The 70,797-nt window shown below is 47.7% G+C and overlaps 2 protein-coding genes and 1 pseudogene across 2 annotated transcripts; all 3 read right to left on the bottom strand.

Moving 5' to 3' along the window:
• Window positions 1–4,339: 4,339 nt before the first annotated feature.
• Window positions 4,340–18,354, bottom strand: KRT77 (keratin 77). Its single transcript, XM_066353533.1, has 9 exons — window positions 17,669–18,354; window positions 12,527–12,741; window positions 11,305–11,365; window positions 10,707–10,802; window positions 9,204–9,368; window positions 7,185–7,310; window positions 6,845–7,065; window positions 6,365–6,399; window positions 4,340–5,950 (listed from the first exon to the last, which is right to left on the bottom strand). Exons 1-9 carry the CDS (start codon window positions 18,281–18,283, stop codon window positions 5,646–5,648), a joined length of 1,839 nt encoding a protein of 612 aa, XP_066209630.1. The 5' UTR covers window positions 18,284–18,354; the 3' UTR covers window positions 4,340–5,645.
• Window positions 18,355–43,210: 24,856 nt separating this feature from the next.
• LOC136383568 (keratin, type II cytoskeletal 2 oral-like) lies at window positions 43,211–52,418 on the bottom strand. The gene is made up of 9 exons (XM_066353566.1): window positions 51,774–52,418; window positions 50,511–50,731; window positions 48,705–48,765; window positions 47,942–48,037; window positions 47,214–47,378; window positions 46,981–47,106; window positions 46,119–46,339; window positions 44,467–44,501; window positions 43,211–44,081 (listed from the first exon to the last, which is right to left on the bottom strand). The coding sequence occupies exons 1-9, from the start codon at window positions 52,368–52,370 to the stop codon at window positions 43,786–43,788; spliced, it is 1,818 nt and encodes a 605-aa protein (XP_066209663.1). The 5' UTR covers window positions 52,371–52,418; the 3' UTR covers window positions 43,211–43,785.
• Window positions 52,419–64,330: 11,912 nt separating this feature from the next.
• Window positions 64,331–70,185, bottom strand: LOC136388334 (keratin, type II cytoskeletal 3-like; annotated as a pseudogene).
• Window positions 70,186–70,797: the final 612 nt, after the last annotated feature.

Here is a 70,797-nt window from a genome sequence, read left to right as displayed (position 1 = left end):
TAAAAGGAAGCCATCTTGTGGGAGAAACCCTTGGGGGTGGGAGTCTGTAAATCTGTATCAGGGAAGCTTGGCACCCATCACATACAGGAAGGAATGCTGAGCCCACTGGAAGTGGAAGGAAGTGAGCCTAGACTGGGAATTCCTCCCGCTGTGGAATGCTTGCTCTGCAGAGTGAGGACAATCCCCAGGGCCAGGCACATTAGGATAGGTGCAGAAGCCAGGCCACACACTCAGAGCCCCTCACAAGTCCTTTGGTTCTGACACTAAGACATTCAGAACCAGCTCTTCATGATCAAGTACCTTCCAACATCCCAAGTTCCCAGCTCAGCCTTGTAACAGTGTTGATCAACCGAAGACATACAGTCCCTGTACTGATCAGAGAGCTGAAAAAACCAGGGCAGCAGATCCATCAAAATCATAGGGGTTACACAGTGCTTGTAAAGGGACTGTCAAAGCACATGGCTCATAATCTGAAGACACATCCTGGGCCAACTGGCCGGTAATTGAGGGTGAGGCGACATTCTTAAGAGACTTCCTTAAACCGAGGATTTTCCCAGCCCAGAAAGGCACACCTTGTGTTAGGTCAGAGTTGGAATTTTATTAAGCTAATGGTTGCTCCACCTGTTCACCATGTCCCCAGATCAAAATCTATGTAGATGAGAAGTTGGTAGAATTAAATTTAGATTCCCAAAGTGCCCCACCCTGCCATGGCCTTTCAAAGGGAGGAACAGCTGGCAAACTTTCCCTAGAAGTTTTGCTACCCTGAATGCCATATTCCCATCCTGCTACCCCTTTGCTGATAAGTGGATGGACCTGCTTGCTTCTCCCTCTGAGTGTCTGCCAGTAGGAATAGCATTGACCAGAAACAGGGATGGAGTGCTCCATGGTTTGTAGAAGGACCACAGAAACCCCACACGAGGTCTCCCCCACCCTCTCCAGGGCAAGGAGAATCATGTGAGATAATGCATGTGGGAACACTTTGTATATGGTAAAAAGCTAGGGAATTGTTCATTGCACCTATGAGATTGCCATTGTCTGTAACAGGAATAATGGTGATTCCAAGAAACCTCTTCAGTGTCTTTTAGTGCTAGTCACTACTGCTCAGGCCCAGAATATCACATCAAGACATCTCATTTAGACTCCAAGATCTTCCTTGACGAACTGCTCTTTCCTTGGGTTTCATTTCTCACTCCCTTGCTCTTTGGAATCTCTGTTCCAATATCCCTAGAATTCAGTCACATAGTTCCCTCCTTCTTGACCATGATTGAGATGGTCAAGGCTTCTAAAGAGAAAAGATAGGTTTGTGTTTTCTGAGACAATCCCAAATCGTGCACAGAAAGAGAAGGATGGGAAAGATGACCTTGGGTTGACCTTGACTTTGTGTTTTACCCCGGAGCCAATGTGAATTCCCTAATAATTTCAAACACACAGGTATGATCCAGGGATAATAAAGTCCACACCCTGTAATAGTTCTGGTTGTGCCAGAAAAAATTGTTTTTGTTTTACAGTCCTAGCTAGAACCCTTGGCCTCTCCATTACTTGATCCTCCCCAAGCATCTGATCTTAATTTTCCAAAATATAAAATAGAGAGTAGAATTCCTTTTTTCTCAGACTTCATCACACAAATTCTTGGGGCAACAAAGATGTGGAATGCTGCCATACACCTATCCCTACCCATCCTTCACTTCCTCCCTCCACCTCCTGTGAGATAGTTAGCCAACCTCTGCTGGAAATGTACTAACTCCCCATGTGGCCTCTCCCATTCCCATCTCAGGATTAATATAATAGTACTTCTTATATTGAGCCAAATCTGCTGTACTCTCCACCTGTCCATCTGGGTCATCAGCTGGGCTCAACCCTTCTTTGCTAGGGAAGCTCTTCAAATCTTTGCAGTTAGCCACCACATCTCCCCCTAAAGACTTCTCTTCTCCAGGGCCTGCCATCATCTTATTGTGGCCAGGTTTCTGATTCCCCGTCAGTCCTGGCCACTGTCCTCTGAATGTTTCTGAGTGGTCTGACTACAGAGGAAACAAAGCAAGCTGTGCACAGTACCCTCTGCTTGGTCCTCATCCCTGTCCCCAGCAGCCACCACAGCCTATTGGTTGCCATTGTTAGCTAAACTCTCTAAATCATGTTTACACCCACTGCCCTTGACCTCACTTCCTTGGTCTTTGACTTCAAGTGTAGAAATTGTATCGCTTTGCTCCCTCTCCTTCCCTTCAGATGGCCCCCTGCTCACCTTTCCCTTTTGCAGCCTCGCTCCCCACAGGCCTATTCCCAAGACAGGTGAGATGGAAAGAAACATTTCAGAAAGAATGTAGGGGTGTGCCTGAGAACACACTGTCTTATCAATATGAGTTGAGTGAATCTCATATCCAAGTTCCAGTTGTGTTCCTTTGGGGAATGAGAAAATAGGTCACATCTTTTATGTGATGTATTTACATGGATTCAGAAATATCACAGAGGATGCGTTGATAACTTAGCCTGCCTCATTCTTGAATTTCTGCATCTACGCTTCCCCACTGGGTTAATGGACTCAGCCTCTTGTCTCCCTAGCTCAGTTTCTCCTGTGAGACTGCCCCCTCTGACTCACACACGTGTACCTTCTCTTCTCTGAGTCTCTGAGCAGGTTGTCTGGAGAGTCCCTCCATGATTTCCTACCCACACCCTCCCTGACTCTGTTCTTTAGTCCTGTTTCACTTTCTAGCCCTCCAAGAACCTGTTGGGACCTCTCTTTCTCAGCATTGTCACCTACTGCAGGTCCCACTGCTCCAGTTGTGTTGGGCACATGCTCTGATTTGTCCTCCCTCTAAACCTTTTTCTCTCCCATATCACTGTGGTTGTAAGCATCCTTCAGATTTAGAAATATGTTCATTCAATAATGTGTTCTCATGCAAATCAAAACTGCAATGAGGCCTGGCCGGTTGGCTCAGAGGTAGAGCATCAGCCTGGCGTGCAGGGGACCTGGGTTCGATTCCTGGCCAGGGCACATAGGAGAAGTGCCCATTTGCTTCTCCACCCCCGCCCCCTCCTTCCTCTCTGTCTCTCTCTTCCCCTCCCTCAGCCAAGGCTCCATTGGAGCAAAGATGGCCCGGGCACTGGGGATGGCTCCTTGGCCTCTGCCCCAGGCGCTAGAGTGGCTCTGGTCGAGGCAGAGTGACGCCCCGGAGGGGCAGAGTGTCGCCCCCTGGTGGGCAGAGCATCGCCCCTGGTGGGCGTACCGGGCGGATCCCGGTTGGGCGCATGTGGGAGTCTGTCTGACTGTCTCTCCCCGTTTCCAGCTTCAGAAAAATACAAAAAAAACCCAAAAAAACAAAAAAAAACCTGCAATGAGATACCACCTCACACCTGTTAGATTAGCTATTATTAACAAGACAGGTAATAGCAAATGTTGGAGAGGCTGTGGAGAAAAAGGAACCCTCATACACTGTTGGTGGGAATGTAAAGTAGTACAACCATTATGGAAGAAAGTATGGTGGTTCCTCAAAAAACTGAAAATAGAACTACCTTATGACCCAGCAATCCCTCTACTGGGTATATACCCCCAAAACTCAGAAACATTGATACGTAAAGACACATGCAGCCCCATGTTTATTGCAGCATTGTTCACATGGCAGTGGCCAGGACATGGAAACAACTAAAAAGCCCTTCAATAGATGACTGGATAAAGAAGATGTGGCACATATACACTATGGAATACTACTCAGCCATAAGAAATGATGACATTGGATCATCTACAGCAAAATGGTGGGATCTTGATAACATTATACAAAGTGAAATAAGTAAATCAGAAAAAAACAGGAACTGCATTATTCCATACGTAGGTGGGACATAAAAGTGAGACTAAGAGACATTGATAAGAGTGTGGTGGTTACGGGGGGAGGGGGGGAGAGGGAAAGGGAAAGGGGGAGGGGAGGGGCACAAAGAAAACTAGATAGAAGGTGACAGAGGACAATCTGACTTTGGGTGATGGGTATGCAACATAATTGAACGACAAGACAACCTGGACATGTTATCTTTGAATATATGTATCCTGATTTATTGATGTCGCCCCATTAAAAAAATAAAATTATTTAAAAAAATAAATAAATAATAATGTGTTCTCAGTGTTTAGGCCACTGCCTGTCACAATAAATGCCTGTTGAACAAATGTTTAATTGACTTTTGACTGATCGGTCACTTTAAGGATTAATAAGATTATGTCTGCAAGGTTTTTCAAATCGTGTATTGTTTGTACAATAAAAAAAATAGGAATAATAAACTTTACTTCTTAAATAGGAATAATTCCAGAGGTCTGTAGAAATTAAAGAAGAAATAATTCACCTTCTGACTGATGAGCTGTTTGAGATCACAGAAAAGTTTATTATAGAAACACCAGAAAAGTCAAGTCCTTCAAGTACAGCTTTCAACCAGGAAATGATGATGTCACAGCACTCCCCAAGGTACCCACACTGAACACATCAGATGCTCCAAGGGAATCATGAGCTTGGACATTGTGTTAGGACTCAGCAAGCAAGTGAAGGTGGCTCCAGACCTTAGAAGCAAAGCCACCTTCTCTCTCTCAAGGCCCATGAAGTTGGTCACTACTTTCCCTTTCTTGTCCCCTTCAGCACATCTCAAGCACCTCATAGGACCCTACATGAAGAGTCAAAGTCTCACCAAGTCCTCAGTCACAGAGAGTGGGAGGCAGAAGGAACTTAGAGGGCTGGAGAAGAGCATTATGTTTGCAAATAAATGGCAGCTTGTAGCCTGGTTCAGACTGAACTTCCTAAGACCTGAGTCTGATCTTTACACTGCTCAGGGCCTGGGCACCTGGACAGAGCAGAGCTGGGCTGCACGTGCCCAGCCTGTTGAACAGTACTCAGGAGAGCCGTTATGGAGTACATTTCAGAAAGGCCTGAGCTTCCAAAGAATAAAGCTGTCAGGAGAGGCCAGACAGAACAGAACTTGATTGCTTGTCCATCAACTCCTCCATTCATTGCTCACTACAGTCCTCCCTGTGGACAGAAACTCAGACCCTCTGAAATATTCCCGCTTGGGATTGTTAATCCAGGGGACAATGCTTCTTGAGACCGGATTCAGAATCAGGCCCAGACAAGCCACACTCTCCATCAACATGATAGTGTGGGGCTGCAGACCAGAAAGCAGGAATTGGTCCCTGGCACAGAGCAGCCCCTTACAAGCCAGCTTGCCATGCCCTCAGCCACTCACCCAAAGGCCTCATTCATGGGTCCCTGAGGAATGGGTTTTTGTTCCCAGGGCAGCCCAGGAACAGGAAAAGGAACCTGGGACTGAAAAACCTGTGTGCCTGACATGGACTCTCCATTATGGGCCTTGTAGACGCTCTTCATTCCGGGGCTGACCGGGCCCTGGGCATCCCTAGAGACAGGAGCAGGGCCAGCCAGGTGGACAGGAGCAGGGCCAGCTAGGTGGAGTCTGAGTGGAAAATGTGAGTGGCTGTGTTTTGACTGCCAGCTAGAGCCTTTCATATATAGATCTGCTGTTTGAGTTATCCACCTGCTTTCTCATCTAGAGTGGACTTTATTGGCAAAACTGCTGAGACCCATCAGGAAAAGGTAAGTGAGAGGGGATCTGAAGAGCACAGGGGAGGGGACAGAAGCTAGGGGTCACAGAAACTTTCACTTCTACTCCAAGATGTGCCTGTGGGAGGTGTTGGTAGAAGTTTGGATGATCTGCAGTCTGGGGGAACCGCCTTTACCCCCATAACTGGTGCTGCCTTTGCTGCTCCCTCCGTAGTTTCCACCTCCGCCACTCCCATAACCACCTCCGCTTCCTCCCCCATAGCCCCCTCCGTAGCCCCCACCACCCCCACGAGAGCTGCCACCTCCGCCATAGCCCCCGCCGCTGCCGCCGCTGCTGCTATAACCTCCAGAGCCTCGACCACCGCCGCCTCCTGCACCACCGAGAGTCACCTGGCTGCTCTGCACACCTGTGGAGGAGAGGGCAGCCCAGAGGGGGTCAGAAGGACTGGGGGGCAGGGCAGCCTCCCACATCCTTCATCACTGGCAGCATCTGGCTTGCAGAAAGACACATTGGATGGTAATATTCCCATTTCCAAAGTATTCTTCATGCTACAAAGGGATGTGAGGGCACATTTTCGTTATTGATATACTCTCAAGAGTTCTAAGCCATGCTGATTATTGGGGATTATAAAAATTAAGATAAAGAAGAGCTAAAGTCATAATTTATTTCAACAAATTTCTCCGGTTGTGTTTGCTCATTGGTTCTCATTGTGTGGGACTTGAAACTCAAATGCCCACTGCTGGTTCCCTGTTGAGTAATCCTGCCGAGCCCTCCCCCGCCTTGGCACCAACCAGCCCAGGTCTGGGGCCCTGCTACTCACAGATGCTCACGTGGCTCTGCAGCTCTCCCGACATCCTGTAAAACCAAAGCACACACATTAGCCAGACCTGCAAAAGTCCAAAGGAAGGCAGGCAGCAGGCTCAAAACATCAGGAGCAGAGGTGTCCCCGAGCCTTGTTGGGTATGGGAAAAGCATGTGCCCGGGCAGGGAGATCAGGGCGATAGTGGTACCAGAAGGGATTTTAAGCATTTCCTTGGAGCCTTTTAATGGGTGTGGGGGTGGGGTAGTGCACCACTTGGCTGCAATGGCTTGGGTTGAGATACAGGAACATTCTGCTTAAAGGTAGAAGAATGGTGACAATGACCCTGCCAAATAACACAAATCTGCTTCTGACTTGAATGTTTCTGTTCACCCTGGGTTATCAATCTTTCCAGAAAGACTGGGAAGATCTTCTCTCCACATAGTCAGTCCCGCTGCTCCAGCAGAGCAACCTGCGTGCTGGCCCCAAAGCATGGCCCACCTGCTCTCCTCGCCCTCCAGCAGCCTGCGGTAGGTGGCGATCTCCACGTCCAGGGCCAGCTTGGCTCCCAGCAGTGCCTGGTAGTCACGCAGCAGTCGAGCCATATGCTCCTTTGACTGTTGCAGGGCCTCCTCCATTCCTTGCAGCTTCTGCCCTGCATCCTGGAGGGCCCGCTGTCCTTTCTCCTCTGCATCCAAAATGACCGTGTTCATCTGGTCAATCTGCTCAGGAAATAGTCATGGAAAAGAAGCACGCAAGGGTTGAGTCTCAGGAGCCCCATCTGGCAGGGCATCATGGGAGGCAGTATGTCTGTTCAGTCCACTCTGAGCACTCATCTCACCTGCTTTTTGATGTTGCTTATCTCAGCTTGCAGCCTCTGGATATTGCGGTTGAGCTCTGCAATCTCCATCTTGCTGTTCTTCAGATCATCTCCATGTCTTCCCGCTGTCATCTGGAGCTCCTGGTACTGAGGGTCAAAAGCAGCATCATGGTCAGCCTGAAGCCCACAGCGAACCTCTCCAGGAGGAGGTAGACCTGCCTTCCCAGACCCTACCCAAGAATGATCTTTCCTCAGAAAGTTCCCAGATCACTGCCCCCACATAATCACACCTGTACTAAACCCCCCTCTCCCAAGCTCTGACCACATACATACACGTGCACACACCAAGCCTTCCTTGTTTTCACTAGTGTCAGGCCCATCCCTACATCCCAGACAGACAAAGTTGTTTCTGGTTGTCCTTTTTATTCCTTCTCCCCATATCTAAGCCTTCAAACGGGTCCCTACGCACACTGGGACCCCCCTCACTTTTTCTACTCTACCATAGTTTTTCCTACCCTTTTCCAGAATGACTTCCCTAAGAGTCAGGACCTCACTCCCTTGGGGCCCTCAGCATGCCCCATGTTTATTTTCATTTCCCTCTCTATCTCTTTTCCATGTCTACACGGCCCCAGCAACAGGAACTCTGCCCATAGGCCATGACTCAGAAGAAAGCAATGAGGAGGGTTGGCTCAAGGAAATCTCTGCATTCTGATATTTCCACTGTTGGCCATCGGTCTACCTAGACTGATGCTGAAATCCATGCCATTCAGAACATCTGCCTGCAGGGTACCAGGACAGAGGCCAGCAAGAATGAAGGTAGCCACAGATAATTTATCCGCAAAGCAGATCTCATGTGCCAGGTGCTCAGAATTTCATGACTGGCCTTTGCCCCTTAACTATAGAGTCTTCAACTTCCAAAAAGGTCCAGGTCAATTTATATTAAAGAAGTAACCAAAGATGTGCCCAAAGACTTAACTACAGGGATATTTATCTGAAAGTGAGGGTTTATTCTTAACATGGATACCACACTGCTATTAAAGATATGTTGAATAGCCTGACCAGGCAGTGGTGCAGTGGATAGAGCATCAGAATGGGACACGGAGGACCCATGTTCAAAACCCCAAGGTCACCACTTGAGTGCTGGCTCATCCAGCTTGAGCACAGGCTCACCAGCTTGAGTGCAGGGTCGCTGGCTTGAGTGTGGGATCATAGATGTGACCCCATGGTCGCTAGCTTGAGCCCAAAGGTTGCTGGCTTGAAGCCCAAGGTCGCTGGCTTGAGCCCAAGGTCACTGGCTTAAGCAAGGGTCACTCATTCTGCTATAGTCCTCCAGTCAAGGCACATATAAGAAAGCAATCAATGAACAAGCAATCAACAAACAACTAAGATGCTGCAACAAAGAGTTGATGATTCTCATCTCTCTCCCTTCCTGTCTGTCTATCCCTATCTGTCCATCCCTTTGACTCTCTTTCTGTCTTTGTCAAAAATTAAAAAAAAAAAAAGATATGTAGAATATTTAATATCACAGAAAGGCATTCAAACTGATTTAGAAAAGTGCAAAACTATATTGTAAAAGCTCTCATTATGGAAAAATAAGAATAAAAACATAATAATGGTTGAAAGCATGGGTTTCTAGATGGCACACCTGAGTTTAATTAAATTCTGCCTCTGTCACTTACCAGCCACAAGACCTCAGAGAAATTAGGTAATCTCATATTCCAGTATGTATATGTAAAATGAGGATAATGACATCTTCATCTCATAGGGCTGTTGTAAGGAGTAAATAAAATAATATATATATAAAGCGCTTAGTGCAGAGTCTAGCACATATGAGTTTTCAATAAATACTAGCTATGAAGAACTGGTAGAAAATATGCTGATATATTAATAGTGGTAGAGGGAGATGAGTAATCTTTATCGGTAATTTCTATGTTTTCTATTACAAACTTGTTTTACTTAAGAACTAAGAGAAGACAAGACAAGATCTGAAGGCATGTTTGGTGTTGTACACCACGCTGGGCGGTGGGGCAGCAGGCCCACCTTGCTGTGGTACAGGGCCTCAGCCTCCTCCTTGCTCTTCTGTGCGATCATTTCATACTGGGTCTGCACGGCCGCGATGATGCTGTCCAGGTCCAGGCAGCGGTTATTGTCCATGGACACGATGACATTGGTGTCGCTGATGTCAGTCTGCATCTGGGACAGCTCCTGCAAGGCATGAGCCACAGGCTGACTCTTACTGTCTGCCTGGGGCCTCAGTTTCCCTCTTCTGCTCTCTCAAAGCACTCTGGGAAAGCCAGAAGCCTGGGCCAGATGGGACACTCAGGGCAATGTTCTTTGAACTGTTGTTGTGCACTGAGAGGGGACCTTAACTAAAGGTAAAGGCACCCAGATCTAGCTTCTGGGGAGAAGAAAGAGCCTGAACTCACAGCCCACCCTGCTGTTCTGGTGCCCTGTGTCTCCGCCTTACTCGGGCTTGGCTGCCACCTTGAGCTGGGCCCTCTTGTTCCTTGAAGGCACAGAGACTCTCAGAGGCAGTAGGAAGGACTCCACTTTGTAGCCATTCACACTAACTTTTTTTTTTTTTTTTGTATTTTTCTGAAGCTAGAAACCGGGAGAGATAGACAGACTCCCGCATGCGCCGGACCGGGATCCACCCGGCACGCCCACCAGGGGGCGACACTCTGCCCACCAGGGGCGATGCTCTGCCCCTCCGGGGCGTCGTTCTGCCGCGACCAGAGCCGCTCTAGCGCCCGGGGCAGCGGCCAAGGAGCCATCCACAGCGCCCGGGCCATCTTTGCTCCAATGGAGCCTCGCTGCGGGAGGGGAAGAGAGAGAGACAGAGAGGAAGGAGAGAGGGAGGGGTGGAGAAGCAGATGGGCGCCTCTCCTGTGTGCCCTGGCCGGGAATCGAACCCGGGACTTCTACACGCCAGGCCGATGCTCTACCACTGAGCCAACCGGCCAGGGCTAACACACTAACTTTTGAGTCTAGACTCGACTGTGACTAGCTGAGTAACTGAGCAAGTGATTTAATCTCTCAGTGCCTCAGTTATCTCATCCGTATAATGGAAATACCCAGGACATAGTAAATATCCTAGCACAGCATCTGGCCCTGAGTGGTGCCTCCAAGACATAGGTGACTATGAGCCAAGGATGGTAAGAGCATGCTATCCCTCACCACTATCTTCATCTTCATTCCCTTTGAGATTCACACTGTCCACTCTTATGGAGTCCTTAACAGTCCCCATGGACTTCCTAATACTGATGAAGATTTCTGGTTGGTTTTGCCCCTGAATGTCCCAGGTGTTAACCTCATTTCCCAAACAGAAGCCTGCCAGCTTTACTTCCTCCTACCTCAGGACTCTCCCTGCCTCCCATCTCCAACGACCCACCCGGGAATCCTGAGCACGAGGGGTTAAGAGGATGGATGAGGTGTCTGGAGTGAGGACTCTCTAGTGTACAGTTTTTGTTTCAGGCCTTCCCCTCTTACAGCGCATATGCATTGTGGGATGTGGGAAAAGACAAGGGTTTCTCATGAACTCACCGTCTCAAATAAATATTTCAGGAAATTGACCTCCCCAAACAGAATGTCCACCTTGGACTGTAGGTTCACTTTGTTTATATAAGCAGCATCCACATCCTGAACAACAAGCAAAGACAAAGATAGTCTGACCTTTTTGCCGGGGTGTTGCCTGCCACCAGCTGGTTGCATAGCCTGGGCAAGTGGCAAAGTTTCTCTGGGTTTATTTCCTTGCCTGCAAATTTCCTCACCTGACTCAAATAAGGGACCTGCAAACCCTGGCTTTCCTGGCCAGAAGGAAATGTGACACCGAGCTCTTCATCTTGGTCAGTCACACATAACACCCCAGGTTCTTCCCCTGGTCCCAAGGCTGTACATAACTGACACTCAAAGCTGTCAATTAATTTAATTCACTTTCAGGACTCTGAAGAGATGGAAATCCCTAAGGATTCCGAAAGATCCACATTAGCATTGCCCCTTGGTGTAAGGTCTTCAGCGTTTGCACAACACACTCCACAAACCAGCCCCCAAGGTCACCCTGTTCATCCCTGTCACACAGCATCTCGCGGGAATTCCTCACTCTGTTTAACCTCTTGGGCCCACAGTCCCCTCGGGGACTCACCTTCTTCAGGATGACAAAGTCATTCTCATTATTGGTCCTCCGGTTGATTTCTTCCTCATATCTGTGGGAGGAAGGTAAGAAACACAGACAGGCTGCAGAGGTTGACCTGGGCTCCTTGAGAATTCTCCTTGCAGGGGAGGCTCAGAAGTCCCTCAATCTTTATTGTCCTGGACTCTGATTGTCCCCTGCCGAGGCCTGCAACTCTCACTGGCAAGCAGTTGGAGCTAGCTCCCGGTTCTCCAGGTCAACTACCCAATGTGGAAAATTCAGAGCCACATAGAACAGTGGCTCCATTTTTTACTCGTAAATTTGTCAAGTGCAATTATATTATAATCATAATTAAAATAACCACTTTTACTAAATATTTTTAAAGAGAAAAAAAACTTTACCTATGGTTCTGCACCCCCCAATACCTTCAGTGTGAATTTCATTTCTCCCTTTTCATCTCACACACACTTGACTCCCTACTGACCCAACGCAGTAAGCATGTCGGAGTGATGTTAAGAGCAGCACCCTCCACCCTCAGCATGAGGAGGGAAAGGCCAGTCAGTTGCTGCATCGTGCAGAAGCAGCTGATGTAGAATTAGACAAGTCCTGTCAGCCCTACCATTATTATTGACAATAACTAGTGCTTACTGAGCATTTAGTAGGTGTGGACAGTATAAGAACTTATTAAACATAGCTTCGTCTAAACCAGTGGATCTCAAAGTGTGACCCCCAGTCTCCCAGCATCACCATCACTTGAAAATATTAGAAGTGCAAGCATTGCATCCCCATCCCAGACTTCCCTGATCAATCTCATCTCAACAAGCTGATGCACATTAAAGTTTAAGAGTCACGATTTACACCTCATAACAATCCAACAAGGAGGGTACTTACTATCCCCAGTTTACTAATGTGAAAGCTAAAGCCTTAGACAGATGGACCTGCAGACAGCCAGATAGTGGCAAAGCCCACACCGGGAATGAGGCTTATCTGGCTCTGGCACCACGTAGCTAGTCTGCTCTGTCCCTGCACAATACTCTCAAGAGCTGACTGGCAGTACCAGGGCTTCCATATGCAGAGTGGAGCCTTTGCAGTTGCACAGTGCAGAACCTGCATGGTTGTGCTCAGTGGCTTGCTCCCACACTTTACACAGTAACATGGAAGCAGAATGTCTTGCACCCTGAGTCCATTCCCTGTCATGCGTCCCCCTGAGTGCTTTGCCCGCCTGCTGCCTCACTTGTTCTTGCAGTCCTCCACGGCATCCTGCATGCTCACGATCTCAGCCTTCTGGCGCATCTGCTCTGTATTGAGGAAATCCACCTGCCTCCGCAGCTCACTGATGTAGTTCTCCAAGGCGGGCTCCAGGTTTCTGGTCCGAGTCGAAGTGTTCATCTGTTGCAGCAGCTCCCATTTTGTTTGTAGCACCTGATTCTGCTGCTCCAGGAATCGCACCTAAGAGCAAGAGACCTGCAGGTTCACCCCAGGTTGTAGGTCTAGGAAGCACCCCATGGGGAGGAGGATAGGCAACCCCATAGCATGTTTAGAATTCAGAGAGTCAGGATGGCCCTTTTAGGGATCAGAAAACATCTCTTTCATTGGGATCAGGACATATGAGCACAGTGTGATGGCTATAACCATTTAGCCTAAAATTAACACTAAGCTAACTCTGGCATTGAAGGTAAATCCCTCCAAGTCCCTTGTGTCCTTTAGCTGCCTGCAGCTTATACCATACAGCCGTCACCCTCCTGCTCAGTTCATCCATGCCACGTGAGGAAAGGTAAGGGGGCATCTGGGCCACTGACACATCCCAGGCGCATTTCTCTGTGGTGAAATGCTTTCTGTGATTGAGGGGAAAGGGAACTAAGAGGAGAGCAGGAACAATTCGGCTCAGCTTTGTTTTAACTGATTCTGGGTCCACTTGCCTGGACCTCCCCACCACCTCTGCTGGCTGCCAGTATGTTCTTCAGGGAAGTCACCTCATTTAAGTGTTTTTTTTATAACCCAGACAGAAATTTAAAAGTAAATGTTCTCATTTGTGTAATACCTTCCAGTGCCCCAAAGTGCAGACTTTGTCTAGTGTTCGGGAAGCACCCAGACTGCTATTTCCTTCATTCACACAGAGAATCGAAAGTGGACATCATCTTTTATTCTCAGCACCTCTTCCCCAACACTGCGGACACAAAGGTCAGGTTCAAGGTCAAAAGAACTGGCTGGCTGTACAGACCAAGCGCATGGACTCTGCATGATAATAATCAACCCTCACCTAACCTGTGCCGGTTGCTCGCAGATGCAGGCTCCCCTCTCGTGTCATAGGTGAAGAGTGAGGATGTGCTGTGCTGTGCTTTGCTTAGGTGAGCATACTCACTCTCCAGACTCTGTCAGGAACTATGAATGGGCGCAGAGCCATTGCTTGTGCTGTCAGAGCAGAACCCTGAAGGCATGCCCTACAATGGGGCACTAAGGAGGGTGCCTAGAATCCTCAGGACTTGAGAATGCCTATCTGAGGGTCCAGCCCTTGTTAACTCCCTTTGGGTTCTGACTCTAGGATGAAAAATGTGTGCAGAGAACACTATTTTTTGTGGCTCATTTTTGTTTGACTTAGCAAAGCAAAAGATAAGGCAAACCAGCTCTCACAGGTTTATCAGCACAGCTGGTAGGAGATTTCTGCCACCTGGCCTATTTTCACTCAGCGACACTCCCAGGGAGTGGAGAAATCTATTTAACACTGTTCACAGCCCTGTGCTCCATGTCGTGGAGACTGACAACAACAACAACAACAATCTTATAGTCCTACAGGGAATCTTCACATCAAACAATGAGGGTGCAGTTGGACAACTCTGATTGCTTGGGGCTTAGCCAGAGACACCCTCCCCCTGGGTCTTGTTAGGCCACCCAAACTGCAGAGGCAGAGGCTGGCTTCAGGGAATGCCAGGCAATTTTAATGGGATTTACTGTAACTAGAAAAATCATTGAAAGCCATTGCGTATTTTCCCCGTGCTCCCCCAAACACTCCTGGGCTGTGTCCCCCACCAGCAATATTCAGGGGAAGTTCAGAAAACACCAATAAAATTTAGCACCATGCTGAGCTAACCTTCTTACTGGAAAAAGTACACCCCACTTGACCTCTCGTGCCCCTCTACCTCTGTCTGGTTCATGCCACAGAGACATCCTAGAGTCCTAGAGCCTCTAGCAACCCAGATCTCTCCAACTCTTTGCCTGGCTAACTCCTATTTACCCTTAGATCTCAACTAAAGTGTCACACCCTCTCTGGTGTCGGCTTCTATTTTTTCCCCTATGACATTTATCATAATTTGCAGTCTCTTAATGTTGTTTCAGCAGGTCCCTCTCTGTTAGAGGTGAGCCCCAGGAAGGCAGGCCCATGCTTGCTTTTTCTCCAGTGGACACAGTTGCTGAGACTCATGGTGCCTACAGAGAAGAGAGTTTATAAGTATCATAGACTAGTGAAATGCCAAGGGCTTTGGAATTGCCTGGCATAGGCGATTCAAAATCAGCAGAATAAAGTCAGACCAGTGTCCTTAAGGGAAGAACTGGACCCTCTTCTTTTTTCCCTGAGGTCCTTTTCCTTTGTCATTGGTTCTAAAAAAAAAAAAAAAAAAAAAAAAAAGACTGTCTCCATCCCTACACTCTTAGTGTCAACTTAGTGTCAAGCTTGACACAGGAATGAATAGCTGACTCAATTTTTCATTCAATACAGATTTATTGTGCAATCAACATAAGCTAGGCACTATTCTGTATGCTGGAGATTCAATAATTAATGTAACAGACAAAATCCCTGCTTCCCAGGAGTTTACATTCTATTCAGAGAGACAACTGTAAAGAAATATGAGCCTGACCAGGCAGTGGCATAGTGGATAGACCATCGGACTGGAATGCATAGGACCCAAGTTCAAAACCCCGAGGTCACCAGCTTGAGTGCAGGCTTATCTGGTTTGAGCAAAGCTCACCAACTTGAGCCCAGTGTCACTGGCTTAAGCAAGGGGTCACTCGGTCTGCTGTAACCCCTGGTCAAGGCACATATGAGAAAGCAATCAATGAACAACTAAGATGCTGCAACGAAGAATTGATGCTTCTCGTCTCTCTCCCTTCCTATCTGTCTGTCCCTATCTGTCCCTCTCTCTGTCTCTGTCATGGAAAATAAAAAAAAGAAATGTGAAATATACAGTGTGTTAAATGACTTTAGGAGCCATGGAGGCAAGTAACACAAGGATGGTGGATTGAATGCTGGGATAAACGTGCTACTTTAAGTAGGAAGATCAGGGAAGGCCTCATTAAGACAGTGGTATTTGAGCTAAGACCTGAAGGAGTTGAGGGGGGAGGCCAACTCACTCTTTGAAGGAAGGAGTTCCAAGCAGAAGAATAGCAAGTGCAAAGGCCCTGAGGCAGGACCATGCTTGGTGTGCTGGAGAATGCAAGAATGAAATAGTGTGCTGGTAAGCAAAAGGAAAGCAGGAGAGGTGCAGAGAGAGTGCTCAGGGCCTCTGTAGGCAGTGAGTTTGTATCCAAGACAGCTAAATTTCAGCCATCACTCTGTTACTAAACCTTGCAGCTTGAGAGACAGTGGTGAGATTCAGCTGGTTTGCACTGGTTCAACCGAACCGATACCTAATTTTTTGTTGAGTTTGGCAAACTGGTTGTTAAAATGGCCCTTGTAATCAGGGTCTCTCTAAGGTGGGCACCTGGGCAGCTGCCCAATGTGGAAATCACAAATTTACATTCCTTACTCTTTTTTAATGTTCATCTGAGCAACAGTGTATTCTAAACACCCAGAGTAATGTTCATTCCGTCCATAGGTGGAAAAAAATGGACGGAACTTTGCTTGTAATACTTATTCATTCATTTGATAAAACTCATTGTACCTCTGATGAAATACTACATTCTAATTCCCTCACATTTGTTACTTCAGTAAATAAACATATAACATAAAGAGGAAAAGTGCCAAACAACTAGGGGGTGACAAGTTGTCATTTGTTTCAGCCTTGCGTTATGCTCAAAACTCACCCAAGATATTATGAGTATTATTTAATATTTTTTCATTAATATTTTAAAACTCTTATTACATCATCTAATGTTGTGTACCTCTTCCATTGTTCTTATTTAAGTATTAAGTGCATGAAATAATAAACTACCTTTCAGTATATCTTTTTTTATACTTAAAATCTTCATTAGGGCAGAAAACCAGTTATTAAATTACTTGAATCTCACCACTGTTGGGAGAGCTGTTCTAGCTGGTGGTAGCCATGCTGCCTAATTTTCACAGATGCAAGCCAGCGGTTAACAATAACTGTAGGTAGGAGGGCAAGATTACATATGACCTTACAGAGTCTTGGCTTCTATTCTAAATGAGACAAAAAATCAATGGAGGATTAAATGGAGGAGTGATGTGACATTTTTAAAGAATGGCTCTCTTGCGGTACTAAGAAGAGGCTGGACGGGCTTACAAGTGAAAGCAAGAGGACTCATCAGAAACCAGGGTCCACAGTCACTGCAAGGGAGGTCTTTTCCCTTACAGCCAGGTCAGAGCCCTCCTGGATACAAACTCTCTCTTCATGGTCAACACTGGCCATGACCTTGGAGAAAGACAGAAGCCACAGTTTCTCACATCTTGGCCTCTGCCCATAGCTCCATGTCGCAAAACTGAACAGCTGTCCTATTCATGGTGGGGCCACAATCAAATGAGAATCTCAGGAGATCAGCTACCAGGATCTCATAGTTATTTTACTGACCCCTCCCCCCAAGTCACACTTGTTCCTGGTGATTTGGACCTGGACCAGACCTAATCTAAGTTTAATCAGGGAACTAGGGAGAAGGGCCTCACTGGCTTCATCTGGCTCATTCTTAGGCCTTAATGAGCTAAAATGAGGAATTCAGACAGAATTTTACTGAGTATGCTGTTGACGTTAGCCCCCAGCAATACCCACCAGGGCATTCACCTAGGCTCTCCTGTGCCTCCTTGAGGACAGGAGCCGCCCTGTAACACATTGTCTGGCATATAATAGATGCTCAGTAAATGTTTGAGGGATGGATGAGTGGGTGGATAGATGGATGGATGGATGGATGGATAGTGGATAATGATGAATGAGAATGAGGTTACTACACCACGTATTTTGTCTGTTGGGAATTTTCACACATCTTATCTGTTTTCCTACAAAAGGAAAAGATGGAGACAAATTCCCTCATTAAGTTAAACTGAGGCCTAAATGACATGAATGCTTTTTTAAGGTCCCAGGACATACACATCTGGAAGTAATTAACACCACCAAACCAAGACATCACAGCGTGGTGAGAGATGGCAGGGCACCAGGACCTCTCAGTCATCTGGTCAGGGCCCAGAGACTCTGCCTGTCCCTGAGGCACTCACCTTGTCAATGAAGGAGGCAAACTTGTTGTTGAGAACCATGATCTGCTCCCGCTCCTGGGTCTTGACCCTCTGAATTTCAGGGTCCACCTCCAGGTCAAGTGGCTGTAGGAGGCTCTGGTTAATGGTCACCTGCTGGATGCCCCCCATGGGACAAGAAGAACCAAAGACCCCAAGCCCAAAACCACCTCTTCCATAGCCACCACCTCCAAAGCCAACACCCCCAAAGGCACCACCTCCAAAGCCGCCACCTCCATAGCCACCCCCTCCAAAACCACCAAAAGCACCACCTCCTAAACCATTACCTCCAGAGCCACCCCCTCCAAAATTTCTGGCCCCTCCAAGTCCCCCTCTCACTCCCCCACCCTGGAGGAAGCCACTGGTGCTTCTCTCCACTAGGTTCACTGAGATGCTTTTAATGCCACCCAGATTATAGAGGCTCCGGGAGCCAAACCCCCTCATAAGGTTGCCATACCCACTACCACCACATCTCCCTCGGGCATGGCACCCAGACCCCACAGCCCACCTCCCACCACCCGAGGCTACGGAAGAGCCAAGGCTGTAAACCCGCTTGCTCTTTGAGCTAAATGCTGACTGAGAGCTAAACTGGCGGCTCATGTTTGCTGGAGCATCCAGGCAAGCAGACAAGGGAAAGAGCCCAGCTGGGAGGAGGCGGAGACCAGGGCAGGAAGAAGGGTGACTCCTTTGCAAGAGATCTTGGCTCTGTCTCTATATATACACATAATGCCACTGACTGGGCGGGGCACTTTCCGAATCCTGGGAGGGGAGTATTTGCCTGTTCAGTTTGCCTGCCAGCACCATCTGTTTCAAACCTCATACCTATGAGTTGCAGAAATTACAGTGACAAACTTCCTGAACTTGATCATTTATCATTCATCTCTTTCCATTTAAAGATCAGAGTGCAGTAATCTCTCAGGATCATGCTCCTCTACAAGTTTTTTTCTCAAATTATTTGTTGACATCTTCCTAAGAAACTCCACCACTAAGTTGGTTGTTCGGGGGGTGTGCCTGGGAGATCTGGGGCAAAGTTAGGGGTCATCTAGCCACCTTGGGACTGCAGCTAGAACAAGGGTGGAGACATCTGCTACCCTAGAATTCTAGTAGGTCAAAAGTTTTGTCCTCACCTCTGCTTCTGCTCCCCACTGTTACCATTGCCATGCATACCCCCAAACTTTAGCCACATGAAAACATGGTCTTGTGGTCATTGAGTGCCAGTGAAAGCCAAGGGGACTCTGTCCAAGACTGCCCACACTTTGCTGGATGCATTACAGCTTCTTTCTGCACCTCAAGCTCCTCAAATACAAAACAGACAAAGTCCTGTGGCACTAAGGCTTGTGATTGTAGATTCACTGAGCACTTCCAGAAAATAACATTGTCTTCTAGACCAAAAGACAAACTATCCTGAAATCTCTCTCTTTTTCTTTTTACTTCCAATCTATTACAGACCAATGCTTTTGTAAAACAGAATAAAAATGAACTACTTTTAAAAAGAGGTAGTTTTAAAGATATACAAAATACAAGCCTCAATTTTTTTATTTTAGATTTAGCAGACATGAACTTATTCTACTGCAAAAAGGAAAAAATACTTTTTTTATTAAGTGAGAGGCGATGAGGGAGAGACAGACTCCCTCATGTGCTCCAACTGGGATCCACCCAGCAATCCCCCTACAGGACAATGCTCCACACATCTGGAACCGCTGCTCTGTTGCCCAGCAACTGAGCTATTTTATGCCTGAAGCAAGGCCATGGAGTCATCCTCAGTGCCCAGGGCCAGCTTGCTCAACTTTTCAAGCCATGCTGCTAGAAGGGAAGAGAGAGGAGGGAGAAGAGGAGGAGATGCAGATGGTCGCTTCTCCTGTGTGCTCTGACCAGGAATTGAACCCAGGACATCCACACACCAGGCTGACACTCTACTGCTGAGCCAACTAGCCAGGGCTGAAAAAAAATTAATTAAGTTCCTAAGTACTTATTCTCAACTTCGGTATTTATCTGCTATCAAACCAGTAACAAAGTTCCCTGGACCAAGGCTGGTGTGTGAGCCCACATTCTGGGAAGCCCTGACCCAGACAGCAAGTAGAGGGTGAAATGAAGTTTATTCAAGAAGCACCAGTGTCAGCCAACAAAAACATGTGCTTACCCTCTGGACTCAAATAGATGGTAGCTATCGATCAAAACTTAATAATGATAATGATGATGATAATGAGTAACACATAACTTAGGGGAAAAAACCCTAATTGTCCACACTCACACTCAGAAAAATGATGATTGTATATAATTATATAAAATTATCATCATGGAAACCATGTAACAAAATTGGAAATGCTTGTGATACAATGTTAAACAAAGCTAAAAACACAACAAACTCATAAAAATTAAAAATTCAAAGAAACCAGACTTAAAAAGTAATATAGAAAGTGAATTGATTTATTAAAGATGATAAAAGGGGTTTTTCTTAACATTTTAAGTGTCCTTTGCCTTTATATTTGAACAATAAGTAAATATTTTTGCAAAAGTTGGGGCTGAAATCACAGCTGCAACAGCTACAGAGGTGGAGAAGGGCGGGTGGGGAGAAAGAGAGGTGTTGGGGAGCAGCAGTGAACAGGCATCCTAGGCTGGGAGGGGCTCTGTGGGCAGCCTCAAGCCTCCACGCCTTCGCATCTGCTCCGTAACTGTTTAGTGAAACGTCTCCAGGAGACACTGCGAGATAGGAGAGAGTGAGCCTGAAATTTGCTGTCACAAGATCGGGTTTCAGCTCCCAGCCCTACATCTTCCCACTTGTGATCTTAGGCAAGTCGCCTACTCTTGAGCCTCAGATACTTAAAGGAATCCAAGTATCTATTTCTCAAGGGGTCGATGCTGTAAGGCATGTGAAAAAGCACAGATCACTATAACACATTAAACAAACACAAATATAGCTACTTTCAGATCCTGGTAAAATGCCACTGTCCCACTTTGCCTGAGCTTTAAGTGCTTAAACCAGAATAATCCAGACAAGTTAAGACAGTTGGTACCCTAGTCCTGGCCGCCCAGGTCTGCACAGCTCTAGTTCTGTCCCTAACCCTTTCAGGGAGCCTCTAGTGGGAGAGGAAGGCTCCAGGCACAGTAGACATTAAAGTGAAAACCAGTAGAGTAAGAGGAAGGAAAGGAAAGTGGAGCTAGGGATTGGGACAGATCTGTGTGAGTGTTGCCGGAAGTCAGGGATCCTGAGTCAGGCAGAGTTCAAGAGAAGAAGCAGAGAAAACAGAGGATGGCAAAAGATACTTGCGTTTAGCTTTGAAAACCTGGCTTGAATCCTGGCTCTGCCCCATTCTAATCCATTGGATTAGACAGATGCTTAACTCCTTGATCCTCAGTTTTGTGGTCTGTAAAATAGTGATAATAATACCAGCTTCACCTGGTGACCATAATGAGTGCTGAGATCAAATATGGAGGAGCACATTGTAAACTCCAAAGAGTCATACTAGTAAGGTTCCTCCCTTTCCGCCTTCTTTGAGGATGCTAGACCATGTGAGCCCATCTCCCTCTCATCTGCTGCAACACGTGTTTGTATCATTCACTTTCAACCCCTGTCATGAAGAAAACAAATAATCAACCTCTTCACATATGATTCTACTGCCAACTAAGTAAACAGGATGCTCACCCAGCTTATTTAACCCTCATACTGAATGTGGGTAATTATTAAATTGTGATAACATTAAGGAGAAAGCCCTAAGAAGCAAAATTTAGAAAACTTCTTTGGTCTCTGGCTGTGATGAGTTGCCACCATCCAACACCAACACTCCAGTCTATCACCTGTCAGCTAGGTGGCCCCTGGGGGGGGGGGGGGGGACTGCTGTCACTCCCTTAAGGGCTGGAGCCCAGCAAATACTACTAACTAAGCCTTTGGTGTAGTGAGGAAATTGGCATCAAGAGATGCAGGAGAGATTTTACTTGTCTCCAAAAGAGATACTTACCCCCAGGCCCATATTAAATGGTGAATGAGGCTTCTAGGACAAATTTCTATCCCTAAAGGAAATTCCTCAACTGGTAGGATAGCTTAGAGCAGTGGTTTCTAAACTTGCTGCATGTTGGAATCACCTGGAGAACTTCACAGCTGCAAGTGCCGGGGCTCACCCCTGGGGACTGGACTTCACTGGTCTGGGGGATAGTCTGAGCTGTGGAACACTTGAAGGTCCCAGGCTATTTTAATAGACAGACTAGTTTGAACACCACTAGCCTGGATGGGAAGCAGAAGGATGAATGAAATGGCTTCTTGAGATTCCATTTTGTCTGAGGACAAAAGAATAATAATGATCATAATAATACTAGCTAAACTCTTATCAAGTGCTTTCAGTGGGCCATGCATTATGCTGGGTCTACATGGAGAGTCTCACTAAATCTAAAAACCAACATTATGAGGAAGATACTCTTATTATTACCCTCATCTTACAGATGGCAGACAAGAGGTTGGAGAAATATAGTCACTGTTCAAGAACACACAGATGAAAATGGTGGAATGGACACTTGAACCCAGGCACCCCTACTTCAGAGCCATGTGTATTGCAGAAGAGGAGGGTTCTTTGGAGAGAGAGGTACCCCTTTCTTCCTCTCCACATCTCTCCCCACTTGCTCTCCTTAAAAGGTAAAGAGGAAGTCAGCTGAGGGCTCCAGCTTGTCCTGCCTGTCTCCCAGGTACTGAAACCAGAGAGGCCAAGAGGGTGAGGCCCAGGGCAGTTATCAGCCACCAGATCACAGTCTCGGGTAGCGGTAGGAGGCAGGGTTGGAGAGGAGTTGCTGGTATAACTGGCAGGGTCAGCCTCTGAAGATCGGCTCCCCATCTTGCTCTGCATCGCCTAGTGCTGGAGGTGGGTGTCACAGGGCAGCACGGAAGTGCAGAAGGGGCGTGGGGCCGAAGTAGAGTCCCTTGAGCAGAGAAAAAGAGGGAAGGAGAATTTCACTCGCCAGCCCCTGCCAGGAAAGGAGGGGAGAGCCACAGCCCTGGTATAAGTATGGAGGCCTTAAATCTCCTTGAAATGGGAGCCTGTGGACCTGTAGGCATGAGAGGAAGGCTGTATTGTGACAGGGATTAGGGAGAGCAGCCTCCTTAAACTGAATCAAAGCTCCTAGCCCTGGCTTCCTACACCTTCAGACCACTATACTCCCTGGAGGAGTGTCAGGCCTGGACAGGGGACAGACGCCATCATCTGGCACCTTCATTTTACAATAAGCAAATAAATACAGAGAAGAAAGGGCTTGGTCAAGGTTACAGAAGAAACTAGAGCTAGTCAGGTATCCTACCTCCCATCCCATAAAAGAACAGGGGCCTACGAGGAATTCCCGGAAGCCTCTGTGTTCCTGCAGCCTAGGAGAGACGGCGTGTGGGAGAGACAGTAGAAAGGCCCCGCCCGGGGGGTGGGATGGTGGTGCTGGGCACACAGGAACACCCCTGGTGACACCTGCTGATTTCTGCGGCAAGGTGGGTATTTGAGGCAACAACTAAGCCTTTAAGCTTCTTTTCAAGTCCCATACTATCCAGGCTCCCACCTCAGATATCTGGATATCCCTTTGACTAGAATAATTCCAGGGCCCATCTGGAAACTAAGGATCAGACAGTGTCTCTTTTTCTCATTAAAACTAATAGATGCTCTTGGGCCAGAAGGCCTCACAAGGTCTCAGAGCAGCCATGCACATTCTCATGGCCAAGGTTCAGGGATAATATTGTCCCATGCATATTAAGCTCTTCCATCCAACTCCGGAAGCCATGACGATTTATCCAACCACTTACAAAGCTGGCAACTGGCTCTAATCTCTGAGGCTAGAGGAGCAGCTGCACAGGTGAGGGCCTGAAAGAAAACAAGGCTGCAGGGTAGACTCAGATTGAATTCCAAGAGAAGGTGCAAGGCCTCAGCAGGGGACAGGGATTATCTGGGCCGAGGCTGCTTTTCTACATCAGATCAAAAAGGCAGACAGGACCAAGGTTACAAGGCTAGTTAGTGCTGGGGTGGGGACCAGATTCCCAAATTCCTGGGCAGGGTGGAGGAGAGCTGTGGAAGACTTTCAGATCAGGTCTCACCAGGCCCGTGGTGGGAGAGATCCCAATGCCATACACACAGAAGACATTAGCAATTTATTATTATACCTTCTGTAAAGTCAATAGTCATGGCCACCATCACAGCCGCCTGGCCTGTGCAGATTCGAATTTGATTCGGACAGACAGTAATGAAACAACGGGGCAAAAAACTGGTCGGCCATTAGCTTTAATCCTAGCTTGCACCCGGCGGGCAAGAAATACACATAGTGGGAAAACACTTTCCTTTCCATTCAGGGCTCCCAAAGCCACTGACTTATTCGAGTTTCTTAGAATTAAAGGTTTCTACCTCACCGGCCTTATTCACCTCTGTTCCCCATCTCCTTCTCTCTGCACAAACTCTGCACAAACTGGCCTCTCCTTCAGCACTCCGCCATCTTGGCTTCTTCTCCTCTCCTCCACGTGGCCTTTCTCTGCTGTCCCCTCTAATACTAATCTCAGGAACCGAGAAAGAGCAAGCTCCCGGTCTGCCCCATTTTATAGTGTAGAAATCAAAACCTTTAATCCAATATACAAACAAGGAAGTCTCTGATACAAAGTCACTTAGGGTGGGAAAGACTTAGTCTTAAAACTAAGCCTTAGGCTATAACAACCCTGCCTGCTACAGCCTGTCCCCCACATCCAATGTAAACTATAAGCGGGCAAACCTATATATCATATTTACAAACATTTGACCAACACCTTCCATTTAAAGAATAGGAGTGTTCCTGAAATGTTTGCCATAAATAGTAATGGCCCTTTATTGAACTCTTATAAATGGATGACATCATTCAATCCACACTTTTTACTGATAGATGTATGAGGGGTGGGAGGGGTGGGGGTTGTCAAGCAGTTTGCTGACAATCACATAGCTTGTAAGTGGCAGACCCAGATCACACCCGGGCAGCCTGGTTTCAGAGCCTGAGAACTCCCCACTGCACTGTCTTACTTTGTGCTTTCTGAGGCACATTAGGGATGTTTTGGAGTTAGGCTGCTGGAATTTGAATCCTGGCTCCACCACTTACTAGGCATATGACCTTAACATTCATGGGTATCTCTGTGCCTCATTTGTAAAGTAGAGGTAATAATACTGCCTACCTATGTTAAAATTAAAAGAGTTAGTCTGACCAGGTGTTGACACAATGGACAGAGTGTTGGCCTGGGACGCAGATGGCCCAGATTCGAAACCCTGAAGTTGTTGGCTTTAGCACAGGCTCACCAGCTTGAGCATGGGCTTACTGGCTTGAGCACGGGATCATAGAGGTGACCCCATGGTCACTGGCTTGAGCCTAAAGGTTGCTGGCTTGAAGCCCAAGGTTGCTGGCTTGAATAAGGGGTCACTCGCTTGGCTGTAGCCCCCTGGTCAAAGCACATATGAGAATGCAATCAATAAACAACTAAGGTGCCACTACAAAGAATTGATGCTTTTTATCTCTCTCCCTTCCTGCTTGTCCCTGTCTGTCTCTCTCTCTCTCTCTCTCATAAAATAAACAAACAAAAAAGATTAAAAGAGTTAATGCATGAAAAGCTGCTAGCACAGTGCCAGGCAAATCACAAGAGAGCATCAGTTTTAGCAGTTACTATAGTGCTTCACAATATATGCCAGTTTTCATTAATCAAACTGTATCTTCTACCCAGCTTTCCTTAACAAGTCAGAAAGTCATTGTGAGCAGGAAAACATGGCCTTGTGGTACATTGTAAGTCATACAAAAGAAGCAGAAAAATTTTTCTTTTTTTTTTTTTTTTGTATTTTTCTGAAGCTGGAAACAGGGAGAGACAGTCAGACAGACTCCCACATGCACCCGACCGGGATCCACCCGGCACTCCCACCAGGGGGGGATGCTCTGCCCCTCCGGGGCATCGCTCTGCCGCGACCAGAGCCACTCTAGCGCCTGGGGCAGAGGCCAAGGAGCCATTCCCAGCGCCCGGGCCATCTTTGCTCCAATGGAGCCCTGGCTGTGGGAGGGGAAGAGAGAGACAGAGAGGAAGGGGGGGTGGAGAAGCAAATGGGCACCTCTCCTACGTGCCCTGGCCGGGAATCGAACCCGGGTCCCCCGCACGCCAGGCCGACGCTCTACCGCTGAGCCAACCGGCCAGGGCCGAAAAGTTTTTCTTTAATCATCTACTTAAAGGAATGTAACAGTGTCTTGATAAGTTTGAAGTAAATCAAAAGCATGTCTCCCATCACTAGGCTAAAGGCACACCCCTCCACAGGGCATTCACTGCCTGGGGGGATGTGTGGACAACAGCAGGTTTGCTTTTGAGAAGTGAGGCTATAGGCCCTTACAGTACAAGCTGCAGTGGACAGCCCCAGGCTCTCTCTTCTCTGATTTAGACTATTCCAAGTAAGCATTTTACTCTAAGGCTTAGTTTTAAGACTAAGCCTTTCCCGCCCTTTTAATACTAAGATCTTTTCAAAGCTAAGCTTTTCCCCACAACCTTGACTGTTGCATAATGTGGGGTGGTGCTCTCTTAGGAATCCCATTTATGCCTCAGATAAGTGACTTTGTATCAGAGACTTCTTATTTGCATATTGGTGTAAAGGTTTTGACTTCTACACTAGAAAATGGGGCAGACCAGGGGCTCTCTCTCTCTCTCACTGGGTTCCTGAAAATAGTATTGCAAGGAGAAGCAGCCAAGATGGCAGAGTGCTAAAGGAGAAGCCAGTTTGTGCAGAGAGAAGGAGATGGGGAACAGAGGTAAATAAGGCTGGTGAGACAGAAAACTTTGACCCTAGGAAAACTCAAATAAGTCAGTGGCTTTGGGAGCCCTGAATGGAAAGGGTAGTGTTTTCCCACTGGTGTATTTCTCACCAGTGTGTGAGCTAAGATTAAATGTAATGGCTTACCAGTTCTCGGCTTCATTGTTTCATTACAGTCTGTCCAAATCAAATGCAAACCTGCATGGGCCAGGTGACTGTGATGGTGGCCGCAGCTACTGGCTTTATACCCTAGTACTCCTGCCAAAATAGATGCCTCTCTTAAGTGCATTTGAAAGTTATACTGCCCTGGGGCAAGACTGTGTGCAGCATTCCACTTGGAAGACTCTTCCCCCAGCACACAGGTTCCTGTGTCAACAAAGTGGAATAATGCCTCTCACAAGTCATACCTGTTCCAAATACCACAAGCGAGTTCAGCCTGAATCTTTCATGTGCTCACAGTTCTTTGGTAAGAATTTCAGTGCTTCAACCCCAGTGGCCCACCTGTGTGGAGTTTTTGACTATTTGAGAATGCTTATCCAGGGTATTAAAACAGCTTTCCCTGGCCCTGGCCGGTTGGCTCAGTGGTAGAGCGTCAGCCTGGCGTGCGGAAGTCCTGGGTTCGATTCCCGGCCAGGGCACACAGGAGAAGCGTCCATCTGCTTCTCCACCCCTCCCCCCCTCCTTCCTCTCTGTCTCTCTCAGCCAAGGCTCCATTGGAGCAAAGATGGCCTGGGCGCTGGGGATGGCTTCATGGCCTCTGCCTCAGGCACTAGAGTGGCTCTGGTTGCAACAGAGTGACGCCCCGCATGGGCAGAGCATTGCCCCCCGGGTGGGCATGCTGGGTGGATCCTGGTCAGGCGCATGCTGGAGTCTGTCTGACTGCCTCCCTGTTTCCAGCTTCAGAAAAATACAAAAAAACAAACAAACAAAACAAAACAAAACAAAAAAAACAGCTGCCCCTGTCTTTAGATTTCTGAATCTCTTGTTTTTTGCTTGTCGTTATGGGAAAATTAGAACTAGTCTTGACTGTGGGAATAAACAAAAGAAATATATATCCTTTACCCAAAAGCTACATGTGAAAGTCAACTCCTAGTCTTGAGTTTGTTATAGGAAAAGAGACTTGACCCTTTGGGCCTGCCTAGGGTCAGCCTGTAGTGCATGGGTTCTTGACTGGTGTAAGGCCAGTGTCCGTGGTCATGCAGGTTCCCATTGGATTTGGGCAGGTGGTAAACAACTGTGGTGCCAGAGGATGGAGGGCCATTCCGTTTATTAGAGTCTCTCAACAGCAGACGAGCTAACAGGCAGGGCAAAAACTGCTTCTCCCTCTCCCTCAGGACACACAAGCAAACAGACCAGGGGGAAAAACCCCTTCTCAGCCCCTTCTGTGGCAAACAATAGCAAATAATGGCCCCTCCCAAGCAGGAAGGCAATCTGCAATTTCCAATCTGCTGCTGTTGGGCAAAACAATGTGTTTCAAGTGTGAAACAAGTGAGTTAGGTTTGCTCGCTTGTATTTTGCATTGGCATGAGGCAGCACCATGTGTATGCGGGTGCTCGTCTTCAGGGCAGCAGATTGCAAATTGTGGATTGCCTGCTTCCATGGGGAGGAGCAATTGTTTGCTATTGTTTACTGGATAAGGAGTATTTTGGCTCAGCCTGTTTGGCTGAAGAGTGCTGAGGCTTGTGGGGGCAAGGAATGCAGTAAATCTGGAGAATGAGTTGGGGTTTGGGAGCACTGGGAGAAAAGGAAGTGGTCTTCCCTGCCTGTTTGTTCATCTGCTGTTGTGAGACTTCAATAAATGGAATGGCCCACCATTTTCTGGCTCCACAGTTTTGTTACTGTCTGCCCGAATCCAATGTGAATCTGCATGGCCACAGCAACAGCCACCGGCTCTACATCTGGTGCAGCCAGTAGGACTTGGATCAGATTGGTATGGGGCCACCAACACCCTTGAGGGGTGGGTTAGAGAACTGGTCATTGATCCCCAGTATATAGTAACTCATGGATGTCCTTTTGGGGACCATGGGATGGATGTTTTATACAGCCTTATGAGAGGTGGCCCAAAGTCAAAAGCTCCAGGATGACCTACAGACCCAGTGGCAGCAATGGTATGAACTGGAGAAGGAGGCCTACCAGGTTCAAGAGCTGAAGATGCAGGCTGAGCACCAATGGTGCTTGGAACTGGAATAGTCTCTGGAGAAGGAGGCTGAATAAGTTCATGAGTTGCAGCTTGCCCTAGAAGTTGAACAGCTACAGTTGGCTGTGACAGTTGTTGGAGGAACAACTGTAGGTTCAGCTTCAGGCTGAGAGCCAGCAGCTGCAGGAGCCAAAGATGAAGCTGTGCCAGTGGAGTGTCTCTGAGGAAGCAGGAACAGGCATTTCCAGCTCCTCTTCTGAGGATGAGGAGACTCAGGCTGAAGCTGCCATCTGCAGTCTCAGAACCTAGCCAGTGGTTGCCCAGAAGGTAAAAACCCAGCAGCAAAGAGTCCCGCAGGGGCAGCCCCAGCCTTCTCCCCAGGTAATGGAGCACTCTGTGGTCTGGCCCTACATCCAGGCAGAGTTGATAGAATTAGGGGCGTAATTCAGGCAGAAACCTACTGAGCCACTGGTAGTCTGGTTACTGAGGTTGTGGGACATAGGGGTGGATGGCATCATGCTCTTCAGAGCAGAAGTGAAGAGGTTGGCCACTGTTGCCACATGCCTCTCCTGGAGCAGAGTCTTCAGAGCTGCAGTGATGACAGGGATGAAGGGGAGGTCTGAAGCCCTATGTGAACCTAGCTGCCTGTAATGGACCTTTACCTTGGTGATTTTCACAGACAGCTGGGCTGTCTATTATGAACTGATCATTGAACAGCATAATGGACTCCTGGATTGAAACCAGAGGGGAGCACTGGCTCCCTTGTTGGACGGACATGCTGTTTTTAGAGAGTATGAGAGACCCTGATAGGGGGTGGGGCCAGCTCTGGTGGAGGCTCTCCTGCATTGGGTGGTTGCAGATACACATTAAGGACATTTTACTCAAGCTGGGCTTTGGCCCCAGCAGCCCTCCTGAAAGGCCAATGGCTTTAGTGGACATGACCCTGGACTGTATAGGCCCTCTCACCTACCATGGAATAAAGGTTATCTGAAGAACTTCCTTTCCTTTCAATAAAAGATAAAATTTACATACCCTACACTAATTTTAACTCTCCCTCCCTTCCTGGAATCCTGAGAGTAACATAAACCTCTAGACCAGGGGTCTCAAACTCGCGGCCTGCGGGCCGCATGCAGCCCGCCGAACAATTTTGTGCGGCCCGCAGACTAATCCACGAAGTTCAAAATATTTTGGATAAAATTAAGTAAGCCTAGGGGCCTACTTGTATTTTTCATTTCTCTAGCATCCTAGCTAGATATTAGCTTAGTTAACAGCAGTTGTGATGCGAACTACAGTTTCTGGTCGTTTTGTGACACTGAGTAAACTGCATGTACGATTGTGCTTGTTGTACTGATTTTTTTTTGTTTTCAACTGCAGTGAGAAAAGTGTTGTGTAACAGTTGCCTTTTGTAGATCTAGTGCGGCCCGCCGAACGGCTGTGATCTTGCTCTGCGGCCCACATGCTGAGTTGAGTTTGAGACCCCTGCTCTAGACAAAGGAGGGGAGATAGACACTAAAAGATTTGTGAGTGTCTTTAATATGTAAAACAGCATCATTATTGTGTTACCTTGAAAATTTTAATGTCTTTTATAGACCCATAAGCTTGTTAATGATTATGTCATGTCCCCCCAACCTGTATGTGGTCAAGGGTATATAACCAGCCTCAGAGTTATATTCGACACTGCACGATTTGAGTCAGCTATACCCTGTGTTAGTCATATGCAGCCGGCTTAATCAATAAAACTCATCAAAACTTTATTTGGACTTGGTGTCTCTACATAAACCCATGGAAGTAAGGTACAGTACTTTACAACACTGCTAGTCCTGGAACTCTCCTGGGATCTGGTATGGACAACTCCTCTGTAACCTGGCCCTTCCTCCATGTTGCCCAGGCTCTCTCTCCTTCCCAGTCTTGCTCCAAGCTTCCTTTCCAACATGCCTTGATTGATTCCCTCTCCCAATTCCAGGTATCCTTCCACATTTCACTGCCTGGGCAAACAAATATGTTAGGTTTGCTCACTTGCACTTTGCCTTATTGGTGCATGAGCATGGGGCAGCACCTTGTGTGTATAGCCTATGTAAGGCTTGCCTTCAGGTGGCAGATTATAGATTGCAGACTGGCAGCCACAGTTGGGAGGAGCCATTGTTTGCCAGAGAAGGGGTTTTTCCCCTGACCTGTTTTGCTTGTGAGCCCAGGGAAAGAGATAGAGCAAGAAAGAGAGAGAGAGAGAGAGAGAGGCAGTTTTCCCTGCCTGCTTGCTCATCTGCCATTGCGAGACTCTAATAAACGGAATGGCCCACCATCCTCCAGCTCCAGTTTCCCTACTGTCTGCTTGAATCCAATGTGAACCTGTATAGTCATGGCCACTGGCCTTACAGCCTTCCTCAGTAGCCCCGTGGACAAAAAAAGGCCACATGCTGAACCTAACAAGCTCAAGTGGGACCTGCATGGTAGACTTGCAAGCTCAGAGACCTAAAGTAATCACACAGGCAGGTCTGAAATTAAAACTTTCCAACTAAAAGCAGTTCATGGTGGGTAGTCTTGTTCTAGGGTGGTATTTTTTTCAAGCAAAGTTCAATGCTTACCGTAAGAGAGCCTGTCTGTTGTCTTTTACACCTACAATAACATACCCGATAGCATGCCTTTGAAATAAGGATAATCTTCTTTTCCAACCCCTTCAGGGCAGCAATTCCAACAGAGCAGAAGCCACAAATCCCCTCATTGTTATTATTATCATGTTAATTATTAACCATTAAATGTCTTATGCCTGCCTATGTAAAAAAAAGTATATACATTTTTACTTTTTATCCAATCCCAAAGATTTCCCCACTTTGCTCTCTCCCACCTCACTAATCTATCACTGGTGGGTTTCCTGTACCCCCCTTAAGTTTTCCACTTTGATTCTGTTGTGTAAAATAAGTGGTAAAACCACCATTTCTGCAGCATTTTATCAAAATCCATTGAAACTTTGCTTCCTGGCAATTGTCAACAGTTTGGCTCAAATAAACTCATAAAGAGTTCTTTCTTACAGGTTTGGAATCCTTTTACATTGACAGCCTTATTCATGGTCTCTCCTCATAAGAGTTCACAAGTGTTCTAGACTCACTTTCAACTTTCAGCTCCATCTGGCCTTGGAGTGTGACCAAAGCATCTTCCTTTCGGGCTGGCAGATGGGTGGCCCTATTCTCCTAATTCATTTCTATTCATTCTTACCATTGACCACCAAACTTTCACTGAGTGCCTCATACCCTAGGCAGAGTCTTGAGACAGCACTCAAGACCAAGCTTTTGACACATAGAGTAGATGGATAAAGAAACTAAGGGACCATCTGCAGGGGTCCTCAAACTTTTTATAAAAACCGCCCACTTTTGCAGTGCTGGTAGAACTGGTCCCTACCACCCACTAGTGGGCGGTCCAGCTTTCATGATGGGCCAATCGCGGTGCTGTTTGGTTGCACGGTAGGGACCAGGTTGACCAGCACTGCAAAAGTGGGCGGTTTTTATAAAAAGTTTGACGACCCCTGGGAGAAGCTGGATTAATTCAGGATAGTCTGTGTGGGGCAGCTGTGTTAGATTTGCTCACTGGTACCAGCTGTAAGCACTTTGTCTGATTGGTGCAGGTAAGGAAATGGGTGCTTGTGATCTAGAGGGATGGGTAATTGCAGATGGAAGATTGTTTGCTCGCCATTGTGAGGGGCCATTTTGCTGTTTGTTTGCCTGAGAGGAGGTTTTTCCTGCCTGTGTGCTTGTCTGCCATTGTTAGACTTTATTAAACAGAATGGCCCAACCTTTTCTGGCTCCACAGTTTTTCCACTTTCTGCCCAAAGCCAGTATGAACCTCCCTGGCCTTGGCCACCGGCATTACATTTGGTGTACTGGGCAGGTTTCAAAGCAGATTGGTATGGTGCTGCCGACATCCTTGAGGGGTTGTGAGGCAGATGTGTTAGACTTGCTCACTGGTTTATCAGCTGCAAGCCTTTTGCCTGATTAGTGCGTGAGCACGTGGCAGCACCAGTTGTGTATGGCCTATATAAAGCTATGGGTGTTTGTGCTCAGGGGGATTGCAGATGCGTGGATTGCCTGCCTGCCCACCCGCCAAATGGGTATGGAACTTCTGACACCCTTGAAGAGTGGGGTGAGGAGTGGTTGATGTTTTCCATGTATGTTTCCCCATGGCTTTCATTTTGCAGGCCATAAGCTGGGTGTTTTCTACAGCCCTGAGAGAGGAAACCAAGAGCTCTGTGCAAGAGGTGGCCCGAAGTTGAAAGCCCCAGGATGAGCTACAGACCCAACAGCAACAATGGCATGAGCTGGAATAGTCACTGGAGAAAGAGCTGCAGATCCAAGAATTACAAGTCAGACTGAAGGCTTAGAACCAGTGACAGTATGAACTGGAGACAGCTCTGGAGAGGGAGGCTGACTGGGTTCAAGAGTTGCATTGTGAGGTGCAGGCTGAACACCAACAGTGCCTGGAACTGAAGTGATCTCTGGAAAATGAATTGTGGGTTCGTGAGTTGCAGTTTGCCTTGGAAGCTGAACATTGGCAGCAATAGCTGTTGGAGAAATTCCTGTGGGTTCAGGGCCTCGAGAGTCAGCTTCAGGCCAAGAGCTGGCAGCCACAGGAGCCAAAGCAGGCGTGGAAGATGGAGATATATTCCTGCTGGCAGAGTGGCTCTGAGTCGGCGGAAGCAGGTGTTTCCAACTCCTCCTCTTCTGAGGGGAAGGCTTGGGCTGCAACTGCTATCCACAGACTCAGAGCCCTGCTGGTGGTCACCAAGAAGGTAAAATTCCAGCAGCAAAGAGTCCCTCAGGGGAACCCATAGCCCTCTCCACAGATAATGGAGCACTCTGTGATCCAGCCCTACACCCAGGCAGAGCTGATGGAGTTGGGGGTACAATTCAGGTAGAAACCCATGGAGCCCCTGGCAGCCTGGTTGCTGAGGTTGTGGGACATAGGGGGTAGATGGGATCATGTTCTCCAGAACAGAGATGGAGAAATTGGCCACCATTACCACACATTCCTCCTTGAGGCAGCACCTTCAGAACTATCATGACAACCCAGGAAACCATACCCTATTAGAATGAGTGGTAGCTTCCATTTGTACAGTCTTTCAGAATGCTGGGGACTTGCCGGGGGCAGTGAGTCAGTGTCAGTGCTGCTTTCCACCAGGGTCCTGTGGACCAGATGAGGAAGTGTTTACGGCTGGGATGAAGGGCTCATCTTCTGCAGTGCCCCATCAGCCCTCTTTGGGTCACCAGTGGCTATCCTGGGCTCCTATGTGGAACAGCCTATCATTGCAATTACCCAGATGGTAGCAGACTTGGGGGAGCTGGAGGTAGCATGGAATCACAAAGCTATGAGGGCTGCTGCCCTGCTGCCCCTCCGACTAGCAAGAGGAATGGGCCTGTGAAAGTTACCTGAACACAGATATGGGTAGGTTTAGTTGTGGCTGGGCAGATAGGGAGAAATTAGATTGCAAGCCTAATAAGGTTCTTTTGGAGCTTTGGCAGCAGCTTAAACCAGGACAGAGATTCCAGCCGCTGAGATAAATGGCCCCAGCAGCTACCAATAAAACAGTTGGTGCGTGGGCATCACGGTTACAAGATCATATGATGGAGACCGCTGAAGGAGAGAAGGACCCCCAAGATCTGCTGTTCCAGTTTGAATAGGGGTAAGGCTGAGGGACCATCTAACAGAGACAGGTGGGGACCAGAGGTCACATGTGGAACTGTTAAGCCCAATCCGGAGGGACCCAAAACATTGAAGACATGAACAAGGTCCATTTATTACACACCAAAGCTTTATTGTCTAGCTTGGCCAAGTGGCGGCAACTCCAACAGAAATCTGAGGGAGAGCGCGCTGGCCCTTTGTTTTACCTAGTTTTTATAGTTTTGTAAGTGGAAAGTACAGAAGCAAAAATTGTGATTAGGAGCCCTTTACCACTATTGGTTATAGTCATATGTCCTTTAACATGATAGGACCATGTTCAATTTGCAAGCCATACATCATTTTGGAGAAAACAAAATTTACAAGTCAACACAATGGTAGAAAGATGTCTCTTTACATATTAAAAGGCATTCCTATATTTTCTAATGTTTATCCACCATCTCTTTGTCCAGAGTCACACACATTAACTATATGCATTCATATGGGAGAGGTAGTTTTCTGGGGACAAATGCCCGCAAATGGCTCATTACTATAAGAAAAGGTTTCTTTTGGCTTTTCTCTTCCTGCACCTGGCTAGCCATTCACCCCTTTCCCCACAGGTGTGGTGGAATGTCTGGAAATCCATGTTTTCCTTCCCTTTGCATTTACAATACAATGCCAAGGGCCATCCTGGTTATGCCAATCACACAGTACAGAGACTATTTCTCATAATTTCTCTGCACACCTTAACCCAAATTAATAAAATGTTCTTTAAGCCTCTTAAAATATTAATATTAATTCTGTAGTTTTTGGTACCTTACAACACCTGCGGGTGAAGTGGCGCAGTGGCTCCTCAGGGCTCCTCAGAACTGGCTATCCACTGGTCCCCTTCTAATGTACACTGGGTATTGGTCTTGGTGGATGCAGGTGCAAAATGTTCCCTTCTTTATGGGAACCCAGAATGGTTTGCTGGGACCCCAGTGACCACTGATAATTATGGAGACCAAACTGTTCAAGTGAAGCCAATAATATTCCACTGGGAATAGGAAGACTGCCTCCTAAGCCATATAAGGTATATATATCCCCTATTCCTGAATATATTTTGGGGGTAGATGTCTTACAAAGACTGTGGTTAGAAACTATAGCTGGGGAGTTCCACCTGCGAGTCTGAGTCATGAAGGCAGTGTTAAGGGGACATGCAGCACATTCCCCTTTGCAATTACCTGTTCCCTGAGGTGTGACTAGCACAAAGCAGTACTGCCTGCCAGGTGGCTATGAAGAAATCACTGGGACAGTCCTCAAACTAGAAAAGGTGGGGATCATACAGCCCTTACAATTCCCCAGTATGGCCTGTGCACAAATCAGATGGAACCTGGTAAATGACAGTGGATTACAAGGAACTTAATAAAGTTGTCCCCCTTTGTATGCTGTTGTACCCTCAATATCTAACCTGATGGATTGGGTAAACCATGAGTTGGGGACATACCACTTTGTGGCAGATTTAGCTAATGCCTTTTTCTCTATTGATATAGCTACAGAGAGTCAAGACCAGGGGTCCCCAAACTTTTTACACAGGGGGCCAGTTCACTGTCCCTCAGACCGTTGGAAGGCCGCCACATACAGTGCTCCTCTCACTGACCACCAATGAAAGAGGTGCCCCTTCTGGAAGTGCGGTGGGGGGCTGGATAAATGGCCTCAGGGGGCCGCATGTGGCCCATGGGCTGTAGTTTGGGGACTCCTGGTCAAGACTAATTTGCCTTTGCTTGGGAAGGTGTCAATGGACCTTTACAGTATTATCACAAGGCTATTTGCATAGCCCCACCTTGTGTCATGGGCTGGTGGCTGCTGCCCTGGCTAAATGGAAACAACTAGAGGCAGTTTGTATGTATCATTATATCGATGACATTATGCTAACTAGTGATTCTCTCCCAGAATTGGAGCAAGCAGTCCCTACCCTGCTATTCCATATGAAAGCATATGGCTGGGCAGTCAATTACAAGAACTTGAGTAATCTGTTAAATTCTTGGAAATTGTCTGGTCAAGTAAGACAAAGGTTATCCCTGATGCAGTTATAGATAAGATCCAAGCATACCCTAGGTCTGTTGGGGTATTGGCGACATTTAGTTCAGTTATTGAATTGCTTATATCACCTTATTCCGAAGAGGTTTCACTGGGATTGAATTGAGCAGGCACAAGGTGCATTTGTAGCAGCTAAGAGAGCTGTCAAGGTGACACAGGCCTTGAATGTGTTTGATCCTGTCAGGCCCTGTGAGCTTGATGTCCATGTAACCTCTGAGTGATTTGGATGGGGCTTGTGGCAATGGACAGAGTGCCTACAACAACTTATTGGGTTTTGGTCCCAACTGTGGAAAGGTGCTGAAGTCCATTACTCATTAGTGGAGAAATAGTTGGCAGCTTTATGTACTGCCCTCCTAGCCACTGAGAGTATTATTACAACAACTCCAGTTACAGTCAAGAACACATACCCTACCATACCCTACTGCAGGATCAGTGAGAGGCTGGACAACCAAACCTCATAGTGGTACAGCCCAAACCTCCACTCTGGCCAAATGGGGTGCATACTTGCAACAGCGCTGTGCTCTTAGCACCAGCCCATCGAGAGCAGAATTGCAGGAAGTCTTGGGTTCAGTCACCTACATGACCTTAGAGTCAGGTGCAGCTGGGGATCAGGAGGCAGAACCTGAAGTCAGTCCCTATCAAGAGGGGCGAATGCTCTTTTCTGAGGGTACCTGGCACACTGATGGTTCCAGCAGGGGCCAACATGACAAGTGGATGACTATAGCCTTCCATCCAGCCCCTAAGACTATTTGGATGGACACAGGTACAGGCCAAAGCAGCCAATGGGCAGAATCAAGAGCCGTATGGCTAGTTGCCCATAATGAACCTTCACCTCTGGTGATCTGCACTGACAGCTGGGATGTCTACCATGGACTGATTCTTTGAATTGCTACTTGGCACATTAACCAGTGGATGGTAATGCACCATCTGCTATGAGGTCAGGCCATGTGGAAGAACTTATGGGAAATAGGACACCAGAAGCAGGTGACAGGATACCATGTCACAGGGCATGTCCCTCTAGCCCGTCCTGGGAATGATGAGGCAGACACTTTGGCGAGGATGCGATCACTGGAGACTGCTCCTTCAGGTGACATGGCACAGTGGCTCCACTGCTGTCTGCTCCATGTGGGACAAAAAACTACATGGGCTACTGTTAAAGCATGGAACTTGCCTGTGTCCTATGAAGAGGTACTTGTAGCCTGTGAGCAATGTGCAGTGTGATCCAAAGAGCACCTTGGAGACAACTGGTGTCACCTGAACAGATCCACAGAGGTCAGGTTCCACTGACATGATGGCAAATAGACATCATCAGACCCTTACCAAAGTCAGAAGGATACCAGTATGCAGTCACATGTGTAGATACTGCCACCAGTGTGCTTGCTGCTTACCCTGACCAAAGGGTAGTCATACAGGCTCTGGACCACCTGAGTGCTGTGTACGGGTGGCTGCTGGTCCTTGAAAGTGACAGTGGTACCCATTTCATGGATTCTGTGGTGAGGCAATGAACTCAAGACCTAGGGTGGACTGGAAGTACCATGTCCCCTCCCATCCACAGGCTGCTGGTATCATTGAGTGGTATCATGGACTCTTAAAGCAGGGACTGTAACAGGAGGTGGGCACCAACTCCCTTACTGGATGGACATGCTGCTTGTGAACAGTACTCCAGATTTTGAATAAAAGACCTTGATGAGGGGAGCCCAGCTCTGGTAGAGGCCCTTCTGCACTGGGCAACGTGCTTTTTCCTGCCTCAATAGACCTCCTTAAAGGCCAACAGCTTCAATGGACATGGCCCTGAACTGTACAAGTCCCCCATTTATGATGGGTGGCCTTGTTGGCACTGTGGGGTAGGGGCTAGAGGTGAACCTCCAGTTAACTCCCTGGACAACCAGCACCTGGCCACCTAAGGTAGAAGTGTATTATCCCTTGAGTGCTCAGGGAGACAGCATTATTAAGGGCACCTTTGTAATTTCTTTATTGTCCACAACGAGTTCTCCCATTTTGCTGCACATTAAATGAGCAGATTCTGGTGTGCAGGCCAGTAAGGTTTGGTATGCCCACCTGAGGCGGCCTCTGGTACCTGCTACTGTGCTGTCTGTAGACAAAACTCTGGCCTGGATTCTTCCAAAAGGGAAGGATTTGCCTCTCTCGGTGCTGCTGACCACTCTATCATTTCGCCCATAGCTGTGTTTGTAATCCTGTTGCTGTAGACTGTACCGTTTTGGTTTTTGTAATGTACCTCACTCCTCGCACAGGGACCACTATGAAAGAAACCTGTCATGTAGATGTGAGGCGAGCAACCCTAAAGGGGTGGAATGTGGGGCAGCTGTGTTAGGCTTGCTCGCGGGTTTACCAGCTGCAAGCACTTTGCCTGATTAGTGCATGAGCACGTGGCAGCACCACGTGTGTATGGCCTCTATAAGGCTATGGGTGCTTGCTCTCAGGGGAATTGAGGATGTGCAGATTGCCTGCCCGCCACTGTGAGGGGTCATTTTGCTGTTTGCCTGAGAGGTGGTTTCCCCTGCCTGTGTGCTTGTCCGCCGTAGAGAGACTTTATTAAACAGAATGGCCTAATTCTTTCTGGCTCCACAGTTTTTCTACTCTCTGCCCAAATCCAGTGTGGACCTGCCTGGCCTCAGCCACCGGCATTACAGGGGTAGAATAGAGGAGTGGTTGTTCCAATTGGCTCTTCTGGTGGGGACCATGGGCTGGGTGTTTTTTACAATCCTGCAAGAAGAAACCAAGTGTTCTGTGTGAGAAGCTGAGTGAGGTCAAAAGCTCCAGGATGAGCTGCATACTGAGCGCCAATGATGGTGTGAACTGGAGTGAGCACTGCAGAAGGAGGCTGACCAGGTCCGGGAGTTTCAGTGTGAGGTGCAGCCTGAGCGCCAATGGCACCTGGAACTGGAGTGGTCTCTGAACAAAGAGTTATAGGTTGGCGAGTTGCTGTTTGCCCTGGAAGCTGAACATTGACAGCAATGGCTGTTGAAGAAACAAATGTGAGTTCAGGAAATGTGCAACTTCAGGCTGAGAGCCGGCAGCCACAGTTGCTGAAGCAGGTGTGGAAGATGGAGCTGCATTCCTGCTAGCAGAGTGGCTCTGAGTTGGTTGGGAGCAGGCATTTTCAACTCTTCTGAGGGGGAGGCTCAGGATGCAACTGCCATCTGCAGACTCAGAGCCCGACTGGTGGTCACCAAAAATGTAAAGACCCAGCAACAAACAGTCTCTCGGGGGCAGTCACAGCCTCCTCCCCAGGCAGTGAAGCACTCTGTGGTCCAGCTCTACACCTGGTCAGCGCTGATGGAGTTGGGGGTATAATTCAGACAGAAACCCACTGAGCCCCTGGCAGCCTGCTTGCTGTGGCTATGGGACATAGGGGTGGATGGCATCATGCCTCCCGAACAGAGATGGACTGTAAGGCTTTGAGGGCTTCTACCTGTGCTGCACTTCCCACCCTGCCCAGACTAACAAGAGAAACGGGCCTGTGAAAGTTACATGAACAAAGATGTGGGCAGATTTGATTGTGGCCTAGGAGATAGAGAGAAATTAGATGGCAGCAGCAGCTAAGAAAACTGTCAAGGTGACACAGGCCTTGAATCTGTCTGACCCCGCCAGGCCCTGTGAGCTTGTTGAGGGGTTTGGATGGGGCTTGTGGCAACAGACAGCACATTATGGAAAGATGCTGAGGTCTGTTAATAAAGAGCTGTGTGCCTAGTTGCCTGTAATGGACCTTTACCTTGGTGATTCGCAGAGACAGCTGGGCTATCGTGGACTGACTGTTGAACTGCAACCAGAGTGGGGCACCAGCTCCCTTGATGGATGGACACATCACTCGTGGACAGTACTATGAGAGACCCTGATGGGGGTGGGGGGCATGGCATCTGTGTCCTCCTGCACTGGTCCTCATCCAGGTGCAGAGGTGCAGCAACACACTTTAAGGTTTCCATGGACACCGCCCTGAAATACACAGGCCCTCTCACCTACCGTGGAGTAGGGGCTAGAGAAGGGCCTCCAGTTTACACCTTGGGCAGAGTGCTCAGGGAGACACTGTGAAGGACACCTTTGTAATTACTGAGTAACTTTTGTTGTTGCTGTAGTCTCTGTTTTTTGTCATGCAGACTGTGAGGTAAGCAACCCTAAAGGGGTAGAATGCGGGGCCGCTGTGTTAGGCTTGCTCGCTGGTTTACCGGCTGTAAGCACTTTGCCTGATGAGTGCATGGGTGCGTAGCAGCGCCACAAGTGTGTGGCCTATGTAAGGCAGTGGGCACTTGTGCTTGAGAGAGATTGGGGATTGTGGATGGCAGGTTGCCTGCCCGTCGCTGTGAGGGGACATTTTGCTGTTTGTTTGCCTGAGAGGTGGTTTCCCCTGCCTGTGTGCTTGTCCACCATTGTGAGATTTTATTAAACAGAATGGCCCAACCATTTCTGGCTCCACAGTTTCTTTACCATCTTCCCAAATCCAATGTGGACCTGCTTGGCCTCGGCCACCGGCATTACAGTCAGCCTCTTCCCAGTAAGTTAGGCAACACATGGAGCATCTGGGGTATTTCCGTAGGGATTGGTGGCTTTTCTTGTAATGTCTATAAGAGGCCAATAAGAGTAACAATTCAGAATAGCCTGCCCTGCTCCCAAAGTACCCAAAGCTGTGCCAAGTGTAAATGGGGAAGAGGGCTGCCTCCTGTCTATAGGCTTTGAAAAAATGCCAAGCACTTATTGAACTCTCAAGAATAGGAATGGCTCCTTCTCCAAGTCTTGAGACCATGATTGCCATACTCTGGAGATCAGATTGGATGAGCTTAGGTGAGATAAAGCACAAGAACAGGAGGCCAGGTCCTGGCACTCTCCTTGGACATCAGACAAATGTACAGATGCCCTATCATTAATCCAGCTATGATCTGAATTTTGAGGCAGAGGAGGGTGATGCATGACTTACAAACCCTCAGTGGCTGTCCTATTTCCCAGGGTTTTAGCTTTCTGAACAGCTGGGAGATGCCACTGAAAGGTCAGGCATGCATGCATCTTCCTCATTTTCTAATTTTATGTCCATCTGTAATTGTGGTAAGTAGTAGACAGACATGAGCAGGGTATAAAAGTGTAATTCCAGTGGCCAAAGCCAAGCAAGTCCACATTGGATTTGGGAAGACGGTAGAGAAACTGCGGAGCCAGAAAGCGTTGGGCCATCCCATTTAATAAAGTCTCACAACGGCAGACAAGCACACAGGCAGGGGAAAAACTCTTCTCAGGCAAACAAACAGCAAAATGGCCCCTCACAATGGTGGGCAGGCCACCCCCAATCCCCTCCTGAGCACAAGCACCCACAGCCTTACATAGGCCGTACACCTGTGGTGCAGCCACACACTTACACGCCAATCAGGCAAAGTGCTTGCAGCAGCCGGTAAACCAGCGAGCAAGCCTAACACAGCTGCACCACAGAATGATAAGCCAGACACAGAGGGTAACCAGGGCTGAGGGCCCCGGATGCCTAGCAAGAGGCAAAACTATAAGCCTTTGCACAACTACTCTTTTACACATTAACCCTTAGAGGATGACATCTAGGCTTTAGCTGAGTTTCGGCTCCAGGCCCAGAGAAGTAGCAAAATCAGATGGAGTGAGACCTTGGCTGACATTAGGACCAGCTTCAGTAACTAATGAACCCTGGTGACGAACAATCAGAGGAGACCATGAGGCTGCATACCTGAAAAGCTGATGAATGTTCTATTTGGATTCTTCCCCTAAGGCCTCCGGATAAACGCCCTCAGGACGGAGGGCCCAGCCCCTGTGTGGCTCACTTATGGAGCCTGCACTCACCTTTCCCCATCTGCTTCTTTCCCCAGGGTGCTCTCTGTCTTCTTGACCATACCTGTGCCATCTTCCTTCTTTTATCTCTCAAGACATGTCTCTCTCTTTACCCCTCCTAAGTTTCAAGGATCTTTCTTTTACCTCTGTAACTCATTTCCTGAGGCCATTTTTTCTACAGCTCACTTCTTCTAGTTCTGTGACTTTCTAGTAAACTTTCTCATATAATTTGAGTCTTGGCTCTGAGTTGTCTCTTAGCCAGAACTCCAGTACTGATGTTGCTGGACTGAGGTCTAATACCTGGTGCCATTCTTCTGTCACTAACAGGATGAGCTTTACTGAGGTCGCAGTCCTACCCTCTCTTCCCTGATGGTGTGTTTGGAAGAACTGGATCTGCATAGCTCTGCCCTTTTATTTCTTAGGTTCTGGCTGTCCATTTAAAGCTTATGTTCTGCTCTCCAATCTCTTATAAGGGGTCTGACCCCATAGGGAAGACCAGGATGGCCCTGTGCTGCCTCGACCCAGGGGAATCAGGCCTAATCCTGAGGTCCTGTAATAGGAAACCCATTCCACCAGAGTATAAGCCACACCCTCCAATACCTGCTTTGTTAATAATAAAAGCAGTATAGACTCTCGATTTGCTTATTATTTTGTCTTTTTTAATTGGCTCAGGACCTGGTCAGGAAAAAGAGGGTGTAATATATTGATGCCTTCAGATGCCAGGAGCTGTGCTGCAGAAAGAGGATTTGCTCAGTGTCTGGCTGGCTGACATGGGAGTGAAACTAAGAAGCCAAAGTCCCAGTGGCATCTATTCCCCTGATGAACTGCAAACTCTCTTCTTCCATGACTGGATCGCAGAGGCCTGACCAGAGGCAGGAAGATGGATGAGAAGAACTCTCTGGGAGATGTCTTAAGCACCATAACTAGTCTTGGGCAGACCTATCACAAGAAACCCAACCAAATGGGAAAAGAAGAAGCCAAGACAGTTCAGTGTCCTTTATACCCACTACTGAATTTCTGGAAGACCATTATCCACACCTGATTTTCCTCTACTCTTGTGCCTCCATTTATTCTGTGACTCTTTGAATGAATGTCAAACACCAGAATGTGAAATACAATGCAATTTATTGAGAAAAGAAAATGTGACATAATCATCATCAGAGGATCCACAGCTAAAGAAATTAAGAGGACAGAGGTAAGTCAAGACATGATGTCCTGACGTGGGGAAGGCACCCTAGGGACCAACAGTTCAGAGATCTTGACCATCACCCGCTATCACTGGCCCCACTGCACTGCCCTCCTCAGGCAGGGCTAGAACCTGCCAGCTTCAGACCATCAACACCCCCCACCCCCGCCAACGTGAGAAAGGGGGGTGGGCCAGAGTGGGAACAGGCCAGGCTGGGAAGGTCCACATTGGTTTGGTTCAAGGGATGCTATCCAAAGTCAGGGGCCACCATGTTACATCTAGGGACATCATCATTCCCGACTAGCAACTGGCCCTCCCTGGTCTAAGAGATGTCTTAGGGTGAGAGGAGCCAGGAGAAGTTCAGCCCCTTCTCCAGGGAACTTGAGGAAACGCGAGGTTGAGGTTGGCATCTGTTGATGCTAGGCAGAACGTGGGGAGTGCTGTTGCAGACTGAGAGGGAAGCAGACAGGCATGGAAATGTGGCCGTGGGGGATCTCTTGGAGTTGTGCTGGCTCTAGCTGCTGGTCTGGGAGAAGCGGATACTGGTGCTGCCTCCACTTCCAGACTTGTAGCCACCGCCTCCAGAGGACTGGATGCCACCAGAGCTGGAGTCGATTCCACTCTGGCTCATGGAGCTGCTGCCTCCACGGCTGAGCCTGATTCCAGCACCGCTGCTCTGGTAGCCCCCGGCACCACTTCTGCTGCTGTTGCTGCCTCTATCGCCACCACCGCTGCTGCCACTGACCCCTCCAAAGCTTCCACGGCTTCCACCAGAGCTGCTGCTTGTGCTGGTGACATTGCTGAGCACCGCTACAGGAGAACAAGCACTCAGTGAAGCTAACAGCCTAGGTCTATATTCCATCTCTGCCCTACTTGCCTTTGTGACTTAGGAAAGATACCCAACGTCTTTGAGGCTTCAGTTGTAAACAAGAGTAAACCTGGCCCTCTGGTGCCCTTTTTCAAAAACAAGAGCTAGCAGTATCCACAGAAATTCCTGATTCTCCAACTCCCCAAGACCACAACAGTTTGCCAGTTCATAGTAAGGACAGAATGTGCGGCCGTAGCCTGGACCCTAGATGCCACTTGGTGACCTGGCCCCCTGGTATGAGTAACGTTCTCCTGCCTGAAGTTCAGAGAGGATCTTTTTAATTCCCCTTTTCACAACCCAGGAGAAAGTTTTTGAAGGGCTACTTACAAATGCTCACAGCACTCTGACACTCTCCAGACATCCTAAAACAAGAAGAAGAGAGGGATTATTTCTACAAGTCATTAGCCAAATCGCTGAGGATTTATAACTTTGGGAGCCACATTCTCCCATTTCCCCTGGGTCAAGTCCCCAGGGGAAGAAAGGCTATTCCATGTCTGTTTCCATGACCAGATCTCCCCAGGAAATGGGGCTTCTTCAGGGGATTGAGATGTACAGAAACGTCACCAACCACCCTACATCTCTCATCTTCTTTCCCTTACTTCCCAAGCTGATATGTTCCTGGCAAATCCCACTTGATTAGTCCAATCTCTCCCTTCCTCCCCTGCGAAGACCATCTTTCCAAATTCCCCTCCTTTTCCACCCAGCCCTGGCTTTCGATTTCTGACTTTCTTCTTGCAGGAAGCCTTCCCCAATGAGCCCTCCTGGGGCGGTGGTGGCGGTGGCAATGGTGATGATGGTTGTTCAAGGCAGGTAAAATGTGAACAGCTAAGACGCAATGCATGATGAATTTGAAACTGTCCTGCCCACACTGCCCATCTTCCTGTGCTCATTCTTTTCACGGAACAGGCAAGTCCCCATCTGTGAGCGGACATGGGATCTGGCTGCACACCTTGTCTTCTCATTGCGCAGCTCCCAGTACACATAGCACCCTGTGCATTCTCAGTCCTCTTCATAGTCTTCTCACTCTTGAATTTTGCTTTCTCCATCAAATTGCAAGCTGCCTAGGGACAGGGACTATGACCATGGGCTTCATGGAGCAGCTAGTCAGCAGAAAGATCTCTCAGTTCTTGGCACAGCTTTGGCATTTGTTATCCACTCACTAAGCCCTTCAGGGGTCTCCAAACTTTTTACACAGGGGTCCAGTTCACTGTCCCTCAGACATTGGAGGGCTGCCAAATACAGTGGTCCTCTCACTGACCACCAATGAAAGAGGTGCCCCTTCCAGAAGTGCAGTGGGGGCTGGATAAATGGCCTCAGGGGGCTGCATTGCGGCCCGCGGGCCATAGTTTGGGGACGCCTGCTACCTGCTGCTTGATAGTGTGTTATTTTTCCAGAGTGTGTGTGTATCAGCCACATCCTTATATGGACTCAGGCTCAAGGGTGGCTGGTTGCAGAACTGTCTATACTATGCTATCCATATGGTAACCACTAGCTACATAAAGCTATTTAAATTTACTAAAATTAAATCAGATGTAACACTTGGTTTCTCATTTGCACTAGCCACATTTCAAGTGCTCAACTGGCTAATGGCTGTTGTATTAGACATCACTGATATAGAACATTTTTGTTATCCCAGAAAGTTCCACTGGACAGCACTATAGCTTTATCATAACCCCAAAGCACTTTTTCTTACACATCACCATTATAAGGGTCAACAGAAGTATGTAATACATAGTGATGTCCATGGTAAATGGAAGAGTTGGGGGATCTTGATCAACAAAAAATAATAGGGATTATTCCAACTTCAGAAAAATACAAAAAAATAAAAATAATAGGGATTGAATGCTAAACGCTGTCATTCAGGAAATTCCTTACCCTTTGTCCGAGTTATCCTCTCCTTATCATCTTGTCTTTTTTCTTCATTATCAAATGTCACTCTAAAATTATATCTGGTCAATTCTGACCCCACCGCCCTTCACCTGCACTCCTCGCCCTCCAGCAGCTTGCGGTAGGTGGCGATCTCCACGTCCAGGGCCAGCTTGACGTTCATCAGCTCCTGGTAGTCACGCAGCAGCCGGGCCAGGTCATCCTTGGCCTTTTGTAGAGCAGCCTGTAGCTCTTGGAGCTTGGCATTGGCATCTTTGAGGGCCATCTCCCCACGCTGCTCAGCATCAGCAGTTGTTGCTTGAAGATTGGCGTTCTGGGGCAGAAGGAAGTAGGAGATCAATTAGCATAGGAACCAGGATATAAAAACAGCTGATCTTTCCTGAGAAGAGATCTCTTCCCCATCCAGCATCCTTTCATCCTCTTTCTTAGAAATTCAATAAAGCATGCTCAGAAAACACAAGTTAGTTTTGCAGGCTTTTCATCTTTGGCCCATTGAAATCGACTCATGTCTCATCAAGAAAAGGAGCACTGATTTGCTGGTAAAGGTAGCAGTGGTCTGGTGAGTGGTTCTTTGTTGTAAGACTGTTTTAAAGCTCCCTTGCCTAATCACTTCATTCCAGTGACATAAATTAGCCATCAAGGTTATGTGAAGTATGTAACAAATCGCTCACTGAAGGCAGGTCCTGCTGAGAGCTGAGTGTTTAAGACCACCCCTACAGTTGCAAGATTTGCTGGGCAAACCAGAATGGACAACCATCTCTCTTTAGGGAGACTTCAAGAAGCCCAGCTTCCAGGAGGAACATCTAGAGATACAAAATGACCCAGAGACTATGCTATTCCACATGTGAGACCATGAAAGGACAGAGGAAGCATGTGGCAGACACACAGCTGTTGCTTCTCCTTCTCCCCAGGCTCCATTGTCCTCCAGAATCTATCCATTAATTCCAGACCCACCTGCTTCTTGACGTTCTCGATCTCAGCCCGCAGCCTCTGGATCATCCTGTTGAGCTCTGTGATCTCACTCTTGGTGTTGTTCAGGTCTTCGCCCTTTCTGCCGGCTGTGGTCTGCAGTTCCCCAAGCTGACAGAGGAGAAACCAATCAATGGTTTTGCCAAGTGTGGGAGCATTCTTGATGAAGGTCAGCAGGATCTAAAACTAGAGTGTGGGAGTTAGGGGAGGACTCCCACCTTGGTCTGGTACAGGGCCTCGGCCTCGGCCTTGCTCCTCTGGGCGATCTCCTCGTACTGGGCTCGGACCTCAGCAATGATGCTGTCCAGGTCCAGGGAGCGGTTGTTGTCCATGGACAGGACCACGGATGTGTCACTGACGTGGCTCTGCATCTGGGACAGCTCCTATGGGAAACATGGATGGTCATCTTTATTATAGCCTCGCCCCAGGGGATGTGGGAATGAAAAAGTTCAAGAACCTTTGATCAGCAGAGATAGCATAACAATGGGGACAGGAGTGACACAGAATAATAAGCTTACACTTCAGGCCTGGCTACAGACTAAAGGATACCAAACATCAAAGCTAAAAGAAAAGGAAATACACAGATATACTCAGGTATCAGCTTGAAAGTATCAGCTAGTAACATACTGGGAGGGTTTTTGTGGGACTGCAGTGGGAAACTGCTCCGAAGGAGTCAGTGGTGATACTCACATAGGAGCCAGAGGAAAAGTGTAGAACAAAATGGGAAAGTAGAGGACAGGGAGGGGCCCTGGCCCTGTGGCCAAGTTTATGCCAGCTGGAGGAGCTAAGTGAGCATTTTCTGGGTAGGGCTAAGCTAAGCTCTGAGCCCTGTCACTGCTTTTGTATGTGTTCTGCCACTTGACTGCCCCCTGAAGTTACACTTGAGAAGCATGTTTGGGAAGATGCAGCCAAGAAGGCTCTGGAGCTCGGCACACTAAGGCATCACCATCTCGTAGAGGGTCCTCAGGAAGTTCAGCTCGTCTGTCAGGCTGTCCGCCCTGGCCTGCAGCTCCACCTTGTTCATATAGGCTGCATCCACGTCCTGGAAGAGGGGTGAGGAGGGCTCAGAAAGCCAAAAGAATGACCCTTTGCTCCCCTGCCTTCCACAGCTCAGCTCTTTCATAGGTCTTCATCCTCTCCTTTGACCCTTGCTCATCTCTCCTCCTAACTGTGATTTCTCATCTTCCCTTTTTAAAAAAGAAAAGGTGGTTTTCATCCTTTTAATTACTTTGACCAATCAAACCCCAATGCTGTAACAAACTATAAACCATATAAGCAAGGCATGGAATAAGGGTAGAAAAAGCACTTTTAGCTAATACATGACTTTGGTTATATGGTACCAGAAACCTATGCTGCCAAATAGAAATAAAGGTATTCTTCTCACTACTTCGTCTGTATGAAAACTGATTTAAACAAGTGACAAGTATTTGTGAGTTGTCACTGTTAATGACATCCGAGTACAGTTGTGGCCTGAAGACCTTGATTAATGCTATACAAAAATAGCTCATCATTCATATTGTGAGATGCCTTCCCCAGCAGCCATGTCCTCAGAGCTGCTTCCTTCATCACACCTCATTTCAAAAAATGTAAGGAAAAATGTAAGCCCTACACATGCATAGGGTTACTGTGCCCCAGCAGTGGCTCTGCTCTCTCTCCATGGTGGCCATGCCCAGAAAGGAGCCCTGTCCTGCCCGTGCCGGCTCACTTACCTTCTTGAGTCCCACGAACTCATTCTCTGCTGCAGTACGTTTATTTATCTCATCTTCATACCTGGGACAGGAAGAGGCACGCACTTAGTGCATTTCAGAAGTTAAAAAAAAAAAAAAGATGAAGATCTCAAGCACTCAGGCAGAATCTCCACACTCAGAGACAGGACCCGTGACACTGGTTCCCGGGCTAAGAAGGTCCTCACACTCGCTTTAATGCTCTGCTGGTACCATCTTAAAATTACTTTATTTTCTCTCTCTCTCTCTCTTTTTTTTTTTTTTTTTTTTTTTTTTTGAGAGGAGGGCAGATAGAGAGACAGACTACTGCATGCACTCCAACTGGTATCCACCCAGTAACCCCATTTTGGGCCAATGCTACAGTACTGAGCTATTTTTAGCACCTGAGGCTGATGCACTCAGATCACCCAAGCTATCCTCAGTGCCCAGGGCCACACTCAAACCAATCAAGCCACTGGCTGCAGGAGGGGAAGAGGAAGAGAAGGGGGAGAAGAAAGAGGGGAGAAGCAGATGGTCACTTCTCTTGTGTATCCTGACCAGGAATCAAACCCAGGACGTCCATACAATGGGCTAATGCTCTATCCACTGAGCCACCAGCCAGGGCTCCATCTTGAAATTCCTAATAATTTTTTTTAACAAAGCCCCTGCATTTTCATTTTGCACTGGACTCAAAAATGCATATAGCCAGTTTTTCCTATAGGCCTTTCAGATCTCTGGCCACTGCCTTGCTCTCCTCCAAGTCACAGCGACAGATGGGGCGCAGGCACACAGGGTGGAGGAGGACTTAGGGAGCCGATCACTTGTGCAGCTCAGGCAAACGTCACGAAACACAACGTGTACCTGAGGCCCAGAGTGGTACTTGCTCAGAGAGGGTGTTCTTGTTTCCCTTTCATTAATTAGAGTTGCTTCTTATAGGAATTTGGGATAAGAATGAACTCATGCCTTCTGAATGCATCACAGTTATGAGCTTCGTGCCTGTTAATAACCAAAATCTCCCACCAAGAGTTTGGATTTCATGAAAATTTAAGACTGGAATGAATCTGGAAGAAAAGAGACTTCCGGGCAATGAGAACATGAGTTGCCACTGGATTCTCAGAGCCCAGCAGGGAGGCTGCCACAGATGGCTGCCCATCAGGTTTGTGCAGTCGGATTGGAAGGGGGTTTCCCCTGCACAGGTGTTCCCCCCCATGGGTCCTCACTTCCAAGGGCATCCTGGAGCTCCCTCTCCACATGGAGAGGGCCTGTTTACCTGTCACAGACCCCAGAGGGTGTTAATCACAGCCCCCAACATGCACAAGGAGGCTAACTGAAGCTGCAGAAATGGGATTGGACAGGACACACAGAAAAAGTTTTACAAAGTGCGGCCTGGACTGTCTGCTCAGAATCCCTGGGACCTGCAGGAGACTAAGACTTCTGGGACCCACCTATACCTGCTGATTCAGGATGTCTAGGATTGGAGCACAGGAATGGGCATTTTTTTATTAACTTCTAAGGGGATTCTTATATGTATAGGGCTCTTCATCCAAAAGGGCTTCAAATTCTGGGAGGTTCTCCTATCCATCTAAGCTGTTGTAGGAGGCGGCCTTCCTGGAGACTGAGAAACATGTCATAATCAGCCTTCTGGAAGGCTCAGTCCTCAGGCCCTAACCCCCTTCTGCTCAGTTACGCTTCCCTCAATAAATTTATCCAAGAGTGTGGACTGAAGGTGCAGTTGGAAACAGTTAAAACCCCAGATTGGGGCACCTCTCTGCTGACCCCCCAGAAGAGAAAATGCCCAGTTGGGGCCCTCACTTCTTTCTGAAGTCTTCCACCAGGCCCTGCAGGTTCTTCAGCTCTCCTTCCAGGTTCCCCCGCTCCCCTAGAGCCAAGTCCAGCTGCCTGCGCAGGAAGCTGATGTAGGATTCAAAGAAAGGCTCCAGGTTATTGGGGCCTGGGCCGGAGCCCGTGGTCTGCTGCTGGAGCAGATTCCATTTGGTTTCCAGGACCTTGTTCTGCTGTTCCAGGAACTGCACCTGCATGCCAAAGGGTAGAAATGTGAAACATGAACCCAGCTTTTAAAACTGCAATGGCCTCTGGTTTCGTGCCTGTTGGTTGGGGGTGTTTGCTTGTTTGTTTGGAATTTGGGAAAGATGAGGCTTCAAAAAAGGGAGAGCTAGAATATGTGAAGTGTTTACATCTATTTTCACATATGCCATCTCATTTTATCCTTACAATCACTTATAAGGTAGGTGTTATTATCCCCTTTTGTAGATAAAGAAAAGGCTTAAAGAGCTTAGTTAGGTTACCCAAAGTGATATGGCTACTAGGTGACAAAGCTAAGAGTCAAACCAAGCACTCTCCTAGTCTATTGGCATCTTTCAGAACACAACTAAAGGAGAACAGCATAAATAAAGTTATTGAAAACTTGTTGACCTCTATAGGCTGTAAAAACAGTCAATGAGGTCTAACTTTTCTGAGATTGTTTCCAATTTTCTTTATTTCCCCTTTCAGTTACTTACTTGTCTTACAGATAATCTAGGCTTACCGTCCAATCCCAGGTTCATCCCCAGACCAAGCACATACTCCCGTCCCAGCGTGAACCCCAATAATAGCAGCTGAAGCATAGCACCATGTAGAAACTAAGTCAGTTGCAAACACTCATCATTGAGAGGCATTCCCAAGATTTCTACTAGTGCAAGCTTAATTACAAAGTAGTTTAGATTGTCAAGCAATTGCTTTCCAAGAGTAATTAAAAGTTAGCTGTAAGTGTGTCATGGCTAACGTCCTATTCTTAACAAGAGCTAAGAGCATGTTTGGACCTTCACCTCATTTTCTTGGTCATATCCTCAGAAGGAAATTGAGAGCCAGAATCCTTCCCCCATGTCATAGCTTGGAAAACGGGCCCAAAAAGCAAGAGAGACTGGCTCACTGACTGAGGGGCCAAGGCAGAGACCAGACTCTTGCCAGAGGAAGCCACACCCTTCCTCTGAGCCTAGCAGATCCCACTGGCATCTCTCTATAGCAGCCCTCTGAGCAGCCCAAACCTGCCATGACACCTTTGGGCATTTCCCTCACCTTATCAATAAAGGAGGCAAATTTGTTGTTGAGGGTCTTGATCTGCTCCCGCTCCTGAGCTTTGACTTGCCCAATCTGTGGGTCGATCTCCACATTGAGGGGTTGGAGGAGGCTCTGGTTGACAGTCACTTCCTGGATGCCACCAGGGAAGCCACCAGGGCCAAAGCCACCAGGCCCACCATAGCCACCAGGGCCACCAAAGCCACCAGAGCCACCAAAGCCACCCGGGCCACCAAAGCCAACAGCCCCTCCAAAGCCACTGGTTCCTCCAAAGCCACCTCCCATTCCTCTGCCACTACCAAAGCCACCTCCATAACCACCCCCAAAACCACTGCCACAGCTGCTGCGTTTTCCCCAAAAGCCAGGAGCCTGGGCGCCACCAGCCACACTGATGGAGATGCTCTTGTTGCCACCCAGGTTGTAGAGGCTGTGACTGCCAAAGCCACCTGCCCCGCTCCGCACCCCACAGGCCCCTCCACCGGCTCCCCCAGAGCGGGCCACAGAACTCATCCTGCTGCTGCCGGAGGCCACGGCGGAGTGGCCGGAGAAGCTCTGGCTCCCACCACTGAAGGATTTCTTGCAGACTTGTCTGTTCATGATGAGAGAGCTTGGAGAAGAGCTAGAAATCACTTAGCAAGAGCTGAGAGGGATGAAGACAGAGGACAGGGATGACAGAGGAGACTGGACTTTTTATACAAAGCAGTTTAGCTTGACAGAAGGAGAGGCCAGCAATTAGCTGAGAGTCATCTTGGGTTTGGTTTGCCTGCCAGGCAATAAGTTATTTCTAAGTTCCCAACACACCTCAAAGATAATCCTCTGAACCAAAATGACTTTGCTTTCTTAGCTTAATCACCCAAACTTGCCTTAGTTGGCAAATGGCTGGAGCTCTCCACCCTCCCCTCGTGTGATTTTCTCTAGGGTCTTAGAGAACTCAAACAGCACCTGGGCCAGCAGGATGAGCTGGACTTTGACGCCAGGGAATGAAGAGCCATTGATCTCCATGACACAGGGGTGAGGATGAGACAACCTCATCCAGGTGGGCTAAGTTCCTTCCCGCACTACCACAGCCCAGTGACATGTCATTTGTGCCCACTTCTTCAGAGAAATGTCCAGAGGACAGCGTGGGCGCAGCAGGGGGATGAAAAGCATGCTGACCCCACGGGGTGCACTCTGACACCACCTCAGCCAGTGGCATCCACTTAAGCCAACCTGCCATTCGAGCTGAGAAATGCTGTTCATGGGAAACAAAAGTGGAGATAAAAGATCTGACCTGTGGGAAAAGTGAGGGTCATAGATGAAGTGAACAATATGAGGCTTGGAAAGAAGGAGAGAACGTGGGCACAGAGAAGTCTCATATCAAACCCTTCCTCCAACATCCCAGACCAAGAGCAGGGGATTTCTGGATCTAGAAGCAAGAGAGAACAGAGCGGGCATCTTTCAGCTGGCTGACGGAATCAGCTCAAAGGCTCCATTCATCCTAAGATGAAAGTGTGTGCTATGGCAGACTTGGTCACCTTAACATCTGCTACCCCACCACCACCTGGTCTGACTTAGATATCCCTCCCTGTTTCCCCATGATACCCGGTACTTCTCCCACCATGGCCCTGACCTAATGCATACCTATGCATTTATTTGGCAGAATCCCTCCAGGCCCTGAGCTCGCTGAAGGAAGAAATTGAGTCCTATTCATTCTGAATCTACAGCTTCTTGCATAAAATAAGCACAACACAAACATGTGCTAAATGTCTAAGAATATAAATATCTAGACCCAAGTCCCAACCCAGGCTTATGAAAATCTTCAGAGAAAGGGCTTGAATGTTCATATTTTTAATAAGTCTTCCAGGTAATCTTTATGACCAAGGAAGTTGGGGGAGCCCTGGTCTAGGCTGTGAGTGTTCCATCTGGGCCAGGGAATGGGTGAGAGTGAAGGACCATTGGTGGTAGGATGGGTACACTGATGTGTTACTGCTCTAACTTCCAACAGCTCAACCACACCACATATGGCAAGAGCAAATTCTCAGGTTCTTACCTACGTATAGGATTTCACAAGTAATGACAGGAATAGAGGGAAGCGATTCTAGACTCCCTCAGAAATATGGAGTTGGTATATCTCCAGAATTCCAGTCAAATCAGCAGCGAGCACCCTGTCTTTCTGGGATGGCTCCCAGAGAAGGCAGTCTGGGGCAGAGGATTGGTCTAAAAGACCCTGAAGAATCCCACTTTTAAGTGCTCTGCAGCTAATATTCAATTCTCTGCTCTGCAGTTCATCTAGAACCAACCTGCCTGGTTAGATCCCAGCCCCCCACTCACTAGCTCTTTGACCTTGGACACATTACTTCACTTTTATGTGTTTTGGTTTTCTCAACCATAAAATGGAGATAATAGCAGGAACTTTGTGAGATTGTTGTGAGCATTAAACAAGTTAAATAAATATAAAATGCTCAGTACGGTATTTGACATGTGGTAAGAACTGCACGTTTAGCTGTTGCTAGTATTCAATATTTGGAGACATGGAGGAAAGGAATAGCTTACGTCTGGCTTTGGCTGTTCTCAAGGCAACAGTGCACCCCTGAGAAACTCATGCATGGTAGAAAAAGGAATCTGAGTGAGTGGAGAGTAAGAAGACCAAGCTGGGAGAGTAGAGAGCAAGATCTCTGTTAGGATGGACTGAGGTTGGGTGACTGATCTGTCAAATCTCTTCCTACGTCATTGGTTTGTGGTGAGCCTCATAGGATAAAGATAAGTGAAAGTCCTTAGAAAATTACTAAATGCCACACAAAAGGCAATTGCAGTTTAACAGAAAGCTTGTCCTCACAGACTTTAGAAAATCTGGTTTCACACCCCTTGTCTCCTCTATGTAGTGACCTTGGACAAGGCCATTGACTTCTTTGAGCTGCTCTTTCTTTATTTGTGAAATGAGAATTCTACCCCAGTTGCAGGATTATTTTGATATTTAAATAGTGTCCAGCAACAAATGTTTGGATATTTAAAAAACTGTTATCCACCCAGACAAAGGGTGGGTTTCTTCTTTGAGACATTTATTCTACCCATTAATTGATGCCAAATTCTCTGGCTGAGGTCTTTATTCATATTCTTTGAAATTCCCTTAAAGGCAGATCAAATTCCCTCCTTGGGGAAAACTCTGAGCCAGGCTCACCTGAAGCCCCAGATGAGAGCCCAAAGCAAACAAGGACAACATCAGTGTCTGATGCCCATCCCTCCCTTAGCTCCAGTGCTGAGACAGCTGTGCCACCTCCTGATTATGGCTCCTCTCTGCCACTCTAGCATCTGCTAGAGAAGAAGGATGGAGAGAGGCAATAGGCAGATCACAAAAGCATGGTTTGGGCTGGGCTCCCCTAATCCATGTCTCCCGTGCCTGCCAAAGCATCACCGTATTTAGCCGGTTGGGGTTGTTTTCTTAGCAGTTGACTGAAGCTTCTGGAAATATCCAGAGTTAGCATCCTTGGTCATATTTTTCTTACTCACTGCAGGATCTTTTAGAACAGTGGCGTCTAAGTGGGTTGCATGCTGTCAACAGCCTGAGGTCTAGTCACTTGTCTGTCAGAAACTTCTGGGTGAAGGTTGCCAAGTGGCAGAGCACCCTGGGCCCTTATTTCCTCTTTTGTAAAACAGGAATACCTGACACCAGCGTTATTTCCTCCGACCAGGTTGAGCTCTGGTATTCTCTGCAGTGAGAATGCTTAAGAGCGGCCTGCAATGTACTTGTGAGTGGAGGTATCATGAGACAGAAGTCATTACCTGTAGGTCAAAGAAAGACAGCCCTCCCCACCTGGAGTCGAGGAAAAAGGGTGAGAGTTATATGTCCTTTTATATGTGTGGATTTGCAGATCTGGTTTTCTAGGTCATTATTAATTTGTTCTCCAAAAAGATAAAAAATTAACAATCATTCTGGATATGCTGCCCCTGGACTAAGAATTACCATTTTTTGTCATGTTAAAATAAAAACATCACTACTGAAATAACTTAATTTAATGAACAGTAAAACTATATTTCCATAAAGAGCTAGCTTCCTTTATATAAGCTAAAGCTTGTTTAAAAGTAGGCAAAATCCTTTAGTTACTAAGTCTTACCTGTTAGCAATCGCAATTTACTCTAATTCTTGTCTTCTCTCCAGACTTGGTTAAATTACTCTACAACTCACCCTGAAATCTTAATGTGGTACTAGATTCTCTCCTAGGGCTTGTCCAGGGAAGAATTCTATCCCCAAAGATCATCTTGATTAAAAGGTTCTGTGGTCAAATAAATTTGGGAAGTGAAAATTCTATAGCTTTCTCTTGGGATTTTTTTTTTTTTTGTATTTTTTTTTTTTCTGAAGCTGGAAACGGGGAGACAGTCAGACAGACTCCCGCATGCGCCCGACTGGGATCCACCCGGCACACCCACCAGGGGCGACTCTCTGCCCACCAGAGGGCGATGCTCTGCCCCTCTGGGGCATCACTCTGCCGTGATCAGAGCCACTCTAGCGCCTGGGGCAGAGGCCAAGGAGCCATCCCCAGCGCCCGGGCCATCCTTGCTCCAATGGAGCCTCGGCTGTGGGAGGGGAAGAGAGAGACAGAGAGGAAGGAGGGGGGGTGGAGAAGCAAATGGGCGCTTCTCCTATGTGCCCTGGCCGGGAATCGAACCCGGGTCCCCCGCACGCCAGGCCGACGCTCTACTGCTGAGCCAACCGGCCAGGGCCGCTCTCTTGGGATTTTAATAAAGCTTTTTCACATATTAAAAGCCTGAGAAGTCCCATAGAAAAGAATTATTTACTTTTACTTAGTCAGAGCTTCCCAAACAAACTTAACAACAAAACCTTTATAGCACGATCCTTAGCATGAATATACTGGAGAAACACTAGTCTAACTAAGCATCCAGAATGGAAAAGACTATGCAGATAGGGTAGTCTGGTTTAAGGCATAAGGTCAAGGAGACTTGGACCCTGGAGAGAAAGCACTTGTGCCAAGTGAGACAGAGGAAGCCGAGAGCAGACTAAAGCCTGCAGGTTGAAGAAGCTGGGAGAAGGGCTCTGGGATACCGGAAAACGGAGATCTCTGAGAACCAACTCTCCTGTCAATGTACATTTCTCACTAGATCTTGTTGGGTCTTTCAAAAAGCCATCAGTCATCCTTCAAGAAGCATGGGTCTTATTCCTTTTCATTGGCATGCTGGAATTTGTGAAACTCAAATGACAGCACCTCCTTCTTCTCTTTCCTTGCAGCTTGGAGGAGTGGGAAACATGGAGGCCTTGGAGTTAGGCCCATGTTCAAAGCTCAGCCTCTCCACTTTCCAGTTACACAGCCTCCAGGAAGTTGTATCCTCAAGCTTCAGTTTTCAGGTCTGTAAATTGAAGTTGGCATAGCCTCCTCCTCCGGTTGCAGTGAGGACTCTAGGACGGAGTATTTGAAAACCCGCACACAGGGCAAGTGCCTGCATGTGGTAGCCCTTGTGATGATAATGTCGATGTACAAAGCCCTTCTAGAATTGTCAGTGTGGAGGCTGAAGAGTAAGAGTTCTAAGGAGTAGCCCAGTTTAAAGTCAATTCAACATTGAAGTCTGATTTCTACATAAAATTACAAGGAATCACACTCCTGAGTTTCAAGTTACATAACAGTGATTCTTTCCTGCATGGCCAATCCAATTTTCCACTCTGGGGTTTATTAGTAATGCAATCCATCAATTCATAATTATTTTTTGGCTACTGTATACTCAGAATGGTAGGGACTATGATTTAGTAAAAATAATTTCCTCTTTCAAATTTTTGCTTCTTTACCCTTTTTGTAATAGTATATAAAAATGGCTAACATTGATTGATAGCCCACCATATACCAGGAATTGTATACAATTATCATTACAAATATCATTTCTTTCTAATTGTCCTAAAACTATGCAAGGTCAGAATTTTCATTTCCATTTTACAAATAATAACAAGCCTAACAATATTAGTTAATTTGCCCCAACTCAATTAGCTGACTGCACTGAGATTTTAATCAGACCATTCAACCAAGACCTGTCATAAATTCATGGATCATTGTTACCTGTGTGGGCTGCAGCAAATCGAAATACTTCATCCCAGAGTGAAGAGCCCACTTTGACATTGAAGGATAGGTGACATTGACATCACCCCATAGGATGTGATGGAAAGATGTGTCTTGAAGCATCAACTGTATTAATGAACTATGTTTAAACCTACCAATTCTTCCTTGGCATCAAAGATAAACACCCATCATTATCAAGTTATTTCCCCCAGTCAATGTCTCTGACTTCTCCACTGGAGAGCAGAATTCTCCAAGTTGATGGTGGGCCTGCCCACACTCATAGGGCCTCAATGGGAGAAAAGTCTCCTATTAATATAGGAAAGTCAAGTTTGGTTTCTGACTCCTCAAGACTCCAGAGGCCTGACCAGGTGGTGGCACAGTGGATAGAGCATCGGACTGGGATGCAGAGGACCCAGGTTCGAGACTCCAAGGTTGCTAGCTTGAGCGTGGGCTCATCTGGTTTGAGCAAAAGCTCACCAGCTTGGACCCAAGGTCACTGGCTCGAGAAAGGGGTTACTTGGTCTGCTGAAGGCCCATGGTCAAGGCACATATGAGAAAGCAATCAATGAACAACTAAGGTGTCACAACGAAAAACTGATGATTGATGCTTCTCATCTCTCTCTGTTCCTGTCTGTCCCTATCTATCCCTCTATCTGACTCTCTCTCTCTCTCTCTCTCTCTCTCTGTCCCTGTAAAAAAAAAAAAAAAAAAAAAAAAAAAAAAAGACTCCAGAGAGTTGCCAGCTCCCTAGCAGAGCTGGTGCAGGAGATAGCATCAGGAGGCTAAGCTACTCTGCAGCACAGCACTGTGCTTCAGGGCGGGATGGAGATCTGAGGCCCAGATCTGACACTTCTGTTTGATACCAGGCATGCTAATGTTAACCTGCCTCTAAACCCCAGTTTCCATATCTCAAAAATGAGATAATTACTACCTGCCTCTTATGGTGATTGTGAGGATTAAATGAAATGGTGATAAAATGTCCAGTGTGTGACTTGCACCAATAAGAACCAAAAAAAAAAAAAAAATTAGTTGTTTAATTGTGTTATTAAATATGCCAAGACAGTAATTGCATTTAAGTCTTCCCTGCTCTTTCCAAGTACCTTGTTAGCTCAGTGACATTCATAGTGTCTTTTACGTGCCAAGAAGAGTGCTGGACATTGGACATTGAGAGACACAAAGATGAAGAGGTGCATCTGTTCTTTCAGCTAACTTCCACTCTACTATGAAGAACAGACACTAAAACTAGTCATTTTAATATAATATAGCAAGTGATATAAAAGGACTAACAGAGAACAGTGGCAACCAAAATATTCAGTGCCACGTGTCAAGTCCAGGAAAGCTTTCAGGAGGCAGTGCCTGAGTACTGTTCAGTAAAAAGTCCAAGCCAGTCAAGAAATGAAAGGTAGAATGAGTATGGGACAGATTACCAAAGGCACAGAGGCATCAAATAGCCGGGTTTATACCAGAACCACAAGCACCTGACAGGCCATTGGCACAGGTCTTGAAAGTGCCCACACAAGGCCACATTGTTTACCTAGCTTGTTTCCTGTGTCTTTGCCCAGAATAAAAGGGTATTTGCATTTTAAATCCAAGGAACAATGTGAACTGAGGAATGGAATTAAACCTGAAGGGAAGGGGGGAGGGAACTATTGGAAGGGGGGTAAGGGAGAAGTTGAGGGGAATACGGGGGAGGGGAGAATGCATTCGGGGAGACATTAGAATCTATGTAAATGCAATTAAAAAAAACAAAACTTCTAAATAGCTATACATCCTTCAAATTCTGAATGCTCTCTATCCAGCTCAGTTATAACCAATATCACAGCCATGGCTCCTTTCCCAAGAAGAGGGGTAAATGAAATGACCTCTTGCTTGGGTGAAGGGTTTCTCAACAAAAGCTCTATTGACATTTGAGACTGGAGAATTCTTTGTGGGGGCCTGTTCTGTGTACTATAGGATGTTTAATAGTAACCAGGACTCTAGATACCAGTAGCACTACTCCCATTGTGACAGCCAAAAATGCCAACAGACATTGCCATATATTCCCTGGGAGGGGGGAGTGGGATTGTCCCCACTGAGAATCACTGCTTTATTGGCATCTAGAACCATCCTTCCCTGCCCAGTCTTCTCCAGGAGTTGATGAAGCTGTCACCATTTGGTGATGTCACCATGAATTCCAAGGGTATCAGATTGTTCCACTATATCTCCATCAGTGGTTAGGAGAACCAACTAGCCTTTAGGCTTCAGCCTAGGTAGAGCTGATGGTGGTGATTACCTTGATTTTAGGCACAAAAGAGATGTGCATTAAGCCAGTGGTCCCCAACTCCCGGGCCGCAGACTGATACCAGTCCGTGGGCCATTTGGTATCGGTCCGCAGAGAAAGAATAAATAACTTACATTATTTCTGTTTTATTTATATTTAAGTCTGAACGATGTTTTATTTTTTAAAAATGACCAGATTCCCTCTGTTACATCCATTTAAGCCTCACTCTTGATGCTTGTATCAGTCACGTGATACATTTATTTGTCCCACCCTAAAGGCCGGTCCGTGAAAATATTTTCGGACATTAAACCAGTCCGTGGCCCAAAAAAGGTTGGGGACCACTGCATTAAGCAGCATGCCTGCCAGAGGGGTTTGTGCAGGATAGAGAAAATATGTGAAGATGTGTTTTCAGAACTCTTAATTTTTCCTCAGTCATCCCAAAATTGTTGCAAGGTGTCCCCATGTCTGTTCTTGGCTGTAGGAAGAGGATGTACTTGGACTAAAGTGCTGAGAAGACAGAGAGAAGGCACAGTCCAAATCCTGAAAGATGAGATTTCTGATAGTTGGCTAACAGAAGCCCCACCGTGCCCTAGACAAAACAGAGAACCATCATAGAGAGATTTACCATTAAATTACCCAAAATTTTATGTACAAACTTTGATCATCACAATCACATCTGGATTTTTTTAACTGAGACTTTTGTGACTGTATCACCATCACTGTTGATACTTGCTCAGCCTGTACTATAGCCTGCATCCAAGAAGGAAATAACCTGAAATCTTAAAACACATCTAGGTCTTCTTAATATCAAAGGGTGGGTGAGCAGTGAGTCAACAAGCTCATAGAAAAGGAGGTGCTGTTTCGAGTGTTCTTCCTAGTCCGGGAAGTGGGACTGCAGAGGGGAATAGGCAGACAGGAATGAACAGGGGTGGGAGGTGGGTGGGGGGATAGAAGTTGAGTCCTCTGTGTCATCACGGGAAGACGTACCACTTCACACCAAAGGAAAAGAAATGTGAAACAAAACAGAGAGATCAAAAGAACCACTTGACCATTGACCAATGGCCCCAAATCCCAGCTTAAAACCTGGGCATACAAGTCAACATTATTCACCAATCTCTGTGAGTTTGCCCTGAGGGGGGGGGGGGACATGCCTTAGGACAAAAATGAACAACACAGCCCAACTTGCTCCCTACTCAAAGTGAAAAGTCTAGTCAAGTACAAGAACGTCAACCCAAACCCAGAAACTAAATAGCACTTGAAAAGTTGACATACAAAGAACTTCTGTAAATGCTGAGGTGAAAGGAAGTGAAGGAGCACTCAGAATCAGGCATAGTTCCCCAGAGGTGTTTCGGCCTGAGATAAAAGTGATCAGGGCTGGACTGAGAGTAGCCAGCCAAGCATGAAATGAACTCTTTCGGTCTCGGGTTCTGACATCATGCTCACCTGCCCGCCATTCCTCTGGCATGATAACACCTAGAAATATCCCTCTCCAGGGACCGTTCCTCCTGAGCCAGGCTCCCCCTGGCTACTGTCTCCTTTGAGAAGCGTGGATTCTCTCCTGCCACTAGAGGGCTACCTGGGGGACAGGGTTGTCACTCATAAACCTCTACAGAATGAACAGGAGCTTGGGCATTTTTCAGATGACAGATTTTTTTCAGCAAAAGCAAGAGGTCTAAGTGTGCCTTGAGACCAGTGGACATTGTCCCGAGGAAGACTGGTCCTCTTCTGGATTTCCCTTGGAACCTATTTAGAAACACTTGACCTCTTAGATAAAGGCATTCTGGAAAACCTGGACCAGACTCTACTGTCCTCCTCTCCCCTTCTCTAAATACTTGGCTTCCTTGGAGCTCATCCTGGGAACTCTTCTCTTCCCTTTCTGGGTGAACTCAGCAGTTTCGTGGCTTTAGGAACCACCTTAACCATCTTCATCCTGATGATGTCCAAATGTGAGTCTCCAGCCCTGACCAGCCTCCTGTATGAGTCCATGCTCACACCTCCAACTGTAATCTGGATATCTCCACTTGGCTAATTCATGAGTCACTCAAGCTTACCTAAAGTAAGGTCCTGAATTCCCCTCAGACCCATCCAACCTCCTCTTACCTCAAGAGATGGCATCACCAGCCACTCACTTGGTCATGCTGGGTAATTGGACATCCTGGTTAAATCTTCCCTTTCCTATTACCCTGACCCCCGGCTCTGAACATCTGATCCATTAACAAGTCCTGTTATTTCTGTACTTCAGCCCCTGGTCTCTTTTCTTCATACATTTAACCACAACTTAAAGTTATTTTATTTGTTTGTTTGTTTTGTTGCTGTTGGGCTCTCTCACTAAAATGAGAGCAGGAGGCCACATCTCATTTTTGCTCACCAGTGCATCACCAACATTTAGCCCAGTGCCAGAGAATAGACACTTCATGAGCATTGGTTGAAGGTAGAAACTCATTAACAACGTCTTCACCCAGGGTCACACGGCTGGCCCGTAACTGGCCTGGCACACTCCCATCGGACCAACCCTCTGAGCCAGGTCAAGCATTGAGTCTCCCCCCACTTATCTCTTCTGGTCCACACAGGGATACCAACCAGAAAGGGCATCTTTCTGCCCCCAAAATGAGGTAACAACTACTAAATCCTCCTCCCTCAAAGAGCTTTCCCAGAGATCAGAGTGGACCTGGCACCGACTGTACTGCTTTGCCAAGCATGGCTGTGGGATTTCCGCACAAATTTCTTCAAGCCCCTGTTGCTGGTTTTGTTTATTTAACTGTCATTCTCCTTCTCTGAAATAAATTCAGCTTTGGCCTAAGATGGAAGTATTGCTTCCCTGGCCGGGCCTGGCTAAGCATTTCTACTCCATCGCCTGTTTTTCCTGTGGGTTCCCCAGGCGACCGGCCATGCCCAAGGGCAGCAGTACAGCCCCAAGAACGATGTGGGGAAGTGGGAGGAGCTCTGGACTGGGTACTGGGGTGTACCCCAGGCTCACACCTTCGGATGCTCTAACTGCAGATCCACTTCACCTTTCGGAGCCTCCAGTCTTTTTGTTCTCAAGTGACATTCTTGGCTCCCTTGTGCCCGATTCCCTTCCAGCCGTGACCTCTCAGACGTCACTCCCAGGGCTACCTGGCACTGGATCAGGGCTTTCTGGTGCGGGGCAGACACTGAGAGCTTCCACGGCAGGAACACACCCCTGGGGGCCCAGAGTGCGCGCAGGCCATGCTCAGGTGCAGGACGTCTTCTGAGGGTGATTAATAGTTGTTTACCAGGATGGGGGCTCTTTGGAATATGCTGGTTTGAAGATAGCCAACAGGTATTCTTTGCCTCAAGACTTCTCAGAACCTCTAAGATAGGCTCAAAAGAGGGAAGATTTTATGGACAAGGACTGCTTTTTTGCAGATCTCCCAGCAGACTGGGCTTCCATGGGTCAGACATTCATGTAGGTGGCTCTCAGGAAATCCCTTCAGTCCTGGGGTTATAGCAGCCCACACTCTCCCAAGTGCACTTTGATGAGGGAAAGTTTTCAGGATGTCATCTGGAGTGGGGACAGCACCAAGGAAAGAAATCTTCTGTTCCCAAGTCCCTCTGCAACTCAAGGTCTTCTTAGGTTTCCCCCAATGAGAGAAAGCAAGGAAGAGGCAAATGTCTTCATGGTTCAGCCTTCCCTCTAGAATTGTGAGCCCTCCCCAGTGCTCAAAGAATAAATGAACAGCTAGATCTTGCCCATTTATTTGTCCATGCAATGGACAATAGGGACTAACTGCTTTGGTTTGGGAGGAACAGCATGCCAGCTGTTCAAAATGCACATAGCACACCATGGGAGAGGATGAGAGAAGTCAGTCCGGGGCAAGAAAGTTGTCTTAGAGAGGACTGGGAGGCAAGATGTGAAGCATAATGCACTTTATAGGTGACAGAACAGATTGGTAGGAATGCCTGTATTACACAATTCAAAACTATGGTGACTATTCCCCCCAGGACAGGAACCCTAAGGGCAACAGCAGGTGGTGACTGAGGCCACAGCTGGACAATCACAAGCACAGGCTGGAGCCAGAGAGAGCCTGAAATTCTCAAGGCTGTGCTTGGCCAGGGATCTGCACGGAGAAGCAGGAGGCCCCAGTCTTCTAGCCGCAAAGAGCAGCCCAGAGTGGAGCAGGGTAGGGTGGGAAATAGGCTCCAGGTGTTGCTGACACCTGTCTGAGGGGAGGAGTGGATGGGGACTGGAGGCGCAGGGGTGGCAACGGCGCCCATGTGTGTTTTTACCTGGAGCAGCACTAGAAGGACTGGGAAAACCTGGCACTGCCACCCTCGTTGCTGCCTGAGCTGAAGCCTCCGCCACTGACCCCACAGTGACCCCCGGAAACAGAGTTGAAGCTGCTGCCACCCCTGAAGCCACTGCCTCCACTGAATCCCCTGCTGCCTCCAAAGCCACTGCCTGCTCCCCTTCCCGCGCCAAAGCCACTGCCAAAACCACCTCCATAACCACCTGAGGAGGCCGAGGTCTTACTGCTGCTGCTGACCACAGCTGCAAGAGAAAGGACAGTACAGCAACCAGTGCTCAGCACCCAGCACCCAGGACACTGTATTATAATGAATGACCCTCTGGGCCCAGGATGATTGAAAGTCCACCAAAGTGCCTTTACACCTGATAATCATTGTGATATATTTTGATGTCATATATTCTTATGTCAGCCCCATAATGTTAAGACATCATGACCTGTTCAGTGAGTGATTCCTTCTACATATGGTCAACTCTTGATGATACCCTTGGAAATTAATCAGAATTTCTCGTCCCACTAATAGGCTCTCTACTGAATATTCCCCATGCTGTAGACCTATATAGTCCCTGAACCCAGAACAATAACAAAATCATATCTGCTGCCCCTTCTACCATTTCCAACTTCCTCAGAACTATTTTTTCAATTAGTTGCTACTGCCTGTATTACTATAGATATTCTGGAATCAGGCTGTACTTGGCCAGAGATTGGCATGGAGAACTAAGAGGCCCCAGTCTTCTAGCCTCAAAGAACAGTCCAGAGTGGAGCAGGGTAGGGTGGGAAATGGGGCTCAGGGTATTGTCAAAGTAACCATGTTGTCATGGTTACTTTGGCTACTCACAGATGCTGACAGCATTCTGGCAATATCCAGACATTCTGTAGGAGGAAGCAAGAGAGAGCCCATCACAGAATAAATTTCCCACAAGTCCACAAATGAAGGTGATGAATAACAACCAGAACTGAATTCAGAAGCCTGGCAGATCAGGTCCCTTCTCCACCATTCTATGGGCCACAACAGAGAGACCCTGCACACACTGGTTATACATGTGCTTTGACTGACTATGGAAAGAGTGGGCTAATAGAGACAAGTGCTTCTCTGCAAGGCCTGTGGAAGGTGGGGGGCCTCTCTCCACAGCAGGCCTCCATTCCCATATACTTGGTCATTTATCTAGCCCTCAACATGTGACTTGAGTCAGGGGAGATGAAGAGATGGAATTGGAGACCCACCTGCACTCCTTGCCCTCCAGCAGCTTCCTATAGGTGGCGATCTCCACGTCCAGGGCCAGCTTGACATTCATCAACTCCTGGTAGTGATGCAGCAGACAGGTCATGTCATTCTTGGCCTTCTGTAGGGTGGCCTGTAGCTCTTGGAGCCTGGCATTGACATCCTTGAGAGCTATCTCTTCATGCTGTTCAGCTTCTGTGATTGCTTCCTGAAGGCTGGCGTTCTGGGGCCGGAGGAGGGAAGAGAAGGGGTGGGTCCAGTAGGTGGGTCCCAGGTTCTCTGACTCTTAGAATAGAGCAAGCTTCTTGAAGTCAGGCAACATCACCTCTTCCCTAGCACCTCTATCTTATCTTCTATATTTCTCCTGTGGATTACCAGCCATCTAGACTGGCTTGGTCTTTGTACCCCCTGGAAGACAATGTTGCTTGAGATTACCCCAAAAGTCCATTTCAAACTGGGAATCCTGAGATCCCAGCCCCCACCCCTCACCGGTCAGCCCAGGCCTCCGCATTTATTACCATCCTACCTGCTTTTTGACCTTCTCAATCTCGACCCACAGCCTCTGGGGAACTCAACTCATCCTGTTGAGTTCCGTGATCTCACTCTTGTGTTCTTCAGGTCTTTGCCACGTCTGCCGGCTGTGGTCTGCAGCTCCCACAATTGGAGAACAGAAAAGGAGAGGAGGTGTTCGTGCAGCTCTGCCACACTGGTCCTCCATCCCTAACAACCAACACCCACTCAACCTTGAGGTGCATTTGTTAAAATGATACTGAGTTATGTTTCAGCAGGGAGCCCTCTGAGGCAGCAGGGAAAATAACATTTGGATTGTCATAGTAGAAGATTCTTCCACCATATAGTCCCTGAGCAAGCTAGAATCAGTCCCATGTGTCATGGCAGGGGACAGAGGAACCACCTTCCTCCAGGGACAGCACTTTCTACAGATGAACAACCAACCATTAGAGGGATGTCTTCAGAGAGTAGAGCCAAGAGGGGTCTACCCAGTGACACCTCAGACTCCTGGATCTTCTGAGAAGTGCCTTGCTCCCAGCTTGCTCTGGCACAGGCTGGGCCTTGACCTCAGCAAGGATGCTGTCCAGGTCCGCACAGCGGTTGTTGTCCATGGACAGGACCATGGATGTGTCACTGACGTGGCTCTGCATCTGGGACAGCTCCTGCCAACACAGAGGGATGTATCCACTCTCAGGGCCTCTACAACAAGCTCATAAAGGCCCAGAGAGACTCTCAATCAACAGCCCCATTCACTGACTCAGTTCTGAATGTCCACCAGCCCCTCAGAGAACCCCATGTCTGCAGCCCATCCTGCAGGGCCCTTATCTCAAAGATCAGTCTTTCCAGGCCCTAATATGATACTAAATCCCTCAGCCTCAAATCTGAAAACATCTCAACCTCCCTCTCTCTCCCTCTTAGAAGGAAATATCTTCACCGTATCATAGAGGGTCAACAGGAAGTTGATCTCATCCATTAAGGCTTCCACCTTGGCCTGAAGCTCCACCTTGTTCATGTAGGTGGCATCCAAGTCCTGAGAAAGACAGAGCATAAAGGCCTTGTTCTCCCAAGGACCAAACACCAGACCAAGACTGCAGCAAGAAAGTGTCGAGGGACCAAGTCTGGTCATTGATTGGTCATTGTCTAAGGCTGATCTCCACATGGAGTGGTTCACATCTCACTGGGGTAGTTTAAGTTCAACCTTATTCAAAACCTAAAAACTAATGAACTGACTTATTGAAGGATCTTTCCAGACTATAACACACCTGACTTCTGTTTTTTGCTCCAATAGCCTGAACTTGGTGGCTCCATGGCAGAGGAGTTAAGATATTCTCTCCAACCCAGTAAGAAATCTGCACCTACAAGCCCTGGGAAGCACACACACACAGCCCTTACCTTCTTCGGGGTCACAAATTTATTCTCAGAATCTTTATGCTTATTGATTTCATCCTTGTATCTGTAAGAGTTACAAAGAAATAGCTGAGGTTGTGTTATGAAGGAGTCATGAATACTACTATTCTCTGAAACTCTAAAAAGTCATCTCTTTCAGTCCTCTGTCCCTCTCCTAACCCACTTAAATGAACATTCTTTTTACTATCTCCCTATTAGTTAGGAGAGCCAATAATTCCAAGTTGTCCAGACAGACTGTCTCTGTTTTAACACTGAAAGTCCCTTGTCCTCGGCAACCGGGATGGTTGTTCAGCACACCATGAGTTGCCCCGGCATTCTTCAGATCCTATAGAACCAGGATCTTCCCCAGCCTGGTTCTGAAGAAGTGCTTCCTCAACTCTCACTCGTTCTGCTTGCCACAATTTTAATTGTAAAAGACTATCCTTGAACAAGAAAGGTGAGGAAGAACCTAGTGGACCACACTGTCCTCTCTGAAGATACGGAGAGGAAAACAGGCCGTGACCCCATTGCCCAGCAGGCAGGAATAAGGGCTGACTCTGAGACAGGGTGGCCAATGACATCTACCCACTCCTGCCCCTGTCACTCACTTCTTCTTGAAATCCTTCATCAGGTCCTGAATGTTCTTGAGCTCTGAGTCCAGGCAGCCTCTCTCGCCCAGGATGTTTCCAGGTTGCTCCGCTGGGAGCTGATATAGTTCTTAAAAAGGGGCTCAAGGTTGTTGGTGTCTGTGATGGAATCAGTGCCCTGCTGTTGGAGCAGGTTCCATTTGGTCTCCAAGACCTTATTGTGTTGCTCTAGGAACCATACCTGTGATGCATTGAAGAAAACAACATCAGGCAATCCTGTAGCAGACAGGCAGAAGGGCCAGGCTCAGGTAAGACAGATGTCTGTATCTCCCCTACCCCAGCAGAAAGGTCTAGAAAAAACATGAAGTTGGGCTTCTACTACATCTGGACAGGATATGGTCAGATAGTCTCATCAATCAGGCTACTAAGGATACAGCATGAGAGATGGGTAGAGAAACTGAAAAAAGCCCCTGCCTGGACACAGATGTAAAGGTGACCCCTCAGTGTGCCAAGGATTTCTTGACTCTATCATAACTTCCAAAAAGACAGTATACTCTGTAAAAATGTACTTAAACCTTGCAGCATCGTTTCCATCTAAAGAGCCCCTGACACTCCAGCCCTTCAAAGGATATGAGTCACTGGGAACTGATACTGATTGAAATGCCATAATCATCATTATGAGAGAGAGAGTGTGTGTGAACTATCCTGTTCTGGTAGGCACTGACCACCCCTCCGTCTGACTAGGTTGATCAGGGCTGATGATGAGGTTGTCAGCTTCCCTGCAGCCTTTGGGACTAAGGCTCCAGGTAAGCCTCTTTTTTTTTTTTTTCTGTATTTTTCCAAAGCTGGAAACGGGGAGAGACAGTCAGACAGACTCCCGCATGCGCCCGACCGGGATCCACCCGGCACGCCCACCAGGGGCGACGCTCTGCCCACCAGGGGGTGATGCTCTGCCCCTCCGGGGCGTCGCTCTGCCATGACCAGAGCCACTCTAGCGCCTGGGGCAGAGGCCAAGGAGCCATCCCCAGCGCCCGGGCCATCTTTGCTCCAATGGAGTCTTGGCTGCAGGAGGGGAAGAGAGAGACAGAGAGGAAGGGGGTGGGGAGTGGAGAAGCAAATGGGCGCCTCTCCTATGTGCCCCGGCCGGGAATCGAACCCGGGTCCCCCGCACACCAGGCCGACGTTCTACTGCTGAGCCAACCGGCCAGGGCCCAGGTAAGCCTCTTTAATTCTTTTCCTAAAGCATGCACCCACTGTGCCTGGCACAGAGACATACAGGAAACAGGCCCCCTGGAAAGCTTCACAGGGCAGCTTGTTGGAAAAGTTCCCAGTTCTGTGACAGACCCTTCCCTGCCAGTGGTCACAGCCCTTGCCGTGCACTGCCAGCTCTGCCAGCCTAAACCTAGCTAAGACAATGAGGGGGAGACTTGAGCAGAGTCATACAAGCAGGCCATGGAATGTATGAGTTCAAATAGGGCACTGTGGTCATTCCTACTCACAGAATCATGTGAATAAGCTAATCTGCCCTGAACATCTTCACAGACCCTAGAATGCCTAACCCCCATCCCCTCAGCCTGGCCCATCCAGGATTGATCCTAAACACTGTGTCTAAATGCCAAACTCAAAGTTCCCAGCCTAGAAATGGGGCCCCAATCAGAGATTCATCACCTTGTCGATAAAAGAGGCAAATTTATTGTTGAGGGTCTTGATCTGCTCCCACTCCTAAGCTTTGACTTGCCCAATCTGGGCATCAACCTCCACACTGAGGGGCTGCAGGAGGCTCTGGTTGACAATCACTTCCTCGATGCCACTAGGGAAGCCACCAGGGCCGCCAAAGCCACTGGCTCCTCCAAAGCTACCTCTCATTCCTCTGCCACCACTAAAGCCACTGCCACATGGCTGCACCCTTCCCCAAAGCCACCAGCCAGGGAGCCACCAGCCACACTGATGGAGGCTGCCACCCAGGTTGTAGAGGCTGTGACTGCCAAAGCCACCTGCCCCGCTCCGCACCCCACAGGCCACTCCACCAGCTCCTCAGAGCAGGCCACACAGTTTATCCTGCTGCTGCTGGAGGTCACAGCGGAGTGGCTGGAGACGCCCTGGCTCCCGCCACTGAAGGATTTCTTGCAGACTTGTCTGCTCATGGTGAAAAGACTGGGTGAAGGAAGAGTGTGATAATGAAGCAGGGAAACCTAGAGTGAGAGGAAGAGGGAAGAGAACTGAAGACCTCTGCAAAATAAACCCCTCTATATACAACTGGGAGGTTGCTGGACTCCAGTGAGGGAGAGAAAATTAATCCCAAATAGTCAGGGGTTGGGTTTGCCTCCAAGGCAATAAGTTTGTTCCAGGCTGCTCAGCACACCTAGAGAATAACCTGAAATAGTAAAAGTGTCAAGTTGGCAGGCTCACCTGGCAGGGCGTTGCCCCATGCTTGGGCATGGCCACCTCCTAGCTTTGTCTGACAGGACCCAGAAGGCACGCTTCTCTGTGTCAGATGTCCTTGGCCCTACTAGAACTGGGCTCAGCTCTAGGAAAGATGGTGTGGAAAGTGGGTTAGGAGGTTCTGGTTGTCTGGGTGGTAGACAGCGAAGCCCAATTACTCAGAAAAAAATATCTCAGTAGAAGGAAAGATGCATTTCACTCCACCGTCAGCACATGGCCATTGAGTGCCCTCTGTGTGTCCAGCTTTGTGCTGCACTTGAGGATGAAGTAGTGACCTTTCTTCCTCTTTCCTGGAAACAAAGCCCAGAACCATC

The sequence above is a fragment of the Saccopteryx leptura genome, chromosome 1 (genome assembly GCF_036850995.1).
Source record: "Saccopteryx leptura isolate mSacLep1 chromosome 1, mSacLep1_pri_phased_curated, whole genome shotgun sequence".
In the NCBI taxonomy this organism is placed as follows: domain Eukaryota; kingdom Metazoa; phylum Chordata; class Mammalia; order Chiroptera; family Emballonuridae; genus Saccopteryx; species Saccopteryx leptura.
Note: the sequence above shows the minus strand (reverse complement) of the source record. Positions and strands in the feature narration are given on the sequence as shown.

What these genes read in the sequence shown, in the direction of transcription:
- KRT77 (XM_066353533.1), bottom strand. Translation starts at nt 18,283, where the DNA reads ATGAGCCGCCAGTTTAGCTCTCAGTCAGCATTTAGCTCAAAGAGCAAG. An exon ending in TGAAATATTTATTTGAGACG is followed by an intron (nt 9,369 to 10,706) that starts GTGAGTTCATGA and finishes CATGCCTTGCAG; the next exon opens with GAGCTGTCCCAGATGCAGAC. An exon ending in TAAGCAACATCAAAAAGCAG is followed by an intron (nt 7,066 to 7,184) that starts GTGAGATGAGTG and finishes TTTCCTGAGCAG; the next exon opens with ATTGACCAGATGAACACGGT.
- LOC136383568 (XM_066353566.1), bottom strand. Translation starts at nt 52,370, where the DNA reads ATGAACAGACAAGTCTGCAAGAAATCCTTCAGTGGTGGGAGCCAGAGC. An exon ending in CTGGAGGGCGAGGAGTGCAG is followed by an intron (nt 44,502 to 46,118) that starts GTGAAGGGCGGT and finishes TTCTTGTTTTAG; the next exon opens with GATGTCTGGAGAGTGTCAGA. An exon ending in TCAGAGTGCTGTGAGCATTT is followed by an intron (nt 44,082 to 44,466) that starts GTAAGTAGCCCT and finishes GTTCTCCTGTAG; the next exon opens with CGGTGCTCAGCAATGTCACC.